This window comes from Anomaloglossus baeobatrachus, chromosome 1 (assembly GCF_048569485.1).
Source record: "Anomaloglossus baeobatrachus isolate aAnoBae1 chromosome 1, aAnoBae1.hap1, whole genome shotgun sequence".
In the NCBI taxonomy this organism is placed as follows: Eukaryota; Metazoa; Chordata; class Amphibia; order Anura; family Aromobatidae; genus Anomaloglossus; species Anomaloglossus baeobatrachus.
The window spans coordinates 976079987-976152075 of NC_134353.1; the positions used below are offsets into that span (position 1 = coordinate 976079987).

Here is a 72089-nt window from a genome sequence, read left to right on the forward strand (position 1 = left end):
CCCACGGGTGGCGTCACTGACAAACTCTCCCCTGTAAATAACCCCCCTATTCAGTTGTGGGCGACGGACTGCTGCACGAGCCCGGGTCCGGCTGCCACTCAAGTCACAGCAACCGCTCGGATCTGAGCGTCTCGAGTAGCCCCCCTGCTGTGGCCTGTGCCCCCGCCAGCGACAAATCTTGGCGACATGAACAGGCTACTTACCCCATCCACTAACCTGGGTGAAGTGCGCCTTTCCTGGACTGTTAACCCGTGAAACGCTGACATTTTTCGGACCACCGCCATCTTGCCCGCCATTTTTGGCGCCAAAACATCAACCTCGCCATCTTCATCCCCAAAAGGAGCGCGAGTCTGAAGCTCCACCCACCTCCTGTGAACGCAGCCGGTGATTGCTGCCGAAAACCAAGGGGGAAGGTGAGGGAGTGGCATGTGACCAGAGCTGATAAAGTGCAAGGACGCCAGGACTCTGCCGAAATCCGTTCCTGGATACCAGCGCGGCAAGATGTCACAGCAACCTGGCAGGCAGCGCACAGAGAGTCCCGTCCCCGGAACCGCTGATTGGATCGAGGAGCTGACGGAGAGGATGCGCCAGAGGATCCAGGCCCAAGCCCACTTCATGCTGGCAAAGTGGACGTCGGAGATGAAGGGCCTGGCTGCAGCTGTCCGGGCATGCGAAGTGGAGATGGCCTCGGAGGAGCGGGTAAGCAGTGACCCACAACCCTATATTCCCCAGGAACCGGCCTGCCCGGCTGAGGGGTCCGGCCTGCTCCCGTCCGCTATCCCGCCTCCCTGGTCACCCGTGTCCGCAGCCAACGCCCCGACCGACCCGTTGCCTCAGTCCGTGGCAACGGAGCCCGTACCATCTGCGGGGGAGGACCCAGCTGCTGGGTCCTCAGGCCTTACCATCACCATCGCTCAGGCACCGCTGATAACCCAGCAGACCCTGCCCCGAGCCAGGCCGCACCGCCTGTGACGTCCGTCCCGGCCCCGAGCCTGGCCGAACCGTTGATGACGTCGGCCCCGGCCATCCGCCCGGCCGTTACGGAGGCGGCACCCATCTTTGTGTTTACCCCAGCTGCAACACCAATCGCTCCAAAGCACCCCGCCTGAGGAGCAGCCAGAGTGTTCCTGCAAGAAAACGGAGCAGGACACCGATCAATGGGGCCCACGGCAGTATGAGAGGCCGGTCGTACCCGGCACTAAGGGCATCCGAGTGGGCCTGGCTCATGAGCAGGAGGAGCATGGAACCCGTGCCCTGTACTGGGAACAGCAGCAGTGGTAGCTCCGCAAGGAAATAGCCGCTCGGGAGAAGAGAGCGGAGGTGATTACCCGAACCTACCGGGAGGACTGTCTCCGGCAAGCTACTTTTCAGGTCAGGGGCCCGACGTACCGAGGACAGGTCCACCATTTAAACCCCTAAAAGGGGTGGGGGTTCATCTACGAGCCGGGACTGGAGGCCCAGATATTTGTGTCACGGAGGGATGTAGCCCCTCACCTACCAACCAGCCATCCAGATCGGAATCTAGAACCCGGAGACATGGTCGGCTACATCAGGCACTGTGGAGAGCGAGGGTGGTTTGCCCTTGACGTCAAGAAATGGGTAGTGGTTAACGAGCAGCCATGCCTCGCCTCCCACCATCATTTGTAGGAGAAAAAGGAGTAATAGGTAGCGGAACCCGGCTACCTCCTTTCCCCAGTTAACCCAGCTTTTCCCCTGTTGTTGATGGACCATGGCCTCAGGACTGGCAGAGGCCACCCAAAAACTTTCTTGGGTTATTGTACATACTCCACATTACATACGCTTTAGGGAGCACTATAAATCGATTTCCACAGGTAAAGGTTCTCCTAGGCTAATAGAACACATTCGCACAGCACATGAAGGTAATCCCAACATCTTGCGCTTTGCAGGACTAGTCCAGGTTTCCCTGCCTCCACAAGGGGGCGATCTCCATAAGTTATTGCTACGTAAAGAAGCAAGTATGATAATAAAATTTGGAGCGCAGGGAAACCTGGGTTTGAATGACCGTAACGACCTAGCTGTATTCTTATAATACCGGCTTGCATAAAACTGATTTTTTGCAAATTATTTTCGAGTGATGGATTCATTTTGGATCTTTTGATAAATGAGTGGTTATGTCATTAAAAAGAATAATATGAACATAATGGGTTATGTATTGATATGACATTGATAAATGCCTCTGTACCTTTCAGGTGAATTTTTTCCTTTTTTTTTTTTTTTTTTTCCCCCTGTTTTCATGTTTGTTTTTGAAATGTGTGTCACATTGATTGTATGACCATGTTTTAAATGGGATGTGTTGTCTGCACTTATGTTAATCACTATCATGTGTGCATTCCTCTGTTTTTAATGTGCGGTGATGTGGCCTGGATGCACTCCCCTTTATAAGGTGCGTGCGGCCATTCCCCGACGTGGACCCGTAGAAGTCTGGCTTACAGACGAAACGGCCATCGTCCTTTGGAGGGACTCGCATCCTAGTCACCTCCCGCATTTTTATCTGCACCGATGAAAAGAACGCTTGAATAAAAAAGAAATTGTTTGGCATAGCAGCTGTTTGCGGTCGATTTTTCATCTTCCTGTTGTTACATACTCCACATTTACCTGCTTGTTTACCCCACCACCAGGACTGTAACACCTGCTGGAGAGGACTGGTTGGAGGAAGTGCCTACGGTAGAGTCGGCCGAGGCCCAGTCACTAACAAAACCTGTGGCTAACCTCCAGGGCAGAGAGTTCTGGACTTTGGGACTCTTTATGGTGGACTGGTGGGAAAGAGACTGTGTTTTTGCAACGTTTAAGAAAAGTGCCTCCCTGTAAGGCATGAAATGTTCTAATGTTTGCTTGTAATGTTATGTTTTTAAGTTTTACAGAAGCAGAAAAATAAAAACCGGTGCTGGACAGCCTGAGGACGGGCTGTGTTTTACCAAGGGGGAGTGTGATGCCCTGACAAAATCAGGTTGTCACAGGAGACTGCATCCATCTTCCAGCTGAAGGACTCTCTCCTCCTTGTCCTACCAACAAAACCCCACACAGGTACATACACCAGCCACAAAAGCCTAGTCACCCCCCCCAGGATAATAGGAACACACCAGTGGGCGGGGCCAGGCAGATGGTGACACCCACCTAGGGGTCTTGAGGTGTCAGGGGAGGGAACACATCAGTTGAGTGGTGAAGACAGTTTAGTGCTGACAGTGGAAGCGAGAGGAGTGAAGTGGTAGTCGGGGGTTGTAGCTCCCGGACTACCTGAGCTGACAAGGTGGCAGACGGCAGAGCAGGGCCACAGGCAACGGAGATTCGGTCGCAGGAGACCTTAAGTGGACCGGGGCAGGGTTGTAGCCCGCCGGTGCCGACAGTGGGAATCCGGTCCGGAGGCCGTGCACAGTCGGGGTACCTGGACCCCAGGGCGAGGCCAGCTGCAAGCACCTTTCCGATTAGCCAGCATGGGACAAAATTCCACGTCTTGTCCCACGAGCAGCCCAGATAGAGCGAGACGGAAGCCCAACGTGGAGGATAGGGCGTCTGCAAGTGCCTTCAAAAATTCCAAGGGTCAGATCTCACGGGCCACAGCTCCCACAGCAAAGACACTGGGGTGGACTTTTCCCGTTGCATGCGGACTAGTCAACACACGAGACACCAAACTAGAGTGCAGGAGGAAGGGCCCCTGTTCTGTTCACCGGTGTGCGGGACCCGAGCACACCCCTCCGGAGGCTACCGGTATCCGGCACTTGGTTTACTACTTGGATTCTGTGTGATTTATTCAAAAACAGTGAGTACACCGGTATCATCTGGTCCAGCCCTGCAGACTGCGTCTCAGCACTCCACCTGCACTTGGGCCCCGGGACAACACCTCCCCTACCCATGGAGGGGATACCATCCTGCTGACCGGCTCCATCAACGCCGGGCGCCCCATACCAAGGCAGCGGCGGTGTCACCAACAATAACCTCAGCCCACGGGTGGCGTCACTGACAGACTGTCCCCTGTAAATAACCCACCTATTCAGTTGTGAGCAGCGGACTGCTGCACGAGCCCGGGTCCGGCTGCCACTCAAGCCACAGCAACTGCCCGGATCCGAGCGTCTCGAGTAGCCCCCCTGCCGTGGCCTGTGCCCCCTCCAGCGACAGACACAATGGAGCAGAAGCAGATTGATGGAGGTGGTGGGGCAGAGGCACAAAGGAGAAGGGGTTGGAGCAGAGGTACAATGGCGGATGAGGTGCGGCAGAGAATTATTACTGTGTTATCTGTGGTGTTACATAGGACTGCAGGTGACATCTACTACATTATCTGTACTCAGAGATATCACTGTTATATGTGGTGTTACATAGGACTGCAGGTGACATCTACTACATTAGCTGTACTCAGAGATATCATTGTGTTATCTGTGGTGTTACATAGGACTGCAGGTGACCTCTACTACAGTCCCTGACAGAAGTTCTGTCGCTTATCCATGTTATGTAAATAAAAGCTTATGACCTGACTTTAAATTCATCCATTGGTTTTATAAATTACTCTTTTGAAAGGTGAAACCCTCCCAAATTTGGTTTAGGTTATGAAAATAAAGTTGCTGCAAAGCTGAAATATTGAACATTTAATGAAAACAGAAAGGTCAGATTTTGGCAAGACAAACGTTTTGTCGCCTTGTCATATAATGCACCAAATCCTAGTTTACATCCTCACCTGTGCTCACTAAATGATCGGTTAATTAGTGTGTGTGTATAAAAAGAAGCCCAGCACCCCAGACCTTCAGTTGAACTGCAACTTGACCTCTGACAACATGCCAAAAATCCACCCTGCGACCAAAGCCTTGATTATCAAGAGGCTGTAGACCAGATCCACTGCAGAGGTGGCTGCACCTTTAATATGTCTCAGCGTCAAGTACAAAGAATTAAAAAGATTTGAAGAGGCTGGAGATGTTTTTGACAAGCCCAGGTCCGGCAGACCCCACAAGACAACTGCTCAGGAGGAACGTTTGTTGGTTAGAAAATCCAAAGCCAGCCTCTCTTCCACTGCAGCAGAGCTCCAACAGGCCTGGTCACCTCAAGTCCCTGTGTCACCTAGAACAGTTTGTAGGATTCTGTCTTGAAATGGCCTCCATGGTTGAATCAGTGCCCAGAAGCCAGCACTAAACAAAAGGCAATTAAAAAACCGTGTACATTTGCCAAGTCCCACAGCCTGCTAAACAGATGGACGCTGGAAAAGTGGCAGAAGGTGGATTTCTCTGATGAATCTTCAGTTGAATTACACCACAGCCGCCGCAAATACTGCAGGAGACCTACTGGAGCCCGTATGGATCCAGAAAACAGGTAAGTTTGGTGGTGGAAAGATCATGGTCTGGGGTTACATTCAGTATGGGGGTGTGCAAAACATTTGCAAGGTGGAAGGCAATATCAATAGCCTAAAATATCAAGAAGTATTAGCTACCTCTTACATTCCCAATCATAAAAGAGGTCAAATTCTGCAGCAGGATGGTCTCCATCTCATACATCCATCTCTACAACAAAGTTCCTCCTGGCAAAGAAGATCAAGGTGCTCAAGGACCGGCCAGCCCAGTCACCAGACATGAACATCATTGAGCATGTTCGGGGTAGGATGAAAGAGGAAGCTTGGAAGACAAAACCAAAGACTCTAGATGAACTCTGGGAGGCATGTAAGATGCATTCTCTGCTATTCCTGATGACTTCATCAATAAATTGTATGAATCATTGTTGAACCGCATGGATGCAATCCTTCAAGCTCATGGAAGTCACACAAAATATTACATATGGCTCTAATAACACCACCACTTCATTCACCAATGTTATGCAACATATCTTTGTATTACAAGCTAATTATTTGTTTGAATTTCACATTACTTTCTGTGGGCGACAAAACTTTTGTCTTGCCAAAATCTGACCTTTCTGTGTTCATTAAATGATCAATATTTCAGCTTTGCAGCAACTTTATTTTCATAACCTAAACCAAATTTGGGAGGGTTTCAGCTTTCAAAAGAGTAATTTATAAAACCAGTGGATGAATTTAAAGTCAAGTTATAAGCTTTTATTTACATAATATGGAGAAGCAACAGAACTTCTGTCAGGGTCTGTACATTATCTGTACTCAGTTATCACTGTGTTATCTGTGCTGTTACATAGGACTGTAGGTGACATGTAGTACATAGGACTGCAGAATTAGACAGAATCTCTTTATTTTCTTGCAGTGGCGAGGCTGTTATCCTGGAGGCCACCTCATCTGGCGGCCGCCAATCACGTGTAAATGGAGGTGATAGACGGACTGTGCCCCCTGCTGGCCGTCATTGATCACTGTAAGAAGAGTGAGAGTTAGTGGTGGTGAGACGTGATTCACCTCTGTGTATACATTATATGTACCGGGAGGAAGGTAAGTATTGGATCCGCCGCTGATTTTGCAGTTTTCCCTCTACACAGAATGGAGCGGGCTGTGTGATTGTGATATTTATCGAAAAAACTTCAACTGTGACAGAAGAGAAAATCCAGAAAATCCCATTGTGTGATTTATAAATAATTAATCTACATTTTATTGCATAAAATAAGTATTTTATCACCGACCGACCAGCAAGAATTCTGCTCTCACAGACCTGGTATGTTTTCTCCTACTCTGCACTCATTACCTGTAGTAAATGCCCCTGTGTGATTTCGTTACGTGTATTACAGACATCTGTCCACACAATCATCAATCACACTCCAACCTCTCCACCATGGCCAAGACCAAGGAGCTGTCTAAGGATACAGGGACAACATTGTTGACCTGCACAAGGCTGTGATGGGCTACAGGACAATAAGCAAGCAGCTTGGTGAGAAGAAGACAACTGTTGGTGCAATTATTAGAAAATGGTAGAAGCACAAGATGACTGTCAATCGTACTCAGTCTGGGGCTCCATGCAAGATCTCACCTCGTGGGGTAAAGATGATTCTGAGAAAGGTCAGGAATCAGCCCAGAACCACACGAAAGGACATGGTCAATGACTTGAAGAGAGCTGGGGCCACAGTCTTAAAGATTACCATCAGTAATACATTACGCCGTCATGAATTAAAAGCCTGCAGGCACACAACGTCTGATCTGGAGAAGATCTGTATGGAGGAGTGATCTGAAAGATCTGGAGAAGATTATCTGTATGGAGGAGTGACCTGAGAGATCTGGAGACGATATGTATGGAGGAGTGACCTGAAAGATCTGGAGAAGATTTGTATGGAGGAATGACCTGAAAGATCTGGAGAAGATGATCTGTATGGAGGAGTGACCTGAAAGATCTGGAGAAGATCTGTATGGAGGAGTGACCTGAAAGATCTGGAGAAGATGATCTGTATGGAGGAGTGACCTGAAAGATTTGGAGAAGATCTGTATGGAGGAGTGACCTGAAAGATCTGTATGGAGGAGTATAAGCTACATAGAAAGACTCCACAAATGTATTCAAATAAAATAGATATCTTTATTTAAGTATTACAATAAAAAAAAAGAGATTAAAAAATCCAAGGAAAAGTAGACACAAGAAACTCTAAGGTCCATGTGGTAGTAATACTAGAAAAATTCACTTCAATAAATGTTGTCCATAATTAATCAAAGACGTGGTTATGTATCAGGTGCAATACACTTAGAATCCACAAGGTGGCAGAAGATACCCAAACTTCAAAATAGAAGCATGGAAAATCAGGGAGATTATAAAGCTGACAGGGTCCTCACAGAATAAATCTTACTCCTAATGGGGTATAGATCGAGAGACCACAGCGCAGGATAAAGGTAATTAAAGCCAAAGATAATACAATGAGGGATACAATCACCACCACATGTGGTCACATGGACAATAGTACAAGTTATATTTACCGCAGGGACCCCCCTTGACGTACGTTTCGCCGCCGCTTCTTCAGAAGGGGTGTCATGGAGGAGTGGCCTGAAAGATCTGGAGAAGATCTGTATGGAGGAGTGACCTGAAAGATCTGGAGAAGATCTGTATGGAGGAGTGACCTGAAAGATCTGGAGAAGATCTGTATGGAGGAGTGACCTGAAAGATCTGGAGAAGATCTGTATGGAGGAGTGACCTGAAAGATCTGGAGAAGATCTGTATGGAGGAGTGACCTGAAAGATCTGGAGAAGATCTGTATGGAGGAGTGACCTGAAAGATCTGGAGAAGATCTGTATGGAGGAGTGACCTGAAAGATCTGGAGAAGATCTGTATGGAGGAGTGACCTGAAAGATCTGGAGAAGATCTGTATGGAGGAGTGACCTGAAAGATCTGGAGAAGATCTGTATGGAGGAGTGACCTGAAAGATCTGGAGAAGATCTGTATGGAGGAGTGACCTGAAAGATCTGGAGAAGATGATCTGTATGGAGGAGTGACCTGAAAGATCTGGAGAAGATCTGTATGGAGGAGTGACCTGAAAGATCTGGAGAAGATGATCTGTATGGAGGAGTGACCTGAAAGATCTGGAGAAGATCTGTATGGAGGAGTGCACCGAAACCCCTGCTGCAATGTGTGCAAACCTGGTCAAGATGTATCGGAAATGTCTGACCTCTGTAAATCCAAACAAAGGTTTCTACTAAATATAAATTTCTGTTTTTCTATTGTATCAAATATTTATTTCATGTAATAAAATGGAAATTAATTATTTATAAACCATATAATGGGATTTTCTGGTTTGGTTTTATTTGGTTATGGTTGAAGTTACCTATGATAAAACTTACAGACCTCTCCATTCTAAATAGGTAGGAAAATGCAAAATCGGCAGAGGATAAAATACTTATTTTCCCCCCTGTGTACACTCACCGATCCTGTATCCATTCGCCAATCCTTCCTTCTGTGCCAGGTGACTGGCTGTGACCAGGAGATGACCCAGGAGCTGAACAACCACAAAAAAAGCCAATGGCTACCAATGTACGGAGTGTGTAGTGGAGGATTATACACAACAGGTCAGGTCAGTAGCAGAATGATATAAAGTTATATCCAGAAATCTTTGGCCGGTGCCCAAATCTTCGTGATTTCAGCTCTGCAGGCCACTATTTTTTTTTAATTTTATTTAAAATGAAACAGCAAATGTAATTGAAGTGGAAACTTTCAAGTTGGAAGGGGTTGAACAAAAATACCCTGAGAAATGTTTAGGAATTCTTATACAAAGCCTCCTCATTTCAGGGTCTCAGAAGTGATTGGACAAAGTAACTTTCCCACAAATAAATGTTCGTGTTTAGAAAATCCTTTGCAGCAATGGCTGAAGTCTTTAGGCCATGGATGACTCCATCGCTGGCCTCCTCTGGTGTGAGGCTTCTGGCCATGGACAACTCCATCGCTTGTCTTTTCCGGTGTGAGCCTTCTGGCCATGGACGTCTCCATCGCTGGTCTCCTCTGGTGTGAGGCTTCTGACCATGGACGTCTCCATTACTGGCCTCCTCCGGTGTGAGGCTTCTGACCATGGATGTTTCCATCACTGGTCTCCTCTGGTGTGAGGCTTCTGACCATGGACGTCTCCATTACTGGCCTCCTCCGGTGTGAGGCTTCTGATCATGGATGTTTCCATCACTGGTCTCCTCTGGTGTGAAGCTTCTGTCCATGGACGTCTCGATCGCTGGTCTCCTCCGGTGTGAGGCTTCTGATCATGGATGTTTCCATCACTGCTCTCCTCTGGTGTGAGGCTTCTGTCCATGGACGTTTCCATCACTGGTCTCCTCTGGTGTGAGGCTTCTGTCCATGGACGTCTCGATCGCTGGTCTCCTCCGGTGTGAGGTTTTGCCGCCTTTACTGTGGTGACTTCAATTGTTTTTGTTTGTGGCTCTTTCTCCTTAAATTTTGTCTTTATCCTGTTAAATGCAGCTCAATGGGGGCTGAGATATGGTGAAAATTCGGCCATTGTAGAATATTCCACTTCTTTGCTTTCACAGGATGTTTTGGGTCATTGTTCGTCTGACTGAAGCGCCATCCAATCATTACTGCATTTGGTTGAATCTGAGCAGCAAGTCTCGTCCTGTGACTTCAGATTTCATCCGACTGCTTCTGTCCTCAGTCACATCATCAATAACCACTAGTTCTCCAGGGCCATTGTTAGCCCTGCACGTACAGCCAGCACACTGCCTCCATCATCAATAACCACAAGTGCCCCAAGGCCATTGTTAGCCCTGCATGGCCGGCCAGCACACTGCCTCAGACAAATGTTACAGAGGACATGCTGTGCTGTGGATCAGGAAGAGCTCCAAGCCTTCTCCAGAATGTCTTATTCCATCATTCATCATATTCCTCATTGTATTTGCTCCTTATGGTGACCCCTCACTGTATTTGCTCCTTGTGGTGACCCCTCACTGTATTTGCTCCTTGTGGTGATCCCTCACTGTATTTGCTCCTTCTGGTGACCCCTCACTGTATTTGCCCCTTGTGGTGACCCCTCACTGTATTTGCTCCTTGTGGTGATCCCTCACTGTATTTGCTCCTTGTGGTGACCCCTCACTGTATTTGCCCCTTGTGGTGACCCCTCACTGTATTTGCTCCTCGTGGTGACCCCTCACTGTATTTGCTCCTTATGGTGACCCCTCACTGTATTTGCTCCTTGTGGTGACCCCTCACTGTATTTGCTCCTTGTGGTGACCCCTCACTGTATTTGCTCCTTGTGGTGACCCCTCACTGTATTTGCTCCTTGTGGTGACCCCTCACTGTATTTGCTCCTTGTGGTAACCCCTCACTGTATTTGCTCCTCGTGGTGACTCCTCACTGTATTTGCCCCTTGTGGTGACCCCTCACTGTATTTGCTCCTTGTGGTGACCCCTCACTGTATTTGCTCCTTGTGGTGACCCCTCACTGTATTTGCTCCTTGTGGTGACCCCTCACTGTATTTGCTCCTTGTGGTGACCCCTCACTGTATTTGCTCCTTGTGGTGACCCCTCACTGTATTTGCTCCTTGTGGTAACCCCTCACTGTATTTGCTCTCTGTATTTTCTCTCACAACGTCTTTTCTTTATGGTAGACTTAGATCCTAAAGCACAGATTTCCTGGAGAGTGGTCTTCATTTGGTTGGATGTTAGGAAGGTTTTTCTTCACCATGGAAAGGATTCTGCGATCGTCCACCCCTGTTGTCTTCTGGAGGCGTCCAGGCCATTTTTCAGTTTCCCGCTCACCAGTGTGCTCTTTTTATTTTTTGCAGAATGCATCAAACTGTTGATTTGGCCACTCCTGATATTTCTGCTCTTTGATGGATTTCTTCTTTATTCAGCCTGATGATGGTTGGATTCTCTTCCATTGAGAGTTCCTTTGACCTCATGTTCTGGGTTCCCAGCGACAGCTATAAATGCAAAAGCCATACCTGGAATCAGCCCCAGACCTTTAACTGCTTCATTGATGATGAGATTCTGAGATAATTGTCTAATTACTTCTGGTCCCTTGAATAAAAGGCAGAGACATGTTAAAGAGCTGAATTTCCTAAACCCTTACTCCAATTAGGATGTGAATATTCTCAAACTAAAGTTGAGAGCCGCCACTTTAAGTCCAGATTGTCATAGAACTGGATCTTGAATATGTTTTGGTAACAGCTAAAATGCCAGCACTTGTCACTGTCCAAATATTTCTGAACCTAACTGTAGAAGCAGGTCTGGGGTCAGTAGCAGGGTTATATAAAGCTGGACGCGGGTGAATACTGGGAGGTTATATACAGAAGTTCAGGAGTCGGTAGAGTCTCAGTTGTCATCTACTTACCTCCTTATCTTCCGCAGACACTTGACTTATTCTGGGAATCTGAACTTTGGGAATCACAAGAAAATGAACTGGAGCCTGGGGAGCAACATCGCGAAATGCCAAACACTGCAAAAGAGGACAGAAGGAATGAAGCAATGCACAGCATCAGATAGCATCCTCTTATAGGGTCACCACCTGGTCATCCTCATAGATAATATCTGCAGGAAGAGTCCTGTCTAGGATCTTAGAGAAGATGGTGGGAGCGGCTCGCTGTGCTGCTGCCCGCTGTGCCTTCTGTACTTCATCACTGCCACAATAAGATCGCTGAAAAACAAAACACTATCAGTAAGAAGATGCAACTCAAAGTATAGCAACGAACACAAGTCAGGACACGTTTCCTCCAGTACTAAGCACAGCCACACACCTGGCAACACCGCCACAAATCAGAGTGCGCCAGAGGCCCCAGCACCGATCAGGATGCACCAGTGGCCCCAGGACAGATCAGAGTGCGCCAGAGACTCCGGGATGGATCAGAATGTGCAAGGTTCTCTAACACAGATCGGAATGCACCAGAGATTCCGGGATGAATCCGAGTGCCACAGAGGCCCAGCACTGGTCAGGATTCACCAGCGGCTCCAGGACGGATCAGGATTTCACAGTGGCCCCAGGACAGATCAGAGTATGCCAGATTTTCTAACACAGATCAGAGTGCAGAGCCCCAACATGAATAAGAGGAGTGCGCCAGCAGCCGCAACACAGATCTGAGTGTGTTAGCAACCCTAGCATCGATCAGAATGTGCCAGCACATATCAGGATGTGCCAGCCGCCCAACCACGGATTACAGTGTGCCAGAAGTGCGGCATGGGACAGAATGTGTCAGATTCTCAACCACAGATCATAGTGTACCAGAGGCCCCAGCATGGATCAGAGTGCGCCAGAGTCTCCAGCATAGATTGGCATACACCAGAGGCCCCAGCATGGATCAGAGTGCGCCTGACCCTCCAGCATGGATTGGCATGCACCAAAGGCCCCAGCATGGATCAGAGTGCGCCTGAATCTCCAGCATGGATTAGCGTGCACCAGAGGCCCCAGCATGGATCAGAGTGCGCCAGACTCTCCAGCATAGATTGGCATACACCAGAGGCCCCAGCATGGATCAGAGTGCGCCTGACTCTCCAGCATAGATTGGCATACACCAGAGGCCCCAGCATGGATCAGAGTGCGCCTGACTCTCCAGCATGGATTGGCGTGCACCAAAGGCCCCAGCATGGATCAGAGTGCGCCTGAATCTCCAGCATGGATTGACGTGCACCAGAGGCCCCAGCATGGATCAGAGTGCGCCAGACTCTGCAGCATTCATTGGCGTGGACCAGAGGCCCCGGATAAATCAGAGGGCGCCTGACTCTCCAGCATAGATTGGCGTGCACCAGACTCTCCAGCATGGATTGGCGTGAACCAAATGCCCCAGCATGGATCAGAGTGCGCCTCACTCTACAGCATGGATTGGCGTGCACCAGAGGCCCTGCCCCTAAAGATAATCTAATCTTTTGACATTTGCCAGTTTCAATTAAGTCTTAGTAAAAATTGAATTTGTCCCAAATAACAATATTACAAAGTCACCAATTGCCCTGAAGAGACCAGTTACAGCCTGAGGTCTCTTAGGACCCCTTTTCATACCTCTACATAGAAATTGATGACAATCATTTAATGAAACAGCGCACTGACAAATTTTCAGCCTGATAGCGCCAGTATAGCACTGTATGTATAGACTCAGCCTGATAGCGCCAGTATAGTGTGACGACATGGACTCTGTGAGTGCCTAGCAGGGGTTAAATTTCTTAAAATTCAGCCAGACATGAAGATAGTTTATTTATAGACGGGGGATAAGTCCCTCATTGTTTTTACAAGACTCTTGTTGACTCATGTAAATGCCTTGGCTAATGAAGGCCAGACACACAGATAAATCAATTATGCGAACTTCCCATTGTATTACTAAGTGAATTGCAAGATGTGATGTAAGGTACCTGTCTCTCCCTTGTCTCTGGATATTTGAATATGACTTGAAATCTAGCCAATAAGAGCCCAGTCTTTTCCACCAATCGTGAAAACCCCAATAGTCTGAATGGAGACCTCAGGAGTATAAGAAGGAGGACTGTCCATTGTCCAGAGAGACTCTTGCTACATGCTACCAATCTAGGACCTGCGGATCCGATTGGCAAGCCATAACCAAACCTGGATTATAACACTATATTGACTTCAGCATCGAATACAAGGATTCGGCTTTGATATCAAGGACTACCTAAGGAAGGAATTCAGCTTGGGACAATCCAGTCATCTGACTACAGACTTTACGGACCTCACACAGCTTCCTAAGTCTGGCGTTATTCCATTCTCGGTGGGTGCCCGCCGAAAGCGGGGTGCTGCTGGATTGTGGAAGCTCTGAGGCACGGACATTCTAAATCCCTGGTGAGCCAGCGGAAGGGTGAGACTCTGTTGCCTGTTACATTTGTGTGTTTTGCTGGTTATGTGTTATGTGTCGTTAATTGTTTGGGGATCCAATAAAGTCTAATTATTGTGGTTCCCTCACACTGTGTTGTCTGAGTAGTATTCCGCCCACGGTTAAGGAGGTCGGGCATTCAGTTGGGATGAGCCCTGGGCCATGCTCTCTTTCTAAAGGCGGCCGGGCCAGCGGACGAGAGCACCCACTGAGCCCCGTGTCTCCACAATTGGTGGCAGCAGTGGGATACTACTCAGCCTGGTTTATCCAGGGCAGCTGCAGAGGACTGGTGTTCGCGGACACCGTCCAGGGCTCAACAACCAGGGAGGCACATAAGCATACCTAGCAGGCCATAGGGGAGGCATTCAGGGTTCGGACGCTGCCATGTCCAACCCCACCAGCTCAGCCATGAGACAAGGATCGGAGAGGAGTTAAAACCGCAGCAGTAAATTGATGCTACAGGTTCTGTGCCAGATGCAAAAGATTGACTACAGGACCGCTGACACTTGGTCAGACTTCATCCGGAAATTAGTCTGTTGGGATGCCCAGAATGATGCAGAGGACGATGAGGATCCTGCCGATATTGACCCAGAGGATTTAAACTATGTGTCACATCATGGATCTAGTGACAATCGGGAATCAACTTGGTCTCAAATAGCCCGAGCCACAGAGTTGTTGGCCGCATTGGGGCCTAAATCCTCAAGAGAGGGCTTGTGTTCTGGAATTTGTTTATGGGGTTCCAGCTGCCGTACTGCTACCACCAGCCGCTCGAGAAGGATGGTCCCGCTACCCAGCAGAAGCTGCACCAAAACAAAGGTCTACAAACAGGGCCTGTGACTTTCCCAATCTACGGCGCTGTTATACATGTGGACGCCTTGGACATATGGATAAAGATTGTCTCCAAAACCGAGGCCCCTTGCTAGGAGCCCATCTGCCAGCTCAGCCGGACAAGGTCTGTGACATACAGAGCCAGGGACTACGAGACATTGGTTCCTCCATTACCCTGGTAAGCCCAGTTATTGTTTCCCCAGAAGACCATTTACCAGATTCCCAATTATCCATCTCTCTGGCCAGCGCTCGGACATCCCTCTGGCATGTGTGCAGTTGGACCTAAGGACCGACCAGGGAGAGGTTGAGGTGGAGCTTATGGACAGCCACCCCCACACCTGGTATTTTGGGGACTAACCAGGAAGCGATCGATGTGGGACTTGTGAACAGCCTCCTCATACCTGTCATTGTGGAGACTGACCAGAGCAAGGCTGATGTGGAGCTTATGAACAGCATCCCCACACCTGTTATTTTGGGGTCTGACCAGGAAGAGGTCCATATGGAGCTTATGGACAGCCTCCCCACACCTGTTGTTTTGGGGACTAACCAGGAGGAAATTGAAGTGGGGTTCATGGATGGCCCTACCAAGCCTGTTGTTTCGGATACCACCCAGACAGAAGAGGAGCTTGTGGATTACCTGCTCACACCAGTTATTTTGGCGTATGACCTAGGACAAGGACTATCCATGCAGTTTGTAGCAGCCAACAGCCACTTCCAAGCCAAGCAGGACCCTGATGTGGATCTTTCTAACATCTTTTACAAGGAGAATTCACATTCCCGGTCTCCATCATCCACTTCTGAGCCAACAACCATGAGTAAGCCTAACCACACTGTGGCTATTGACTGGGGGAAGATTGATAGTAAGAAATTTATGCAAGCCCAACTCATGGACCCCACCTTAGTGCTTGTCCGCAATATGGCTGCTCAACCTGGGGGAGGTAATCAGGGGGAGGTGTATAGATGTGAGCCTCTGATGCTGATCTCACCATTAAAAAAAGGACAATGCCATCAAGAGAAGGATGATCGGAAGCCCATCCTGTCTGGGTAATATTAAGAAGGGGGAGGAATGTGACAACATAGACTCTGTGAGTGCCTAGCAGGGGTTAAATTTCTTAAAATTCACCCAGACATGAAGACAGTTTGTTTATAGACAGGGGATAAGTCCCTCATTGTTTTTACAAGACTCTTGTTGACTCATGTAATTGCCTTGGCTAATGAAGGCCAGACACACAGATACATCAATTATGCAAACTTCCCATTGTATTACTAAGTGAATTGCTAGCTGTGATGTAACTTACCTGTCTCTACCTTGTCTCTGGATATTTGTATATTACTTGAAATCTAGCCAATAAGAGCCCAGTCTTATCCATCAATCATGAAGACCTCAATGGTCTGAATGGAGAGCTCAGGGGTATAAGAAGGAGGACTGTCCATTGCCCAGAGAGACTCTTGCTACATGCTACCAGTCTAGGATCTGCAGATCCGATTGGCAAGCCATAACCAAACCTGGATTATAACACTACATGGACTTCAGCATCGAATGCAAGGATTCGGCTGTGATATCAAGGACTACCTAAGGAAGAAATCTAGCTTGGGACAATCCAGTCATCTGACTACAGACTTTTCAGACCTTAGCCAGCTTCCTAAGTCTGGCGTTATTCCATTCTCGGTGGGTGCCCGCCGAAAGCGGGGTGCTGCTGGTTTGGAGTAAGTAGCCCTGGAAGCTCTGAGGCACGAACATTCTAATCCCTGGTGAGGCAGCGGAAGGGTGAGACTCTGTTGCCTGTTACATTTGTGTGTTTTGCTGGTTATGTGCTATATGTCGTTAATTGTTTGGGGATCCAATAAAGTCTTAATATTGTGATTCCCTCACCCTGTGTTGTCTGAGTAGTGTTCCGCCCACGGTTAAGGAGGCCGGCGTTCAGTTGGGATGAGCCATAGGCCACGCTGTCTTTCTAAAGGCGGCTGGGCCAGCGGACGAGAGCACCCACTGACCTCGTGTCTCCACAGGAGAGCACCCACTGACCCCCGTGTCTCCACATATAGCACTGTATGTATAGAATCAGCCTGATAGTGCCAGTATAGCACTGTATGTACAGAATCAGCCTGATAGCGCCAGTATAGCACTGTATATATAGAATCAGCCTGATAGTGCCAGTATAGCACTGTATGTATAGAATCAGCCTGATAGTGCCAGTATAGCACTGTATGTATAGAATCAGCCTGATAGTGCCATTATAGCACTGTATGTATAGAATCAGCCTGATAGTGCCAGTATAGCACTCTATGCATAGACACAGACTGATAGTTCCAGTATAGCACTGTATGTACAGAATCAGCCTGATAGTGCCAGTATAGCACTGTATGTACAGAATCAGCCTGATAGTGCCAGTATAGCACTGTATGTATAGAATCAGCCTGATAGTGCCAGTATAGCACTGTATGTATAGAATCAGCCTGATAGTGCTAGTATAGCACTGTATGTATAGAATCAGCCTGATAGTGCCAGTATAGCACTGTATGTATAGAATCAGCCTGATAGTGCCAGTATAGCACTGTATATATAGAATCAGCCTGATAGTGCCAGTATAGCACTGCATGTACAGAATCAGCCTGATAGCGCCAGTATAGCACTGTATATATAGAATCAGCCTGATAGTGCCAGTATAGCACTGTATGTATAGAATCAGCCTGATAGTGCCAGTATAGCACTGTATGTATAGAATCAGCCTGATAGTGCCAGTATAGCACTGTATGTACAGAATCAGCCTGATAGTGTAACCCTTCCACTGCTGGTAAAGATCAGATCCTACAGGTATCACAATCCTAACTGGAATTACTCTGTAAGACGAGGTATCGCCAGCTGCTGACCTCTGTAGATACCTGATAACCTGAGCTGTGGCAGGAGGTACACTATATCCTACAGAAGAGAGGGACTCCCAATAGTAATAATAACTCCCAATAACTCTCTTAACCTACTAGGCCTCACTGAAACCTGAATTCAGGATTCTGACACTACTTCCCCTGCTGCCATCTCTCACGGTGGTTTACACTTTACCCATTCACCAAGACCTGGAAACAGACATGGTGGTGGAGTCGGCCTACTCCTGTCCCCACAGTGCACTTTCCAGGTCATCCCCCCAGCTCCATCATTCTCATTCCCATCCTTTGAGGTCCACACCATCAGGCTCTTCCATCCCCTTCCCCTCAGAGTAGCTGTCATATACCATCCACCAGGCTCACCCACCCAGTTCCTTGACCACTTTTCAGCCTGGCTGCCACACTTTATGTCCTCTGAATTGCCAACCCTGATCCTAGGAGACTTCAACATCCCCATGAACAGCCTCTCCGCCCCATCTGCATCCCAACTTTTATCTCTCACCACCTCCTTTGGCCTCTCACAGCTCTCATCCTCTGAGACACATGAAGATGGTAACACCCTTGACCTGGTCTTTATCCCCTTGACCTGGTCTTTATCCGCCTCTGCTCAATCTCTCACTTTGACAACTCACCTCTTCCCCTCTCTGACCACAACATCCTCTCCTTCAAGCTCACAAACCCTCGTCCGCCCCAGCACACTCCCACCTATCACACATTCAGAAACCTACAGGCCATTGACTCTCAGACACTTACAGACTCTCTACACTCATCACATTCCCCTATCTCCTCACTTTCCTGTCCTAATCTGGCTGTAAAGCACTACAATGACACACTCAGAAGCACCCTGGACCAAGTAGCACCCCTCACCCTCAGAACCTCCAAACACCGAGTAAAACAACTTTGGCTCACATCACAAACTCGATTTCTCCAGCGATGCTCTAGGAGTGCCGAGCGCCTATGGAGGAAATCCCGCACACCAGAAAACTTCATCCACTACAAGTTCATGTTAAGGACCTACAACTCTTCCCTTCACCTCGCCAAACAGACCTACTTCACCACCCTGATCTCCTCACTAGCCAACAATCCAAAAAAGCTCTTTGACACCTTTCACTCCCTCCTCAGTCCCAAAGCACAGACCCCTATCACAGACCTTCATGCTGATGACCTGGCCTCGTATTTCACAGAGAAAATAGAAAACATCCGCCAAGAGATCAGCTCCCAGCCACCAAGCTTTGTGAATCCCATCCCTCCTCATATCCCATCCAGCTCACTTTCAACATTTGACCCAGTCACAGAGGAGGAAGTCTCCAGGCTCCTCTCTTCTTCTCGTCCTACCACTTGCCCTACTGATCCCTTTCCCTCACTCCTACTCCAGACACTCTCTCCGGTTGTCACCACTCACCTAACTAAAATCTTCAATCTCTCTCTCTTCGGGTATCTTCCCTTCCTCCCTCAAACACTCTATCATTACTCCATTATTAAAAAACCTTCCCTTGATCCGTCCTGCACAAGCAACTACAGACCAGTCTCTAATCTCCCCTTCATCTCCAAACTCTTGGAGCGCCTGGTCTACTCTCGTCTCACCCACTACCTTTCCACTCACTCTCTTCTAGATCCTTTACAGTCTGGCTTCCGCCCTTTACACTCAACAGAAACTGCCCTTGTCAAAGTGACCAATGACCTATTGACAGCAAAACGTAACGGTGACCACTCTCTGCTTATTCTTCTTGACCTCTCTGCCGCCTTCGACACTGTTGACCACCATCTCCTTCTCTCTATGCTCCATTCTATCGGCCTAAAGGACACTGTGCTCTCCTGGTTCTCTTCCTATCTTTCTGGCCGCTCATTTAGCGTATCATTTGCTGGCTCCACATCTTCTCCTCTTCCTCTCACTGTTGGGGTCCCTCAAGGTTCAGTCCTTGGCCCTCTTCTTTTCTCCCTCTACACTGCCCCAATTGCACAGATCATCAGCAGATTTGGCTTCCAGTACCATCTTTATGCTGATGACACAACACTACACACCTTATCCGCTGAGCTCACCCCCGCTGTACTACAGAACACAAGTGACTGCCTGACTGCAGTTTGTAATGTCATGTCTGCTCTCTATCTGAAACGTATCCTTTCCAAAACTGAACTTCTTCTTTTCCCTCCATCTCCCAACCTTCCTAAACCTGACATCTCCCTCTGTGTGTGGCACAACGATAAGTCCTAGGCAGCAAGCCCGCTGTCTGGGTGTTATACTTGACACCGATCTCTCCTTCACCTCCCACATACAATCTCTTGCCCGCTCCTGCCGCTTGCACCTCAAGAACATCTCTAGAATCCGCCCCTTTCTCACAATGGAAACGACAAAAACCCCTCACCGTGGCCCTGATCCACTCTCGCCTTGACTACTGTAACTCTCTATTAATTGGTCTCCCCCTAACTAGACTCTCCCCTCTACAGTCCATCCTTAATGCAGCAGCCAGGGTCACCTATCTGGCTAACCGCTACTCGGATGCCTCTTCTCTTTGCCAGTCATTGCACTGGCTGCCCATATGTCACAGGATCCAATTCACATTGCTTGTTCTCACCCACAAAGCTCTCCACAGTGCGGCATCCCCCTACATCTCCACCCTCCTCTCTATAACCACAAAGCTCTCCACAGTGCAGCACCCCCTACATCTCCACCCTCCTCTCTGCCTATCACCACAAAGCTCTCCACACTGCAGCACCCCCTACATCTCCACCCTCCTCTCTATCACCACAAAGCTCTCCACACTGCGGCACCCCCTACATCTCCACCCTCCTCTCTATCACCACAAAGCTCTCCACAGTGCGGCACCCCCTACATCTCCCCCCTCCTCTCTATCTATCACCACAAAGCTCTCCACAGTGCAGCACCCCCTACATCTCCACCCTCATCTCTGTCTATCACCACAAAGCTCTCCACAGTGCAGGACCCCCTACATCTCCACCCTCCTCTCTGTCTATCACCACAAAGCACTCCACAGTGCAGGACCCCCTACATCTCCACCCTCCTCTCTGTCTATCACCACAAAGCTCTCCACAGTGCAACACCCCCTACATCTCCACCCTCCTCTCTGTCTATTATCACAAAGCTCTCCACAGTGCAGCAGCCCCCTACATCTCCACCCTCATCTCTGTCTATCACCACAAAGCTCTCCACAGTGCAGCACCCCCTACATCTCCTCCCTCCTCTCTGTCTATCACCACAAAGCTTTCCACAGTGCGGCACCCCCTACATCTCCACCCTCCTCTCTGTCTCTCATCCCACCCGTTCTCTATGCTCTGCAAATGACTTTCGACTAACATCCACACTAATTCGAACCTCCCACTCCCGAATCCAAGACTTCTTCCGAGCTGTACCAAACCTCTGGAACGCTCTACCCCAAGAAGTTAGGACAAATCACAACTTACTCAGCTTGAGACGCTCCCTAAAAACGCATCTTTTTAGGGCGGCCTATCACACTCCCTAGCCAAACTAATTTCACCTAATTCCTCTACAACTTCTCAGAACATAACCCCACGTCAAACTCCATGGCACCCAAATGCATCTCAAGGCTCTGGCCAACTGGTCCAGGAAGCCATCATCTATCCCCCATGAGATGGCTGGATTGTCATTGTAAATAAGCACTTGTACCTTGCCCCCCCCCCATCTCATTGTAGATTGTAAGCTCTCACGAGCAGGGTTGCCATTTTTCCCTTTAAACATTGTATCTTCTATAATTGTTACTTGTTTGTATATGTTTATGTATATGATATGTATATGAGCCTCCTGAATTGTAAAGCGCTGTGGAATATGTTGGCGCTATAGAAATAAAGAGTATTATTATAGTAACACCTCCTGTACCTGCTGACAACTCCAAGAACTTCTCAATGCTAAGGATGAATGAAATGTTCCTGCACATCCTATTGTAAAGCCAGTGTACAGCGCCCTCCACAGCGGCAGCGCCCTCCACAGCGGCAGCATTGCTAGAAGAACCTAAAAAAATGAGACAGAAAGAGAGTCAGACCTCACCAGAGAGCAAGGACAGAGAGCCAGACCTCACCAGAGAGCAAGGACAGAGAACCAGACCTCACCAGAGAGCAAGGACAGAGAGCCAGACCTCACCAGAGAGCAAGGACAGAGAGCCAGACCTCACCAGAGAGCAAGAACAGAGAACCAGACCTCACCAGAGAGCAAGGACAGAGAGCCAGACCTCACCAGAGAGCAAGGACAGAGAACCAGACCTCTCCAGAGAGCAAGAACAGAGAGACAGACCTCACCAGAGAGCAAGGACAGAGAACCAGACCTCACCAGAGAGCAAGGACAGAGAACCAGACCTCACCAGAGAGCAAGGACAGAGAACCAGACCTCACCAGAGAGCAAGAACAGAGAACCAGACCTCACCAGAGAGCAAGGACAGAGAACCAGACCTCTCCAGAGAGCAAGGACAGAGAACCAGACCTCACCAGAGAGCAAGGAGAGAGAGCCAGACCTCACCAGAGAGCAAGGAGAGAGAACCAGACCTCACCAGAGAGCAAGGACAGAGAACCAGAACCAGAGAGCAAGGACCGAGAGCCAGACCTCACCAGAGAGCAAGAACAGAGAACCAGACCTCACCAGAGAGCAAGGACAGAGAACCAGACCTCTCCAGAGAGCAAGAACAGAGAGCCAGACCTCACCAGAGAGCAAGGACAGAGAGCCAGACCTCACCAGAGAGCAAGGACAGCAGAGAACCAGACCTCACCAGAGAGCAAGGACAGAGAACCAGAACCAGAGAGCAAGGAGAGAGAACCAGACCTCACCAGAGAGCAAGGACAGAGAACCAGACCTCACCAGAGAGCAAGGACAGAGAACCAGACCTCACCAGAGAGCAAGGACAGAGAACCAGACCTCACCAGAGAGCAAGGACAGAGAGCCAGACCTCACCAGAGAGCAAGGACAGCAGAGAACCAGACCTCACCAGAGAGCAAGGACAGAGAACCAGAACCAGAGAGCAAGGAGAGAGAACCAGACCTCACCAGAGAGCAAGGACAGAGAACCAGACCTCACCAGAGAGCAAGGACAGAGAACCAGACCTCACCAGAGAGCAAGGACAGAGAACCAGACCTCACCAGAGAGCAAGGACAGAGAGCCAGACCTCACCAGAGAGCAAGGAGAGAGAACCAGACCTCACCAGAGAGCAAGAACAGAGAGCCAGACCTCACCAGAGAGCAAGGACAGAGAACCAGACCTCACCAGAGAGCAAGGACAGAGAACCAGACCTCACCAGAGAGCAAGGACAGTGTAAAAACATTAAAATTAATACATCTAGTTATCAAATATTTCATAGTAAGACATATAAGTTCACAGTTCTGTTTATGTTGAAGGGCATAGTATAGTAATAAAGCTTTTATAAGGAATAAGTATTAAAATATCCATATTGAATATATATATATATATACTGAGCATGGAAGGATATATATAAATCCTTCCAGAAGCTTCCCGAGGCTTCCAGAAGGTTACGTAATATGGAACTATATTCAACTGTGTTCCACTAAACACCCTATATGGACTGAGCAGCTGGTATATAATACACGATGGAGGGGGCTACGGGGCGCTCCGCCACACTGCCTGCTGTGAGAAGACTCCAGTGCTGCAAGATATGACACGTTGTCCAGCCTAAGAGATGACATCCTCTGCATTGCCGTTCAGGAACCAAAGAAAGATGGGTAAAGACTTCCCATTGATTATTATGGACTAAATGAACTCTTTGCGTAAACTATCAAAGTATATTATTTTTCCTTTCTGTAACTGAACCCTGGCAACCATTTTTTTAAATAGATAAAATACATTTATTTTTTACATCTTTGGAAGTTCTTTCTTTCATGCGGCTTTACGTATTTGAAGAAAAATATATTTAAGAGTATATTTTTTAACATTTTGGTGAGCCACCCATTCGTAATTTTTTTGCATTTTTTTGTTGTTCCTTCACTTTGCATAAGGGGGGTATCTCAAGTACTCAAGTATCTCCTGCAAAGGATCAGGAATCGACAATTTATAAAAATCACGCAGAACCTAGGAAATACGTATAAGTCAAGATTGCATGAATGTTTTTTTTAATGAACTTTAAAGTCTTTACAAAGTTACAGAAGTTAACTTTTGACGTATTTTTGAGCAAGAAAGATAAAGTCAGTCCATAAAAAGTATTGGACGTGCTGAACAAGGTGAATCAAGTCTTACAGGATCATCCATCAGATCATCTGATCATTTCAGGTAAGAAAATGGATTTTATCTCTTCATATGTAAAGCAAAGTAAACTTCAGTTCACTTATCCAGATATTTCTAATGTAGAAGAGATTTGGTTACGCTTTTATGAGGAGTGTGAACTTGAGAATTCACGTATAGAATGTGTAAGGTCTTTTAATAGAGAGAAACAGAAAATCAGAAATGTCTGTCATTTAGTCTATGATTTTCACAAGTTAATCGTAGAAAAGTGTAAAAATGGTGGAAATAGACAACCTGAATTGTCAGGAGAGTCAGTGACAGAGAAATCCAAAGACTGCTTAGAACTTGGAATGTCAGTCAGTGATATTGTGAATTCTGACTGTAATGTTGGCTGTAATTTTGTAAATCAGAATTTTGATAATGGCGGCAGACATGTGTTACATAATCAAGGTCATTTTCAGGACACTGGGAAAGAAGAAGGAAATGACATAGAGAAGCCAGGAGGGGGAGTAGTCAGAGTGGGAGATGTGCAGAAAGGACACGTGGAGAGAGAAAATGGCAAAGATCAGTTTCTAAAAATAGAACAGGCCAAGTTAGGGATTACACTTAGAAAAAATTTATTGGACATATGCAAATTAATTCCCGCATATAATCCTAAAATACATGTTTGCAGAAATTCAGAGATATTTGAAAGTTCCATCGAGAAATTAAACTTAACCAATAGTGAGACGAATCAGTTATTCCGTATGTGGATACCTCAGCACTTCTTTAGACAATTGGCTTTGAAAAAGTTTTCTGACAATGAGACATTTGATTGTTCAAATGATAACGATATCATAAGGCTGAAAAATCTCATCTTCTGTGCAAGGAATGAACCTGATCCAAATTATGAGATGTTGAAGGAATTACAAATTGAACAAAATGAGAGTACGTTCTCATTTATGTCCGTTTTTGAACGTTTGTATAGGGCGGTTATTCCAAATGTCAGATTGGATGGAATGATACGTTTATTCATCAAGAAATTTAATTTCCTTGATAATGCAGCCTGTGCAGTGGCATTAAATAAAAAGTCCCTATTCGAATGTACGACATTTATCGATTTTGTTAGAAATCGCCAAAGTCAATCAAAACAGAAATTAATTAATTCTGAAAAACCAACACAAAAAAGGGTGAGTTTTTGTGAAAAACCAACAGTGTCTCCCAGATCCAGATATTTCTGTGACAGGGTATATGCAATTCGGAGGAAGATGCATACGTGTTATAAACCATACAATCCACCCCAATTTTTATCATCTAAAAGTCTTTTTTCACAGGAAAAACCCCTGTCACCAGTGAAGGGATTGGTCACTGGGATTGAAAATCCCAGACAAATGATGAGTAATAGCTTTGAAAGACAGAAACAGGTGTCTTGTGCAGACTCTTTCCCTGGGTTAGGGTTTGATAGCCCGCGACAGCTGGGTGGTTTTTCAGAGAGAGACATTCTCTCTCAAATAAGAGAAAACCTTGAATTACATAAGTTCAGGGATTCCTATAAGTTCAAAGGGAATCTAATAAATCGAATCTTTGAAGAAAAAATTAGGTATGGTCTTCAGTTAAATAAAGTGGATTTCTGGGTAAATTAATTTATTGTTTGATAAATATGTTTATTCATATACAGTGAATCTATGCATATATATATATATATATATATATATATATATATATATATATATATATATATATATATATATATTAAAGGTAGTGATAGTAAATCAAGGTCATATTTTCATTTAGTCAAATGATAGTTTAATGTTATAAATTAATAATTTGATCTCTGTATATGAATAATAATATTTAAAATAAAACAATAAGAGAAAGTAACAGATTCAAAGTGTTTCATTTTTATCATAAATATGATAATAATTTTATTCTTTTATTTCCCTCAGAATTTATCAGTAAAGCAGATTGATGAAGTATTAACTTTTTATTTATACATATGTTCTTGTCCTCAATCAGGTAACATATATTTTATTGGGTAAGATTAATCGCGAAAGCACGATTAATATTATTATTTCCTCAGGTACCAATTGCCAGAGAACTATTACTTTAATGTTTCTTTAATGAATATATATCTTCTTTAGAGTTATTAGAAATGTAATCTGAGCTTTGGAGTGGTATAAAACTGCTTGCTGTCTTGGAATGGTGTTCCTTGCACGTGACCAAAGCATGTGACTTGGTACTAAAGCTAAAAATAAATGTTTGTTCCATGGTCATATGTACAGTCTGTAATTCTTTGGAATTTGTTTTTTTTCGAGAAGTACTTCAAATTAGTAACATAATCTTTGAAATGCGCATAGAATAATTGGAAAAAAAGGGATATGTGTTTGTCAGTTTCTATGTAGAAGTGTATGTTACAGACCCATGGCAGTCTTGTGTGCATAGATGTGTCAATGAATGATTGATTGTTTGAGCAGCTGCTAAAGTCAAAGTATTTGGATCCAGAGAGAGAAAAAAAAAAAAAAGGGGGAATTTTTGTTTTAACTTAGAAGTTATAAGATATGTATGTATACTATCTAGAATAAATAAGTTATAGTACATAAGTATAAATAATGAAGGAATTTATACAAGATATATATTTTAATTCTTAGACATATTTCTTTAGTATAGAGATATTAGGATTTTTTTATTAAGGGTTTATTCTGAAGAGTTACATTCTAGAATAAGGTTATAACGTTTTGATTTTTTTTTATGTCTTTTGTGTTAGTCACTTTTTTATTGGTACATAGATTGGAAATCATTTTTCTTTTCAAATATGGAAGTGATATTTATAAATGGTCTTGAAGATTTACAACACAAATTTGAATTTAATTTAATCTAAACATATTAATTTTTATAATATCATATTTCATGATATTGAAAGGGAGAGGTTTGGTCTCAATCACACATTTTATATTTGATAAATATATGTGTTTACAGGATACTTTAATAATTAATATTTCAAGTACAAAGGAAGAATTGGGAATAAAAAAATATATTTGAAGTATATCATAATGCATTTATATACTAAGAGAAGTGTATTATTTGCAAGGTTACATGACTTAATTATTTTTATTGGTTATTGATAGGTGTGAGGTAAATCCGGAGATATGACGATAAATCATGATATTCAAGTTATGTCAGGAAGCCCTCTCCTGGTGTCACCCCCCCCTTTCCTTCACACAACTCCTTCAATCAGAAAATTTACCACAGGGATAAACGGTTTGTTTAGCAGATAGGTGTCAAAGGAACTGGTCTGTGTTCCACTTACACCTCCAACAGCCATCTCCTCTGATATGGAGATTAGATGACTTGGGAACAATGGATGCAGGATGACCCCCTGCCGTCACCCTGTAACAAGAGTTGTATCTCATTATAAGGCTATGGAACTATCCAGACAGAACGACTCCAGTAAAAAATGGTTCATATCTCGCAAGCCATATTTCCGATAAATATGGCAACCATAAAAATGGTGTCTCCGCATGCGGACGATGCTGGCACACCCTTTTTATGGGAGCAGGACCTGGGGAAATACCCCAGGCGTGATATCAGCCAATGGGGAACTAGTAGACAAGTCATGAGTCCTCTCGTTCTGTAGCTAAATTCATAACTGTCACAATGAGAGCGTTGGCGTCTGCCTACGACGCTCCCAGGCCAAGTTATGGCCATATCCCCTGTTGTGGATATTGTCCATAACTCCAGCCAGGGGTGGAGCAGTGCTCCCTCTGAGGTCACTAAGGTAGGAGGGGACCTGGATTTGCCCAGGTTGATAACCCTACTTCGGCCATTTTCCAGGGTTCTTTCGCCGGGGGTCACGTGTAGGAAACATCTGTGGGAAGGATCCTAGAAACCTGGTCTACAGCGCCCCCCTGTGGCCAGACGCACAAGGTAACTGCTGGAACTGTGTATGCCTGTTTGTAAACCATGCTTTATCTGTAACTGTACTCTGACATATGTATATTCTGTAGATCTCCTATTGTATATATTGTAGTTCTAGTGTGCTTTAGGCTGATTAAATTATATAATTAATCTTGGGCTGTTCTGTTATCTCGATCTTGAATCCCACGTCCGTGTGTTCGGCTAATAGTTACCGTGAAGCGGTTGGTGGCAGCGAGTTTGTGCCAAGGATTATTGTGGGGAGGCCAGTGAGATTCGGGGAGATTTTATATATTCCGCCCGCGGAGGTCGGGGGAATATATACCCTACTCTCACCGGGGACCCTTCAATAATCGGCATAAGTAGTATAGCGGCCTCCTTGCTTATTGTCGGGCAATTCCATAATTGGCCTGACTATAAGAGGGGCGCTAGAGAGCGCATCATGTGCTCTGTCTGTCGGTCGGGAGGTATAAAGGAGGGGTGACCCCCACTTGTTACCCCCCGATTGTGACGTACTGGTAGCCAGCGCGGGGGATTTCTGAGTGACCCCCCCGATGGTTCGTGACATATTGGTGGCAAGCGGTGGGATCGAGATAATAGTGTGTGTGAGTGTGAGACCCATACTCCCAGACACTAAAGACTGCCTGCAGCAGCTGTGGCTGCTGGGGTCTTCAGACTAGCTCAACACTAGAGTGTCAGAGTGCAGATACTGTAAGGTGTGTGGGTGCATCAGGTGTCAGTTCTGTGTCAGTGACCAAAAGTCTGCAAGAATGGCTGATGGCACCAGGAGCAGAGCTATGCAACTGGCCAATGCTAAAGCAGGAGCCGAAGAGAGGGAGGACGGTGCTGTGGACAGTAATGAGGAGGTTGCCCACGAGTCCTCCAGGAGCTCGACGCCAGAAAACCGTTCTGCAGAGGACAGCGCACAACCTGGCAATTATGGACAAGATGAGGAGCAGCTCACCCAAGGGTCCTCAACGAGCCAGATGCCAGCCCTCCGCTCTGCAATGGACAGTGAATCACCAGGCTCCGCAGCGGGCCGCAGATCACCACGTGCCATTCCACCGAGCCTGGGAGGCTCGGATAGCCTTCTTCAAATGGCTATGGCCCTTCTCCAGGCTGGAGACCAGGAGGGCTACAAGGAACTCCTGGCAGAGCGCAGGGCAGAGCGGCAGGCAGCGCGTGAAGAGCGCCAGGCAGAGCGTGAGGCTGCGGAGCGACGGCAACAGGCAGACCGTGACCACCAGCTGCAGCTAGCTCAGCTCCGGCCCTCATCAGCCACACGTGACCTTCAAGACACCAAACTTCCAAAGGTCCGTGTTGAGGACTTCCCAGTGCTGGAGAAGGATGGAGACTTGGACTCTTTCTTGACTGCTTTTGAACGGACTTGCCTGCAGCACCATCTGGACAAGGACCAGTGGGCCAAATACCTGACCCCCCGTTTAAGGGGTAAGGCCCTGGATATCCTTGGGGACTTGCCTGCTGAGGCAGATCAGGGCTACGACACCATCAAGCGGGCCCTGATCCAACAGTACAACCTCACTCCAGAGTCCTACCGCAAGAAGTTCCGGAGCCTACAGAAGGGACCAAAGGACTCCTGGGCTGACCACCGGCGGGCACTTGCCCGAGCTGCCGACCACTGGACCCAAGGCCTGCAGCTTTCCACCGGACCGGAGATCCTGGACTTGTTCATCACGGAGCAACTCTTGTGGAACTGCCCTGAGGATCTCCGCCAGTTCATCCGAGACCAGAAGCCAAAGGGGTCCACGGCTACAGCTGCCCTGGCCGATGACTACACCAACAATCGGGCTCCTGAGGCCAGGAGAGCAGCCACCAGCAGCACCTGGAGAGGGGGTAAGATGAACTCTGCGACTGCCCCACCTGCCCCTAGACTGCAGGGGGTGTCCCCCTCACCTCCCCTCTCCAGGCCCGTGGCAGAACCAAGACGGTGCCACCAGTGCAACTTACCTGGACACTTCAAGGCCATGTGCCCTCAGCGTCCCAAGGCCCCGGCTCCGTCCCCGTCCCAAGGGCCGCCCAAGGTGTATTGTGTGGGTGGGGGTGGTGGTAGGTCCCTGGACAGCTTCCAACCTGTCACCGTCGGCCAGTCTGTGACCATAGGACTGCGAGACAGCGCCTCGGAGGTGACTCTGGTGCGGCCTGAGATGGTGTCCCCCCAAGACTTGATACCTGGAAAAACCCTCGCTGTCTCCGGGATTGGAGGCATTGACCCGGCGCTGCCTGTTGCTGGCATTTATGTGGACTGGGGCGCAGGGCGAGGGGTGAGGGAGGTGGGGGTAACTGATCGGATCCCCGCAAACGTGCTACTTGGGACAGATTTGGGGCAGATAACCTCCCAGTTTGGGCCCCCCCCAAGGGCTGAACCTTCAGCCAGTACTGACGTGCCTCCGGACAATGTTAATGTGTTACCTATGAATGATGTGACAGAGGGGGGAGTGAACTCTGATATTTCTGCTTGCATAGACACCATAGACACACACACAGCTGCAGCTGTGACAGGGGAGGGGGTCAGAGGAAGGTGTGACAATGCCTCTACAAGTAATCAGCCTGTGAGCTGGGATCTGTTGCAGTCTGCAGGGATAAGCAGAGAGCAGGGTGCTGCAGGGGGAGGACCAGTGTGTGGGGTGGGGGCTACCACAGCAAATGTGGGGTCCCCAGAGATTTCACAGCGGGGTTCTGTTGCTGCAGGGGGGGAACAGGCAGGTGAGATTGGGGCCGGTCCCGGAGCGGAAGTGCTCCCAGGTAAGATCTCGGTGCAGGGTTCCCCCACAACCGGGGTGTCAGGAAGCCAGGTAGGTCTGCCTGAACCGGCGACTTGGTCAGGAACGGAGGAGGAGCAGGCACGACCCACGGTCGCAGCGGCTGTGGCCGCTGTCACCCGCAGTGGGAGTGCTGGAAGCCAAGGGGCCTCCCGGAGGTCCGATAGCTCTTCCCCTTCTGACCAAGTGGCAGCCGAGTCAGGTGGAGGCCAGGACACAGGTCCCGGGGTACTGACCGAAGATGTGACAGTCTCGTCGATTCTGGCCACATCTAGTCAGGGGTTTCAGGCAGCGTTAGAAGCTGACGACAGCCTGAAAGCTCTAAAGGTGCAGGCGGCACAGCCTCCCTCGGACTCGGACCCGGAGCGAGTGGTCTGGGACCAAGGACGGCTGTACCGGGTCACGGTCCAGCAGGGTTCACCGGAGGCGTGGCCCAGGGACCGACAGTTAGTGGTACCCTATCCGTTCCGGACGGAGTTGTTGCGGATCGCACATGAGATTCCGATGGCCGGACACCTAGGGATCGCTAAGACCAAGGCCAGGTTAAACCAGCATTTCTACTGGCCAAAAATGGGGGCCGATGTGGTTGCCTACTGCCGTTCGTGTGAAACCTGTCAGAGAGTGGGGAAGGCGGGGCCACACCCCAAAGCCCCACTGGTATCTCTGCCAATCATCGATGAGCCTTTCAGGAGGGTGGCTGTGGATCTGGTCGGCCCGCTGGCCATCCCCAGCAGCTCCGGGAAACGCTTCATACTAACGGTAGTGGACTATGCCACCCGGTACCCAGAAGCAGTGGCCTTGTCGTCCATTCGGGCTGACAAGGTGGCCACCGCCTTGCTGGAGATTTTCTCCCGAGTGGGTTTTCCCCAGGAAATGCTCACTGACCGGGGGACCCAATTCATGTCCCAGCTGATGGAGGCCCTCTGTAAGCAGGTCCAGGTGCGACATCTGGTGGCCAGCCCGTACCATCCACAGACTAATGGCCTGTGCGAGCGGTTCAATGGCACCTTAAAGCAGATGCTTAAGATGTTGGTCGACTCCCACGGGCGTGACTGGGAGCGGTATCTCCCACACCTGTTATTTGCTTACCGGGAGGTTCCACAGGCCTCAACAGGATTCTCACCATTTGAGCTCCTGTACGGGCGACGTGTGCGGGGCCCCCTGGCTCTGGTGAAAGAGGCTTGGGAAGGGGATTTGGCCACCCCTGGAGTGTCGGTTATCGAGTATGTCATGCGCTTCCGGGACAAAATGCAGGCCTTGACGCAACTGGTACACGACAATATGGCTCAAGCCCAGGCCGATCAGAAGCGTTGGTACGACCAGAACGCTTGTGAGAGGACCTACCAAGTGGGTCAAAAGGTGTGGGTACTGGTCCCCGTACCACAGGACAAGCTTCAGGCAGCCTGGGAAGGCCCATACCTCGTGTACCAGCAGCTCAACCCTGTGACGTACCTGGTCACCCTGGACCCTGCCCGTGGAAGGCGGAAGCCCTTCCATGTGAACATGATGAAGGCACATCATGAGCGGGAGGCATGTGCACTCCCGGTGTGCAACCTGCCCGAGGAGGGAGAAGCGGAAACCCTCTTGGATATGCTAGCCCAGGTTAGGGCAGGCGGATCCATTGAGGATGTGGAGGTTGGCCACCAGCTCTTGGAGGACCAGCGGTCCCAGCTGTGGGCCACCGTACACCCCTTCCGGGGGTTGTTTACCAACCAGCCCGGAAGGACTGACTTGGCTGTCCATCACGTGGACACTGGGGATCATCCCCCGATCCGGCGTTCAGCATATCGGGTCTCCCTGGAGGTGCAGCAACACATGCGCCAGGAGATTGACGAGATGCTGAAGCTGGGGGTGATCCAGGCATCCAACAGCGCTTGGGCCTCGCCTGTAGTCCTCGTCCCTAAGAAGGACCGAACCACTCGGTTCTGCGTGGACTACAGGGGGCTCAATGCTGTCACGGTCGCCGATGCGTACCCAATGCCACGCATCGATGACCTGCTCGATCAGTTGGCCGGGGCTCAGTACCTGACCATCATGGACCTGAGCCGGGGATATTGGCAGATCCCCCTGACTCGCAAGGCCAGGGAACGCTCTGCCTTTATTACCCCATTTGGACTGTACGAGTCCACGGTGATGCCATTCGGGATGAGGAATGCCCCTGCCACTTTCCAGCGGATGGTCAACACCCTGCTCAAGGGACTTGAAGGGTACGCGGCCGCGTACCTGGATGACATTGCCGTCTTCAGTCCCACCTGGGAAGATCACCTAGGGCATCTAGCACAGGTGCTCAGGCGGATCCACCAGGCAGGTTTGACCATCAAGCCGGGAAAGTGTCAGCTGGCCATGAGCGAGGTCCAGTACCTCGGTCACCGGGTAGGCGGGAGAACACTGAAGCCCGAGCCTGAGAAAGTGGAGGCCATCGCGTCCTGGCCCACCCCCAGGACCAAGAAGCAGGTGATGTCCTTCTTGGGGACCGCTGGGTACTATAGGAGGTTTGTTCCATGCTATAGTAGCCTGGCAAAGCCCTTGACGGACCTCACCAAGAAGAAGCTGCCCTCTGCAGTCGATTGGACAGTGGACTGCGAGACAGCCTTCCGGGCCCTAAAGGACGCCCTGTCCAGCCCGCCCGTGCTACAGGCAGCCGACTTCACGCGGCCGTTTGTAGTACAGACCGACGTCAGTGACTTCGGCCTCGGTGCGGTACTCAGCCAGGTGGACTCTGCGAGCCAAGAGCACCCAGTCTTGTACCTGAGCAGGAAGCTGTTACCAAGGGAAGTGGCCTATTCCACGATGGAAAAGGAGTGCCTGGCCATAGTGTGGGCCCTGCAGCGTCTGCAACCCTATCTATACGGGCGCCACTTCATCGTGGAGACGGACCACAATCCCCTCAGCTGGTTACACACTGTCTCCGGGACGAATGGCAGGTTGTTGCGATGGAGCCTGGCGCTCCAGCAATACAACTTCACCATTCGACACAAAAGGGGCCGTGACCACGGTAACGCAGACGGGCTGTCCCGACAAGGAGAGGTCGCGGACGGGCGCACGGGGGAACACCGGAGTGTGCTGCCCCCTAGCGCCCTCAAAAGGGGGGAGGTGTGAGGTAAATCCGGAGATATGACGATAAATCATGATATTCAAGTTATGTCAGGAAGCCCTCTCCTGGTGTCACCCCCCCTTTCCTTCACACAACTCCTTCAATCAGAAAATTTACCACAGGGATAAACGGTTTGTTTAGCAGATAGGTGTCAAAGGAACTGGTCTGTGTTCCACTTACACCTCCAACAGCCATCTCCTCTGATATGGAGATTAGATGACTTGGGAACAATGGACGCAGGATGACCCCCTGCCGTCACCCTGTAACAAGAGTTGTATCTCATTATAAGGCTATGGAACTATCCAGACAGAACGACTCCAGTAAAAAATGGTTCATATCTCGCAAGCCATATTTCCGATAAATATGGCAACCATAAAAATGGTGTCTCCGCATGCGGACGATGCTGGCACACCCTTTTTATGGGAGCAGGACCTGGGGAAATACCCCAGGCGTGATATCAGCCAATGGGGAACTAGTAGACAAGTCATGAGTCCTCTCGTTCTGTAGCTAAATTCATAACTGTCACAATGAGAGCGTTGGCGTCTGCCTACGACGCTCCCAGGCCAAGTTATGGCCATATCCCCTGTTGTGGATATTGTCCATAACTCCAGCCAGGGGTGGAGCAGTGCTCCCTCTGAGGTCACTAAGGTAGGAGGGGACCTGGATTTGCCCAGGTTGATAACCCTACTTCGGCCATTTTCCAGGGTTCTTTCGCCGGGGGTCACGTGTAGGAAACATCTGTGGGAAGGATCCTAGAAACCTGGTCTACAGCGCCCCCCTGTGGCCAGACGCACAAGGTAACTGCTGGAACTGTGTATGCCTGTTTGTAAACCATGCTTTATCTGTAACTGTACTCTGACATATGTATATTCTGTAGATCTCCTATTGTATATATTGTAGTTCTAGTGTGCTTTAGGCTGATTAAATTATATAATTAATCTTGGGCTGTTCTGTTATCTCGATCTTGAATCCCACGTCCGTGTGTTCGGCTAATAGTTACCGTGAAGCGGTTGGTGGCAGCGAGTTTGTGCCAAGGATTATTGTGGGGAGGCCAGTGAGATTCGGGGACATTTTATATATTCCGCCCGCGGAGGTCGGGGGAATATATACCCTACTCTCACCGGGGACCCTTCAATAATCGGCATAAGTAGTATAGCGGCCTCCTTGCTTATTGTCGGGCAATTCCATAATTGGCCTGACTATAAGAGGGGCGCTAGAGAGCGCATCACGTGCTCTGTCTGTCGGTCGAGAGGTATAAAGGAGGGGTGACCCCCACTTGTTACCCCCCGATTGTGACGTACTGGTAGCCAGCGCGGGGGATTTCTGAGTGACCCCCCCGGTGGTTCGTGACAATAGGTTTGGTAATTTTATAAGATACTGGTAATATTAAGGTTATCTGGTAACATTAAGGTTATGTATTATTAAAGACATAGGTGTTATATACATAGAAGGCCTTATTTTTATTTAAATTTTTATTTTTATTCCGATTTTCATTTTTCCTTTTATTCCTATTTTTTATATTAATTATTATTTAATATTCACATTTTTAATCAAAATCTTAATTCTACAATTTTTATTTTTTCTTCAGATTTTAAATATCTCAATTGAGAAAACACTTCAATATTTAGTTCAGTAATATCTAATATAAGAATATTACTTTATTAAATATGAATCATATTAAAAGGGAAAAGTTCCATTTTTTGGAAGAAAAGATACTTTTTTCATCAATATATACAATTGTTTATTTCCTAGTAATACATTATTTTTATATTAATATGGATGAAATATTACTTATAGTTACACATTTCTTTATAGTAGGTTATTTAATAAATAATAGACAAATCAAATAAATTAAATTAGAGTAATAAAGATGGAAGATCGAGGTACATCTAGGTTTACCTTCCTATATTTACAAATAATATATATTATATTTTTAAATCAATAATAATTTATAATGGGTATTATTGTGTTTTGATGGTATCATCCAGTCTTTTCTAAAAGGTTATTTGCTTTGGTTTATAATTTGCAAATGATCTAACTAATAAGCCACATTGTTGCCTTTCATATTTATAATACGATACATGTTATAGGTACACATTATATTGTTTCATATTTTATATTATATTTTGGTTACATTCAACACATTGCCACCTATGGGTTTGGAAGGGTAATGCACCAATGACAAAAAAAGGTCATTACAAGAAAATACTATTGTCTATACCATTATGCAGTATTTTATCATTCTGAGTATCAATTATATTAATACTTTTACGATAATAATAATAATGACATGGTATTATAGTATTAGAGTTATGATATGCTGTGACATTTATTAGTGATAGATATTGCCATATTTGGTATCTAGATTAGGGAATGAATCAGTCTTCAATCAAGATTACAGAAGATAAAAAGACTTTATATTTTTCCTAAAGTTAAAAGGGATTCTGCAAAAAGGTCCAAAAGGTAACGTCTCAAATAAGACTGTGTAACATACAAAATACACTTACCGTGCTTGCATCTCAGAAACACAATAGTCCTATGATTCCAGGATGGACAATGACACATGGTCTGTGCATTAAGACCTCCCTAAAGTTACTAAGAAGAGCAATGACGTGTTAAAGTTAACCCCTGTCGTGCTGACCAAGAACGTCTTAACATCTGTTCCTGGGTTATTTGACAACAGGCAGCATGAAAGGTGACTAGTGTAAATCACACTGCACAGACATCAAAGACTTTTGGCTATTCTTCTACATTCATGAACTGTGGTTTATCAACATTGGCTATGGACTTTGCAATAAAAAAATAAAGTTTATGGACTTTGATCTAACAATGATAAACGCAATACGGGACTGTATTAAATTGGTAACCATTCATTTTTATCAAAGGATTTATTTCTAAGAGACTGTGTTAATGCCGGATTACATCGGAGATAAGAAGACATAAACTCAGAGGACATCATATGGTGACCGGATTTGGTTTTTGCATTTCTTTTTAGGTCTAGCGAAGTATAGTTATATACATTTTTATATGATTGAACAGTCACAGCCTGTCATAACAGGAATCCACAATATTATATTATTGAACTTACAACATGAATAATGCAAATTAATTATTATTCATCATTATTATTGATATTAATCCATTATTGCCAAATAAGGAAAGAAGATTTGTTATTTTAATGATGTATTAATTAATTATCGGGGTTACTCCACCCGCTTCAAGGGGGGTTTGTAAAAACATTAAAATTAATACATCTAGTTATCAAATATTTCATAGTAAGACATATAAGTTCACAGTTCTGTTTATGTTGAAGGGCATAGTATAGTAATAAAGCTTTTATAAGGAATAAGTATTAAAATATCCATATTGAATATATATATATATACTGAGCATGGAAGGATATATATAAATCCTTCCAGAAGCTTCCCGAGGCTTCCAGAAGGTTACGTAATATGGAACTATATTCAACTGTGTTCCACTAAACACCCTATATGGACTGAGCAGCTGGTATATAATACACGATGGAGGGGGCTACGGGGCGCTCCTCCACACTGCCTGCTGTGAGAAGACTCCAGTGCTGCAAGATATGACACGTTGTCCAGCCTAAGAGATGACATCCTCTGCATTGCCGTTCAGGAACCAAAGAAAGATGGGTAAAGACTTCCCATTGATTATTATGGACTAAATGAACTCTTTGCGTAAACTATCAAAGTATATTATTTTTCCTTTCTGTAACTGAACCCTGGCAACCATTTTTTTAAATAGATAAAATACATTTATTTTTTACATCTTTGGAAGTTCTTTCTTTCATGCGGCTTTACGTATTTGAAGAAAAATATATTTAAGAGTATATTTTTTAACAGACAGAGAACCAGACCTCTCCAGAGAGCAAGAACAGAGAACCAGACCTCACCAGAGAGCAAGGACAGAGAGCCAGACCTCGCCAGAGAGCAAGGACAGAGAACCAGACCTCACCAGAGAGCAAGGAGAGAGAACCAGACCTCACCAGAGAGCAAGAACAGAGAACCAGACCTCACCAGAGAGCAAGGACAGAGAGCCAGACCTCACCAGAGAGCAAGGACAGAGAACCAGGCCTCACCAGAGAGCAAGGAGAGAGAACCAGACCTCACCAGAGAGCAAGGACAGAGAACCAGACCTCACCAGAGAGCAAGGACAGAGAGCCAGACCTCACCAGAGAGCAAGGACAGAGAACCAGGCCTCACCAGAGAGCAATGACAGAGAACCAGACCTCACCAGAGAGCAAGGAGAGAGAACCAGACCTAACCAGAGAGCAAGGAGAGAGAACCAGACCTCTCCAGAGAGCAAGGACAGAGAGCCAGACCTCACCAGAGAGCAAGGACAGAGAACCAGACCTCACCAGAGAGCAAGGACAGAGAGCCAGACCTCACCAGAGAGCAAGGACAGAGAGCCAGACCTCACCAGAGAGCAAGGACAGAGAGCCAGACCTCACCAGAGAGCAAGTACAGAGAACCAGACCTCACCAGAGAGCAAGGAGAGAGAGCCAGACCTCTCCAGAGAGAAAGGACAGAGAGCCAGACCTCACCAGAGAGCAAGGACAGAGAGCCAGACCTCACCAGAGAGCAAGGACAGAGAACCAGACCTCACCAGAGAGCAAGGACAGAGAGCCAGACCTCACCAGAGAGCAAGAACAGAGAGCCAGACCTCACCAGAGAGCAAGGACAGAGAGCCAGACCTCACCAGAGAGCAAGGACAGAGAGCCAGACCTCACCAGAGAGCAAGGACAGAGAACCAGACCTCACCAGAGAGCAAGGACAGAGAACCAGACCTCACCAGAGAGCAAGGACAGAGAGCCAGACCTCACCAGAGAGCAAGGACAGAGAGCCAGACCTCACCAGAGAGCAAGGACAGAGAGCCAGACCTCACCAGAGAGCAAGGACATAGAACCAGACCTCTCCAGAGAGCAAGAACAGAGAGACAGACCTCACCAGAGAGCAAGGACAGAGAGCCAGACCTCACCAAAGAGCAAGGACAGAGAACCAGACCTCACCAGAGAGCAAGGACAGAGAGCCAGACCTCACCAGAGAGCAAGGACAGAAAGCCAGACCTCACCAGAGAGCAAGGACAGAGAACCAGACCTCACCAGAGAGCAAGGACAGAGAGCCAGACCTCACCAGAGAGCAAGGACAGAGAGCCAGACCTCACCAGAGAGCAAGGACAGAGAACCAGACCTCACCAGAGAGCAAGGACAGAGAGTCAGACCTCACCAGAGAGCAAGGACAGAGAACCAGACCTCACCAGAGAGCAAGGAGAGAGAACCAGACCTCTCCAGAGAGCAAGGACATAGAACCAGACCTCTCCAGAGAGCAAGAACAGAGAACCATACCTCACCAGAGAGCAAGGACAGAGAGCCAGACCTCACCAGAGAGCAAGGACAGAGAGCCAGACCTCACCAGAGAGCAAGGACAGAGAGCCAGACCTCACCAGAGAGCAAGGACAGAGAACCAGACCTCACCAGAGAGCAAGGACAGAGAACCAGACCTCTCCAGAGAGCAAGAACAGAGAGCCAGACCTCACCAGAGAGCAAGGACAGAGAGCCAGACCTCACCAGAGAGCAAGGACAGAGAGCCAGACCTCACCAGAGAGCAAGGACAGAGAACCAGACCTCACCAGAGAGCAAGGAGAGAGAACCAGACCTCTCCAGAGAGCAAGGACATAGAACCAAACCTCTCCAGAGAGCAAGAACAGAGAACCAGGCCTCACCAGAGAGCAAGGACAGAAAACCAGACCTCACCAGAGAGCAAGGACAGAGAACCAGACTTCACCAGAGAGCAAGGACAGAGATCCAGACCTCACCAGAGAGCAAGGACAGAGAAAACCAGAGCTCACCAGAGAGCAAGGACAGAGAACCAGACCTCACCAGAGAGCAAGGACAGAGAACCAGACCTTACCAGAGAGCAACGACAGAGAGCCAGACCTCACCAGAGAGCAAGGACAGAGAACCAGACATCACCAGATAGCAAGGACAGAGAGCCAGACCTCACCAGAGAGCAAGGACAGAGAGCCAGACCTCACCAGAGAGCAAGGACAGAGAACCAGACCTCACCAGAGAGCAAGGACAGAGAACCAGACCTTACCAGAGAGCAAGGACAGAGAACCAGACCTTACCAGAGAGCAAGGACAGAGAACCAGACCTCACCAGAGAGCAATGACAGAGAACCAGACCTCACCAGAGAGCAAGGACAGAGAACCAAACGTCTACAGAGAGCAAGGACAGAGAACCAGACCTCGCCAGAGAGCAAGGACAGAGAACCAGACCTCGCCAGAAAGCAAGGACAGAGAAGCAGACCTTGCCAGAGAGCAAGGACAGAGAGCCAGACCTCACCAGAGAGCAAGGACAGAGAACCAGACCTCACCAGAGAACAAGGACAGAAAGCCAGACCTCACCAGAGAGCAAAGACAGAGAGCCAGACCTCACCAAAAAGCAAGGACAGAGAGCCAGACCTCACCAGAGAGCAAGGACAGAGAGCCAGACCGAACCAGAGAGCAAGGACAGAGAACCAGACCTCACCAGAGAACAAGGACAGAGAGCCAGACCTCACCAGAAAGCAAGGACAGAGAACCAGACCTCACCAGAGAGCAAGGACAGAGAACCAGACCTCACCAGAGAACAAGGACAGAGAGCCAGACCTCACCAGAGAGCAAGGACAGAGAGCCAGACCTCACCAGAGAGCAAGGACAGAGAGCCAGACCTCACCAGAGAGCAAGGACAGAGAACCAGGCCTCACCAGAGAGCAAGGACAGAGAACCAGACCTCACCAGAGAGCAAGGACATAGAACCAGATCTCCAGAGAGCAAGAACAGAGAGCCAGACCTCGCCAGAGAGCAAGGACAGAGAACCAGACCTTGCCAGGGAGCAAAAACAGAGAATCAGATATCACCAGGGAAAAAGGACAGAGAGCCAGACCTCACCAGAGAGAAAGGACAGAGAGTCAGACCTCACCAGAGAGCAAGGACAGAGAACCAGATCTCACCAGAGAGTAAGGATAGAGATCCAGACCTCACCAGAGAGCAAGGACAGAGAACCAGACCTCACCAGAGAGCAAGGACAGAGAACCAGACCTCACCAGAGAGCAAGGACAGAGAACCAGACCTCACCAGAGAGCAAGGACAGAGAACCAGGCCTCACCTGAGAGCAAGGACAGAGAACCAGACCTCGCCAGAGAGCAAGGAGAGAGAGACAGACCTCACCAGAGAGCAAGGACAGAGAATCAGACCTCACCAGAGAGCAAGGACAGAGAGCCAGACCTCACCAGAGAGCAAGGACAGAGAACCAGACCTCACCAGAGAGCAAGGACAGAGAACCAGACCTCACCAGAGAGCAAGGACAGAGAACCAGACCTCATCAGAGAGCAAAGACAGAGAACCAGACCTCACCAGAGAGCAAGGACAGAGAACCAGACCTCACCAGAGAGCAAGGACAGAGAGCCAGACCTCACCAGAGAGCAAGGACAGAGAGCCAGTCCTCACCAGAGAGCAAGGACAGAGAACCAGATATCACCAGAGAGCAAGGACAGAGAACCAGACCTCACCAGAGAGCAAGGACAGAGAACCAGACCTCACCAGAGAGCAAGGACAGAGAACCAGACCTCACAAGAGAACAAGGACAGAGAGCCAGACCTCTCTAGAGAGCAAGGACATAGAACCAGACCTCACCAGAGAGCAAGGACAGAGAACCAGATATCACCAGAGAGCAAGGACAGAGAGCCAGACCTCACCAGAGAGCAAGGATAGAGAACCAGACCTCACCAGAGAGCAAGGACAGAGAACCAGACCTCGCCAGAGAGCAAGGACAGAGAGCCAGACCTCACCAGAGAGCAAGGACAGAGAACCAGACCTCTCCAGAGAGCAAGGTCAGAGAACCAGACCTCTCCAGAGAGCAAGGAGAGAGAGCCAGACCTCGCCAGAGAGCAAGGACAGAGAACCAGACCTCACCAGAGAGGAAGGACAGAGAACCAGATATCACCAGAGAGCAAGGACAGAGAACCAGACCTCACCAGAGAGCAAGGACAGAGAACCAGACCTCACCAGAGAGCAAGGACAGAGAACCAGACCTCACAAGAGAACAAGGACAGAGAGCCAGACCTCTCTAGAGAGCAAGGACATAGAACCAGACCTCACCAGAGAGCAAGGACAGAGAACCAGATATCACCAGAGAGCAAGGACAGAGAGCCAGACCTCACCAGAGAGCAAGGATAGAGAACCAGACCTCACCAGAGAGCAAGGACAGAGAACCAGACCTCGCCAGAGAGCAAGGACAGAGAGCCAGACCTCACCAGAGAGCAAGGACAGAGAACCAGACCTCTCCAGAGAGCAAGGTCAGAGAACCAGACCTCTCCAGAGAGCAAGGAGAGAGAGCCAGACCTCACCAGAGAGCAAGGACAGAGAACCAGACCTCACCAGAGAGGAAGGACAGAGAACCAGACCTCACCAGAGAGGAAGGACAGAGAACCAGACCTCACCAGAGAGCAAGGACAGAGAACCAGACCTCACCAGAGAGCAAAGACAGAGAACCAGACCTCACCAGAGAGCAAGGACAGCAGAGAACCAGACCTCACCAGAGAGCAAGGACAGAGAACCAGAACCAGAGAGCAAGGAGAGAGAACCAGACCTCACCAGAGAGCAAGGACAGAGAACCAGACCTCACCAGAGAGCAAGGACAGAGAACCAGACCTCATCAGAGAGCAAAGACAGAGAACCAGACCTCACCAGAGAGCAAGGACAGAGAACCAGACCTCACCAGAGAGCAAGGACAGAGAGCCAGACCTCACCAGAGAGCAAGGACAGAGAGCCAGTCCTCACCAGAGAGCAAGGACAGAGAACCAGATATCACCAGAGAGCAAGGACAGAGAACCAGACCTCACCAGAGAGCAAGGACAGAGAACCAGACCTCACCAGAGAGCAAGGACAGAGAACCAGACCTCACAAGAGAACAAGGACAGAGAGCCAGACCTCTCTAGAGAGCAAGGACATAGAACCAGACCTCACCAGAGAGCAAGGACAGAGAACCAGATATCACCAGAGAGCAAGGACAGAGAGCCAGACCTCACCAGAGAGCAAGGATAGAGAACCAGACCTCACCAGAGAGCAAGGACAGAGAACCAGACCTCGCCAGAGAGCAAGGACAGAGAGCCAGACCTCACCAGAGAGCAAGGACAGAGAACCAGACCTCTCCAGAGAGCAAGGTCAGAGAACCAGACCTCTCCAGAGAGCAAGGAGAGAGAGCCAGACCTCACCAGAGAGCAAGGACAGAGAACCAGACCTCACCAGAGAGGAAGGACAGAGAACCAGACCTCACCAGAGAGGAAGGACAGAGAACCAGACCTCACCAGAGAGCAAGGACAGAGAACCAGACCTCACCAGAGAGCAAAGACAGAGAACCAGACCTCACCAGAGAGCAAGGACAGAGAACCAGACCTCTCCAGAGAGCAAGGAAAGAGAACCAGACCTCTCCAGAGAGCAAGGACAGAGAGCCAGACCTCACCAGAGAGCAAGGACAGAAAGCCAGACCTCACAGGAGAGCAAGGACAGAGAGCCAGACCTCACCAGAGAGCAAGGACAGAGAACCAGACCTTACCAGAGAGCAAGGACAGAGAGCCAGACCTTACCAGAGAGCAAGGACAGAGAGCCAGACCACACCAGAGAGCAAGGACAGAGAACCAGACCTCACCAGAGAGCAAGGACCGAGAGCCAGACCTCACCAGAGAGCAAGGACCGAGAGCCAGACCTCACCAGAGAGCAAGGACAGAGAACCAGGCCTCACCAAAGAGCAAGGACCGAGAGCCAGACCTCACCAGAGAGCAAGGACAGAGAACCAGACCTCGCCAGAGAGCAAGGACCGAGAGCCAGGCCTCACCAGAGAGCAAGGACCGAGAGCCAGACCTCACCAGAGAGCAAGGACAGAAAACCAGGCCTCACCAGAGAGCAAGGACCGAGAGCCAGACCTCACCAGAGAGCAAGGACAGAGAACCAGGCCTCACCAGAGAGCAAGGACAGAGAGCCAGACCTCTCCAGAGAGCAAGAACAGAGAACCAGACCTCACCAGAGAGCAAGGACAGAGAGCCAGACCTCGCCAGAGAGCAAGGACAGAGAACCAGACCTCACCAGAGAGCAAGGACATAGAACCAGACCTCACCAGAGAGCAAGGACAGAGAACCAGATATCACCAGAGAGCAAGGACAGAGAGCCAGACCTCACCAGAGAGCAAGGACAGAGAGCCAGACCTCACCAGAGAGCAAGGACAGAGAACCAGGCCTCACCAGAGAGCAAGGACAGAGAGCCAGACCTCACCAGAGAGCAAGGACCGAGAACCAGGCTTCAACAGAGAGCAAGGACAGAGAACCAGACCTCTCCAGAGAGCAAGAACAGAGAACCAGACCTCACCAGAGAGCAAGGACAGAGAACCAGACCTCACCAGAGAGGAAGGACGGAGACCCAGACCTCACCAGAGAGGAAGGACAGAGAACCAGACCTCACCAGAGAGCAAGGACAGAGAACCAGACCTCACCAGAGAGCAAAGACAGAGAACCAGACCTCACCAGAGAGCAAGGACAGAGAACCAGACCTCTCCAGAGAGCAAGGAAAGAGAACCAGACCTCTCCAGAGAGCAAGGACAGAGAGCCAGACCTCACCAGAGAGCAAGGACAGAAAGCCAGACCTCACAGGAGAGCAAGGACAGAGAGCCAGACCTCACCAGAGAGCAAGGACAGAGAACCAGACCTTACCAGAGAGCAAGGACAGAGAGCCAGACCTTACCAGAGAGCAAAGACAGAGAGCCAGACCACACCAGAGAGCAAGGACAGAGAACCAGACCTCACCAGAGAGCAAGGACCGAGAGCCAGACCTCACCAGAGAGCAAGGACCGAGAGCCAGACCTCACCAGAGAGCAAGGACAGAGAACCAGGCCTCACCAGAGAGCAAGGACCGAGAGCCAGACCTCACCAGAGAGCAAGGACAGAGAACCAGACCTCGCCAGAGAGCAAGGACCGAGAGCCAGGCCTCACCAGAGAGCAAGGACCGAGAGCCAGACCTCACCAGAGAGCAAGGACAGAGAACCAGGCCTCACCAGAGAGCAAGGACCGAGAGCCAGACCTCACCAGAGAGCAAGAACAGAGAACCAGACCTCACCAGAGAGCAAGGACAGAGAGCCAGACCTCGCCAGAGAGCAAGGACAGAGAACCAGACCTCACCAGAGAGCAAGGACATAGAACCAGACCTCACCAGAGAGCAAGGACAGAGAACCAGATATCACCAGAGAGCAAGGACAGAGAGCCAGACCTCACCAGAGAGCAAGGACAGAGAGCCAGGCCTCACCAGAGAGCAAGGACAGAGAACCAGACCTCACCAGAGAGCAAGGACAGAGAACCAAACGTCTACAGAGAGCAAGGACAGAGAACCAGACCTCGCCAGAGAGCAAGGACAGAGAACCAGACCTCGCCAGAAAGCAAGGACAGAGAGCCAGACCTCACCAGAGAGCAAGGACAGAGAACCAGACCTCGCCAGAGAGCAAGGACAGCAGAGAACCAGACCTCTCCAGAGAGCAAGGACAGAGAACCAGACCTCTCCAGAGAGCAAGGACAGAGAGCCAGACCTCACCAGAGAGCAAGGACAGAGAGCCAGACCTCACCAGAGAGCAAGGACAGAGAACCAGATATCACCAGAGAGCAAGGACAGAGAACCAGGCCTCACCAGAGAGCAAGGACCGAGAACCAGGCTTCAACAGAGAGCAAGGACAGAGAACCAGGCTTCAACAGAGAGCAAGGACAGAGAACCAGACCTCTCCAGAGAGCAAGGGGGTGGATACTTATAGGGGACATCGGAATGTACCATACACTATACGAGGGGGTGTACACTTATAGGGGAAATCCTGATGTACCATACACTATACCAGGAGTGGGTACTTATGGCGGGGATCAGGATACACCATACACTATGCAGGGGGTGGATACTTATGGGGGAGATTGGGATGTACCATACACTATACAGGGGGTGGATACTTATGGGGGAGATCGGGATGTACCATACACTATCCAGGGGGTGGATATTTATAGGGGAGATCAGAATGTACCATACACTATACAGGGGATGGATACTTATGGCGGGGATCGGGATGTATCATACACTATACAGGGGGTGGATACTTATGGGAGGATCGGGATGTATCATACACTATACAGGGGGTGGATACTTATGGGGGGATCGGGATGTTTCATACACTATACAGGGGGGTGGATACTTATGGGGGGATCGGGATGTACCATACACTATACAGGGGATGGATACTTATGGCGGGGATCGGGATGTATCATACACTATACAGGGGATGGATACTTATGGCGGGGATCGGGATGTATCATACACTATACAGGGGATGGATACTTATGGGGGGATCGGGATGTTTCATACACTATACAGGGGGTGGATACTTATGGGGGGGATCGGGATGTACCATACACTATACAGGGGGTGGATACTTATGGGGGGGATTGGGATGTTTCATACACTATACAGGGGGTGGATACTTATGGGGGGATCGGGATGTACCATACACTATACAGGGGGGTGGATACTTATGGGGGGATCGGGATGTACCATACACTATACAGGGGGTGGATACTTATGGGGGAGATCGGAATGTACCATACACTATACAGGGGATGGATACTTATGGCGGGGATCGGGATGTATCATACACTATACAGGGGATGGATACTTATGGGGGGGATTGGGATGTTTCATACACTATACAGGGGGGTGGATACTTATGGCGGGGATCGGGATGTTCCATACACTATACAGGGGGGTGGATACTTATGGGGGGATCGGGATGTACCATACACTATACAGGGGAGTGGATACTTATGGGGGGATCGGGATGTACCATACACTATACAGGGGAGTGGATACTTATGGGGGGATCGGGATGTTCCATACACTATACAGGGGGGTGGATACTTATGGGGGGGATCGGGATGTACCATACACTATACAGGGGGGTGGATACTTATGGGGGAGATCGGGATGTACCATACACTATACAGGGGGGTGGATACTTATGGGGGATCGGGATGTACCATACACTATACAGGGGGGTGGATACTTATGGGGGAGATCGGGATGTACCATACACTATACAGGGGGGTGGATACTTATGGGGGATCGGGATACACCATACACTATACAGGGGGGTGGATACTTATGGGGGGATCGGGATGTTCCATACACTATACAGGGGGGTGGATACTTATGGGGGAGATTGGGATGTACCATACACTATACAGGGGGGTGGATACTTATGGGGGGATCGGGATGTATCATACACTATACAGGGGGGTGGATACTTATGGGGGAGATCGGGATGTATCATACACTATACAGGGGGTGGATACTTATAGGGGAGATCGGGATGTACCATACACTATACAGGGGGGTGGATACTTAAGGGGGGGATTAGGATGTTCCATACACTATACAGGGGGGTGGATACTTATGGGGGGGATCGGGATGTACCATACACTATACAGGGGGGTGGATACTTATGGGGGGAATCGGGATGTTCCATACACTATACAGGGGGGTGGATACTTATGGGGGGATCGGGATGTACCATACACTATACAGGGGGGTGGATACTTAAGGGGGAGATCGGGATGTACCATACACTATACAGGGGGATGGATACTTATGGCGGGGATCGGGATGTACCATACACTATACAGGGGGGTGGATACTTATGGGGGATCGGGATGTACCATACACTATACAGGGGGGTGGATACTTATGGGGGATCGGGATGTATCATACACTATACAGGGGAGGGGGTGTGAATACTTTCCCTCTCGGTACACACTGGTCACTTCCGGGCACCTCAGTCTCCGACGTGGACACGCCCCTTTTCTTACGTCACAGGGTTGTGGGCGGGGACAGATGTGGTCATGTGATCAGAGCGCTGGGTTTTTGCTTCCCGCTCTTTGCGGTCAGTGATGAGACGTGCGGGGACGCGGTGCGGCAGCTGCTGCTTGTGCTCTCTGGTGTCAGCCGCGCCACACGGTACACGAGGGGAGGGCTGTGAGTGAGGGTCACACAGATCAGGGGGCGCCACACTCCGGAGCAGTCCTGGCGGCCCCTCTGTCCAGTGTCAGCGATGGAGAAGAAAACCGAGACGTCACTGACCTGTGAGGGGGGGAAGAGACGTCACCGACCCGTGAGGGGGGGAAGAGACGTCACCGACCCGTGAGGGGGGGGGAAGAGACGTCACCGACCCGTGAGGGGGGAAAGAGACGTCACTGACCCGTGAGGGGGGGGAAAGAGACGTCACCGACCCGTGAGGGGGGACAGAGACGTCACTGACCCGTGAGGGGGGGGGGGGGAAGAGACGTCACCGACCCGTGAGGGGGGAAGAGACGTCACTGACCCGTGAGGGGGGGAAGAGACGTCACCGACCCGTGAGGGGGGAAAGAGACGTCACCGACCCGTGAGGGGGAAAGAGACGTCACCGACCCGTGAGGGGGGAAAGAGACGACACTGACCCGTGAGGGGGGGAAGAGACGTCACCGACCCGTGAGGGGGGAAAGAGACGACACTGACCCGTGAGGGGGGAAAGAGACGACACTGACCCGTGAGGGGGGAAAGAGACGTCACCGACCCGTGAGGGGGGAAAGAGACGTCACCGACCCGTGAGGGGGGAAAGAGACAACACTGACCCGTGAGGGGGGAAAGAGACGACACTGACCCGTGAGGGGGGAAAGAGACGACACTGACCCGTGAGGGGGGAAAGAGACGTCACTGACCCGTGAGGGGGGAAAGAGACGACACTGACCCGTGAGGGGGGAAAGAGACGTCACTGACCCGTGAGGGGGGGAAGAGACGACACTGACCCGTGAGGGGGGGAAAGAGACGACACTGACCCGTGAGGGGGGAAAGAGACGTCACCGACCCGTGAGGGGGGGGAAAGAGACGTCACCGACCCGTGAGGGGGGGAAAGAGACGTCACCGACCCGTGAGGGGGGAAAGAGACGTCACTGACCCGTGAGGGGGGAAAGAGACGACACCGACCCGTGAGGGGGGAAAGAGACGTCACCGACCCGTGAGGGGGGAAAGAGACGTCACCGACCCGTGAGGGGGGAAAGAGACGTCACTGACCCGTGAGGGGGGGGGAAAGAGACGTCACTGACCCGTGAGGGGGGGAAGAGACGTCACCGACCCGTGAGGGGGGGGAAAGAGACGTCACTGACCCGTGAGGGGGGAAAGAGACGACACTGACCCGTGAGGGGGGAAAGAGACGACACTGACCCGTGAGGGGGGAAAGAGACGTCACCGACCCGTGAGGGGGGAAAGAGACGACACTGACCCGTGAGGGGGGAAAGAGACGTCACTGACCCGTGAGGGGGGAAAGAGACAACACTGACCCGTGAGGGGGGAAAGAGACGTCACCGACCCGTGAGGGGGGAAAGAGACGACACTGACCCGTGAGGGGGGAAAGAGACGTCACTGACCCGTGAGGGGGGGGCGAGACGTCACCGACCCGTGAGGGGGGAAAGAGACGACACTGACCCGTGAGGGGGGAAAGAGACGTCACCGACCCGTGAGGGGGGAAAGAGACGACACTGACCCGTGAGGGGGGAAAGAGACGTCACTGACCCGTGAGGGGGGAAAGAGACGTCACTGACCCGTGAGGGGGGAAAGAGACGTCACTGACCCGTGAGGGGGGAAAGAGACGACACTGACCCGTGAGGGGGGAAAGAGACGTCACCGACCCGTGAGGGGGGAAAAAGACGACACCGACCCGTGAGGGGGGAAAGAGACGTCACTGACCCGTGAGGGGGGGGCGAGACGTCACCGACCCGTGAGGGGGGAAAGAGACGACACTGACCCGTGAGGGGGGAAAGAGACGTCACCGACCCGTGAGGGGGGAAAGAGACGACACTGACCCGTGAGGGGGGAAAGAGACGTCACTGACCCGTGAGGGGGGAAAGAGACGACACTGACCCGTGAGGGGGGAAAGAGACGTCACCGACCCGTGAGGGGGGAAAGAGACGACACTGACCCGTGAGGGGGGAAAGAGACGTCACTGACCCGTGAGGGGGGGGCGAGACGTCACCGACCCGTGAGGGGGGAAAGAGACGACACTGACCCGTGAGGGGGGAAAGAGACGTCACCGACCCGTGAGGGGGGAAAGAGATGACACTGACCCGTGAGGGGGGAAAGAGACGTCACTGACCCGTGAGGGGGGAAAGAGACAACACTGACCCGTGAGGGGGGAAAGAGACGTCACCGACCCGTGAGGGGGGAAAGAGACGACACTGACCCGTGAGGGGGGAAAGAGACGTCACTGACCCGTGAGGGGGGGGCGAGACGTCACCGACCCGTGAGGGGGGAAAGAGACGACACTGACCCGTGAGGGGGGAAAGAGACGTCACCGACCCGTGAGGGGGGAAAGAGACGACACTGACCCGTGAGGGGGGAAAGAGACGTCACTGACCCGTGAGGGGGGAAAGAGACGTCACTGACCCGTGAGGGGGGAAAGAGACGTCACTGACCCGTGAGGGGGGAAAGAGACGACACTGACCCGTGAGGGGGGAAAGAGACGTCACCGACCCGTGAGGGGGGAAAGAGACGACACCGACCCGTGAGGGGGGAAAGAGACGTCACTGACCCGTGAGGGGGGGGCGAGACGTCACCGACCCGTGAGGGGGGAAAGAGACGACACTGACCCGTGAGGGGGGAAAGAGACGTCACCGACCCGTGAGGGGGGAAAGAGACGACACTGACCCGTGAGGGGGGAAAGAGACGTCACTGACCCGTGAGGGGGGAAAGAGACGACACTGACCCGTGAGGGGGGAAAGAGACGTCACCGACCCGTGAGGGGGGAAAGAGACGACACTGACCCGTGAGGGGGGAAAGAGACGTCACTGACCCGTGAGGGGGGGGCGAGACGTCACCGACCCGTGAGGGGGGAAAGAGACGACACTGACCCGTGAGGGGGGAAAGAGACGTCACCGACCCGTGAGGGGGGAAAGAGATGACACTGACCCGTGAGGGGGGAAAGAGACGTCACTGACCCGTGAGGGGGGGAAAGAGACGTCACTGACCCGTGAGGGGGGAAGAGACGTCACCGACTCGTGAGGGGGGGAAGAGACGTCACCGACCCGTGAGGGGGGAAAGAGACGTCACCGACCCGTGAGGGGGGGGGAAGAGACGTCACCGACCCGTGAGGGGGGAAAAGAGACGTCACCGACCCGTGAGGGGGAAAGAGACGTCACCGACCCGTGAGGGGGAAAGAGACGTCACCGACCCGTGAGGGGGGGAAGAGACGTCACCGACCCGTGAGGGGGGAAAGAGACGTCACCGACCCGTGAGGGGGGGAAGAGACGTCACCGACCCGTGAGGGGGGAAGAGACGTCACCGACCCGTGAGGGGGGAAGAGACGTCACCGACCCGTGAGGGGGGAAGAGACGTCACCGACCCGTGAGGGGGGAAGAGACGTCACCGACCCGTGAGGGGGGGAAGAGGCATCACCGACCCGTGAGGGGGGGAAGAGACGTCACCGACCCGTGAGGGGGGAAGAGACGTCACCAACCCGTGAGGGGGGGAAGAGGCATCACCGACCCGTGAGGGGGGGGAAGAGACGTCACCGACCCGTGAGGGGGGAAAGAGACGTCACCGACCCGTGAGGGGGGGAAGAGGCATCACCGACCCGTGAGGGGGGGAAGAGACGTCACCGACCCGTGAGGGGGGAAAGAGACGTCACCGACCCGTGAGGGGGGAAGAGACGTCACCGACCCGTGAGGGGGGGAAGAGGCATCACCGACCCGTGAGGGGGGGAAGAGACGTCACCGACCCGTGAGGGGGGGAAGAGGCATCACCGACCCGTGAGGGGGGGAAGAGACGTCACCGACCCGTGAGGGGGGGAAGAGACGTCACCGACCCGTGAGGGGGGGAAGAGACGTCACCGACCCGTGAGGGGGGGAAGAGGCATCACCGACCCGTGAGGGGGGGAAGAGACGTCACCGACCCGTGAGGGGGGAAAGAGACGTCACTGACCCGTGAGGGATGTGGGGGGGGAAAGAGACGTCACCGACCCGTGAGGGGGGGAAGAGACGTCACCGACCCGTGAGGGGGGAAGAGACGTCACCGACCCGTGAGGGATGTGGGGGGGGGGGGAAGAGACGAGACGTCACCGACCCGTGAGGGGGGGAAGAGACGTCACCGACCCATGAGGGGGGAAAGAGACGTCACTGACCCGTGAGGGATGTTGGGGGGGGAAGAGACGTCACCGACCCGTGAGGGGGGGAAGAGACGTCACCGACCCGTGAGGGGTAAAGAGATGTCACCAACCCGTGAGGGATGTGGGGGGGGGGGAAGAGACGTCACCGACCCGTGAGGGGGGGAAGAGACGTCACCGACCCGTGAGGGGGGGAAGAGACATCACCGACCCGTGAGGGGGGGAAGAGACGTCACCGACCCGTGAGGGGGGAAGAGACGTCACCGACCCGTGAGGGGGGGAAGAGGCATCACCGACCCGTGAGGGGGGGAAGAGACGTCACCGACCCGTGAGGGGGGAAAGAGACGTCACCGACCCGTGAGGGGGGGAAGAGGCATCACCGACCCGTGAGGGGGGGAAGAGACGTCACCGACCCGTGAGGGGGGAAAGAGACGTCACCGACCCGTGAGGGGGGAAGAGACGTCACCGACCCGTGAGGGGGGGAAGAGGCATCACCGACCCGTGAGGGGGGGAAGAGACGTCAACGACCCGTGAGGGGGGGAAGAGACGTCACCGACCCGTGAGGGGGGGAAGAGGCATCACCGACCCGTGAGGGGGGAAGAGACGTCACCGACCCGTGAGGGATGTGGGGGGGGGGGAAGAGACGAGACGTCACCGACCCGTGAGGGGGGGAAGAGACGTCACCGACCCATGAGGGGGGAAAGAGACGTCACTGACCCGTGAGGGATGTTGGGGGGGGGAAGAGACGTCACCGACCCGTGAGGGGGGGAAGAGACGTCACCGACCCATGAGGGATGTGGGGGGGGAAGAAACGTCACCGACCCGTGAGGGGGGGGAAGAGACGTCACCGACCCGTGAGGGAGGGAAGAGACGTCACCGACCCGTGAGGGGGGGGGAAGAGACGTCACTGACCCGTGAGGGAGGGAAGAGACGTCACCGACCCATGAGGGGGGGGGGAAGAGACGTCACCGACCCGTGAGGGGGGGAAGAGAAGTCACCGACCCGTGAGGAGGGGGGGAAGAGACGTCACCGACCCGTGAGGGGGGGGGAAGAGACGTCACCGACCCGTGAGGGGGGAGAAAGGGACGTCACCGACCCGTGAGGGGGGGGAGGGAAGAGACGTCACCGACCCGTGGGGGGGGGGGGGGGAAGAGACGTCACCGACCCGTGAGAAGGGGGGGAAGAGACGTCAGCGACCCGAGAGGGGAGGGAAGAGAGACATCACCGACCCGTGAGGGGGGGGGGACGTCACCGACCCGTGAGGGGGGGGAAGAGACGTCACTGACTTGCGAGGAGGGGGGGAGGGAAGAGACGTCACTGACCCGTGAGGAGGGGGGGAAGAGACGTCACCGACCCGTGAGGAGGGGGGGGGGAGACGTAACTGACCCGTGAGGGGGGAAGAGACGTCACCGACCCGTGAGGGGGGGGAGAGACGTCACCGACCCGAGAGGGGGGGAAAGAGACGTCACCGACCCGCGAGGGGGGGGAAGAGACGTCACCGACCCGTGAGGGGGGGTAGAGACATCACCGACCCGTGAGGGGGGGTAGAGACGTTACCGACCCGTGAGGGGGGAAAGAGACGTCGCCAACCTGTGAGGGGGGAAAGAGACTTCACCGACCCCTGAGGGGGGAAGGAGACGACACCGACCCCTGAGGGGGGAAAGAGACGTCACCGATCCGAGAGGGGCGGCAACAGAGGTCACCGATCCGTGAGGGACGGCAAGAGAGGTCACCGATTCGAGAGGGGGGAAAGAGACGTCACCAACCAGTGAGGGGGGAAAGACGTCACTGACCCGGGAGGTATGGAAATCACCCAAGGCATCTCCGATTCGTGCAGGACGGAAATCATCCGAGACGTCACTGATCTGTACCGGACAGAAATCACCCGTGATGTCTCCGATCCATGATGACCATCACTGAGCAAGACACAGAAGTGGAAATGTTGGAACTGGGCCAAGAAATATCTGAGGGCGGATTGTTCACAAGTTTTATAGACGGATGAGAGTGAGAGCAGATGGATGGACCGTGGCTGTATCATTACCGGGCTCACACCTCTTCTCACACCCCAGCAAGGTGCGAGGCTGGGACCTGTTCAGGTTGAAGATGAATCAGAATCACCTCATACTGATAATTAGAAAACACTCAGCAATGCAGAAGGAAGAAGTCTGCCATATTACACAGTGCCTTGCGAAAGTATTTGGCCCCTTGAATTTTTCAACCTTTTCCCCAATTTCAGGCTTCAAACATAAAGATAAAATGTTAATGTTCTGGTGAAGAATCTACAACAAGTGACACAATTGTGAAGTTGAATAATATTTATTGCTTATGTTAAACTTTGTGAGAAAATAAATAACTGAAAATTGGGTTGTGCAATATTATTCACCCCCTTTAATTTCTGTGCAGCAAACTCCCTCCAGAAGTTGATTGAGGGTCTGTGAATGATGCAATGTTGTCCTAAATGACTGATGATGATAAATATAAGCCCCTGTGTGTAATCAAGTCTCCATATAAATGCCCCTGCTCTGTGATAGGCTCAGGGTTCTGTGTAAAGCACAGAGAGCATCATGAAGACCAAGGAACACAACAGGCAGGTCCAGGATACTGTTGTAGAGAAGTTTAAAGCCGGATTTGGTTACAAAAAGATTTCCAAAACTAAACATCCCAAGAAGCCCTGTGCAAGTGATCATATAGAAATGGAAGGAGTATCATACCACTGCAAATCTACCAAGACCCGGCCGTCCATCCAAACTGTCATCTCACACAAGGAGGAGACGGATCAGGGCTTATTCACATGACCGTTCCTTTTTTGCGGTCCGCAAACACTGTGCATATTTTTCACGGTGGCATCCGTGTGACATCCATTCCGTATACGGGCCGTGTGTCAGCAGTGTGCCTTCTGTTGTTTTTGCGGACCGCAAAACACGGAAGAAGCTAGATGGATAGCTAGATATAGATAGAGGGATAGATAGAGAGACAGAGATAGAGGGATAGATAGAGAATGAATAGAAGGATATATAGATAATAGATGAGAAAGACCAATAATGTCCCACTCCCCAGCATTTTGTAATCTTGCACCTTTGGTGCCTTTCATGTGGCACTAAAGGGTGCTTAACCTTGTATTTAGCCAAAAAAATAAATAATTAAAAAAAATGACGTGGGGTCCCCCTATTTTTTGCAGCCAGCTAGGGTAAAGCAGACGCCTGCAGACCACAGCTGGCTGCTTCAACTTGGCTTGTAATCCATAACAGAGGGCACCCCACGCTGTTATTTTAAATAAATAATTTAAAACAAAAAACGTGGGATGCCCCTCAAATTAAATTACCAGCCAAGGTAAAGCAGATAGCTGTGGTCTGGTATTATCAGACTAGGGAGGTCCGCGGTTCTTGGACCCTCCCCAGCCTAAGAATAGCAGGCTGCAGCTGCCCCAGAAGTGGCGCATCCAATAGATGTGCCTATCCTGGTGCTTTTGAAGTATTTTTTGTTTTTATTTAACTTGTGCATAGAAATGTCCAACGTTTCAACCTTAATTCAGGTCTTTATCAAGGACATTCTAAAACAGTCAATGATTGAAGTTTTGCTAGGCAACGGTTGTTGCATCAGATAATGGCAGCTTATAAGGTGGTATACCTTGTAATACTGTATATCGGAAATAAGGACATAACGGTCCAAGGGACTGATAAATTGGCTCTTTATATCTTATGCCAAGAATTAGGATGAACATCCAGAAAAGGGACTCCCCTCTCATAGATGTCACACCCTGAACCACCACTGAAGGTTGAACATGTAGTTGCACTTTTGCATAATCCCATATGATCTCTGCAGCCAGTGCACATTCAACTCACTCAGATCTAAACTCTTGAGGAGCCTGGGGAGTGGTTAACACGCTCATACAGCGCTCTCACTTATTTTCCCTTTTCTGGATGTTCATCCTAATTCTTGGCATAAGATATAAAGAGCCAATTTATCAGTCCCTTGGACCGTTATGTCCTTATTTCCGATATACAGTATTACAAGGTATACCACCTTATAAGCTGCCATTATCTGATGCAACAACCGTTGCCTAGCAAAACTTCAAGCATTGACTGTGTTTTAGAATGTCCTTGATAAAGACCTGAATTAAGGTTGAAACGTTGGACTTTTCTATGCACAAGTTAAATAAAAACAAAAAATACTTCAAAATTACGATTTTCTTCTATTTTTTGGAGTGTGCCGGAGCTTTTTTCTATAGTTGATACTCTATTTTTCTCCGAGCACCCACTTACTGAGTGAGCCAGGTTTATCTTACCTCATATCCTGGTGCTTTGTCCCAGCTCATCCCATTGCCCTGGTGCGGTGGCAAACTGGGTAATATCTGGGGTTGATACTGTGGAGACACGGGGCTCAGTGGGCGCTCTCGTCCACTAAAACCCGCCGCCTTTAGAAAGACAGCGTGGCTCAGGGCTCATCCCAACTGAACGCCGGCCTCCCTAACCGTGGGCGTAACACTACTCAGACAACACAGGGTGAGGGAACCACAATAATTAGACTTTATTGGATCCCCAAACAATTAACGGCACATAACCAGCAAAACACACAAATGTAACAGGCAACAGAGTCTCACCCTTCCGCTGGCTCACCAGGGATTTAGAATGTCCATGCCTCACAGGTTCCAAGCTGTCTGAGGTCTGCAAAGTCTGTAACAGGTGACTGAACTGTCCCAACCTGCGTGTCCTCCTTAGGTAGTCCTGGTTTGATGTTACAATCCTGGCAGCCGGAGTCGAAATCCCTAGGCTGTGGATATGGTCTCCAACCGGATCCGGAGTCCCTGGATTGAAGCCATAAGATGTCCTGATCCTCCAGTCAGCTCCAAAGAGCTTAGACTGAATCCATCAACCATCAACAACCTGGTGGCTTAAAGAAGTCCTCTCTTATAGCCACAGCCCTCCCCCTGGACACACTGCGTCCTCATCCATTGGTTGGACAAGATTGCTTCTCCCATTGGACGAATTTCAAGCTACATGGACAATGCTCATTCAAATGATGTGCTTAGAAAGGCTGAGGGTGTACATGTAAACTGGGAGCCACTGACTAGACAATGGCTACTAAGGTAATTACATTATCAATACACAACTACAATACAATGGTTACTGGAAATGTCTGGAGAACAATAGTCTAGCTTTCAGTGGCCAACACAATTTACATTGAGTCAACAAGAGTCTTGTAAAAAAAATGAGGGACTTCTCCCCCATCTATAGACAATCTATCATGCTGTCTGGCTGGATTTTAAGAAACGTTAACCCATGAGAGTCCATGTCGTCACAGATACCAGATGTGTAATGTCACCTGGCATCAAGCACTGGGATTACTGATGTGAAGGCGTCTATCAGATACCCAACATCATTAACCCAGTCAGTAATTAAAAAAAACAAACAATAAACAAATTTTTATTTGAAAAACAATTCCCCAACACATTTCCTCTTTCACCAATTTATTGAAAAGAAAAAATCTGGGTCCGGCGTAATCCAATAAGGGGGTCCCACGACGATCCAATTTCACTGTCCCAGTCAATGAAGAACAGAATGTTCCCCATTGGCGGGGAGAGCAGTGCAGTGACCTAAGCTAACATCATGAGGTTAGCCCAGGTCACTGCAGGGGATGACGAGCGCTGACTTCAGGAGGTTAGCGAGGTACATTACCTGCGGTGATGGAGACCGCGGCACTCCTGACGTCAGTGCTGGTCACTGAGTTATATGCCCGCCGTGTTCTCGGATCAACTCTCGCGAGCGGCCTATGACGTCACTGCTAGTCACAGTCTCGGACCGCCCGCGAGAGGTGATGTGAGAATGCGGCTGTCAGTGACTAGCGCTGACGTCAGGTGTGCAGGACTTCACCGCAGGTAATGTACTTTACTAACCTCCTGACGACAATGCTCATCATCCCCGCGGCTGCTCGCACTGCAGTGCGGGCATATGCTGACACACTGCAGTGCGGGCATATGCTGACACACTGCAGTGTGGCCATATGCTGATACACTGCAGTGTGGGCATATGCTGACACATTGCGGTGCGAGCAGCCGCGGGGTGCAGGACATAGACTGCACGGGCACCCGACGGAGGTCACACGGAAGTGCTTCCGGGGATTTTGTTTGCCCATTGACTTGTATTGAATCACGGTCCATTATTACGGAAAAGAATAGGACATGTTCCATAATAACGGAGTGGACATACGGCATCTGGTGTGTTTTTTTGTAGGATCGGATGCACACGGAAGTGCTGCAGAGTGCCATCCGATCCTACACAAAAGACATTGAAAAGATGGTCCTGTCTGTGGGACCACAAAAAAACTGGAACTGACAAGGACAGACGGAACGGTCATGTGAATGAGCCCTTATGAAGATGAGAGCAGCCTGTAATTGACATCATAGGTGACCATAACTAAAAGAGACAAAATGAGAAAACAAATCCAGAAACTCCCCACATCTCATTTAGGAAGTTTTGGTTTTTTTTGCAAATTACGGTGTATTACGTATTTAGTCATCTAAAAACATGCAAGATTTCTGGCTCTCACAGACCTGTAACTTCTTCTTTAAGAGGCTCTGTCCTCCACTCATTACCTGTAGTAATGGCCCCTGTTTCAACTTGTTACCAGTATAAAATACACCTGTCCACAACCTCAAACAGTCACACTCCAAACTCCACTATGGGGAAAACCAAAGAGCTGTTGAAGGACACCAGAAACAATTGTAGCCCTGCACCAGGCTGGGAAGACTGAATCTGCAATAGGCAAGCAGCTTGGTGTGATGAAATCAACTGTGGGAGCAATAATAAGAAAATGGAAGACATACAAAACCACTGATAATCTCCCTCAATCTGGAGCTCCACGCTAGATCTCAAACTGTGGGGTCAAAATGATCACAAGAACGGTGAGCAAAAATCCCAGAACCACACGGGGGGACCTAGTGACCTGCATAGAGCTGGGACCATCGTAACAAAGGCTACCATCAATAACATTACGCCACCAGGGACTCAGATCCTGCCAGTGTCCCCCTGCTTAAGCCAGTACATGTCCGGGACCGTCTGAAGTTTGCTAGAGAGCATTTAGATTATTCAGAAGAGTATTGGGAGAATGTCATATGGTCTGATGAAACCAAAGTAGAACTGTTTGGTAGATACACAACTCATCGTGTTTGGAGGAGACAGAATGCTGAGTTGCATTCAAAGAACACCATACCTACTGTGAAGCATGGGGGTGGCAACATCATGCCTGTGGGCTATTTCTCGGCAAAGGGACCAGGATGACTGATCCGTGTACATGAAAGAATGAATGGGGCCATGTATCGTGAGATTTTGAGTGCAAAATTCCATCAGCAAGGGCATTGAAGATGAAACGTGGCTGGGTCTTTCAGCATTATAATGATCCCAAGCAGACCACCAGGGCAACAATGGAATGGCTTCATAAGAAGCATATGAAGGTCCCGGAGTGGTCTAGTCAGTCTCCAGATCTCACCTCATAGAAAACCTTTGGAGGGGGTTGAAAGTCCGTGTTACCCAGTGACAGGCCCAAAACATCACTGCTCTAGAGGAGATCTGCATGAAGGAATGGGCCAACATACCACCAACAGTGTGCACCAACCGGAGGAATGGGCCAACATACCACCAACAGTGTGTGCCAACCGGAGGAATGGGCCAACATACCACCAACAGTGTGTGCCAACCTTGTGAAGACTTACAGAAAACGTTTCACCTCTGTTACTGCCAACAAAGAATATAACAAAATATTGAGATGAACTTTTGTTATTGACCAAATACTTATTTTCCACCATAATTTGCAAAAAAAAAATCTTCCAAATCAGACGCGGTGATTTTCTGGATTTGTTTTCTCATTTTGTCTCTCATAGTTATGGTCACCTATGATGTCAACTACAGGCCGACCTCATCTTTATAAGGGGGAGAACTTGCACAATTGGGGACTGACTAATGATTTTTTTCCCACTGTGTGTGTGTGTATATATATATATATATATATATGTATATACAGTTAGGTCCAGAAATCTTTGGCCAGTGACACAATTTTGGCGAGTTGGGCTCTGCATGCCACCACATTGGATTTGAAATGAAACCTCTACAACAGAATTCAAGTGCAGATTGTAACGTTTAATTTGAAGGTTTGAACAAAAATATCTGATAGAAATTGTAGGAATTGTCACATTTCTTTACAAACACTCCACATTTTAGGAGGTCAAAAGTAATTGGACAAATAAACCAAACCCAAAGAAAAAAATTTTATTTTCAATATTTTGTTGCGAATCCTTTGGAGGCAATCACTGCCTTAAGTCTGGAACCCATGGACATCACCAAACGCTGGGTTTCCTCCTTCTTAATGCTTTGCCAGGCCTTTACAGCCGCAGCCTTCAGGTCTTGCTTGTTTGTGGGTCTTTCCGTCTTAAGTCTGGATATGAGCAAGTGAAATGCGTGCTCAATTGGGTTAAGATCTGGTGATTGACTTGGCCATTGCAGAATGTTCCACTTTTTTGCACTCATGAACTCCTGGGTAGCTTTGGCTGTATGCTTGGGGTCATTGTCCATCTGTACTATGAAGCTCCGTCCGATCAACTTTGCGGCATTTGGCTGAATCTGGGCTGAAAGTATATCCCGGTACACTTCAGAATTCATCCGGCTACTCTTGTCTGCTGTTATGTCATCAATAAACACAAGTGACCCAGTGCCATTGAAAGCCATGCATGCCCATGCCATCACGTTGCCTCCACCATGTTTTACAGAGGATGTGGTGTGCCTTGGATCATGTGCTGTTCCCTTTCTTCTCCAAACTTTTTCTTCCCATCATTCTGGTACAGGTTGATCTTTGTCTCATCTGTCCATAGAATACTTTTCCAGAACTGAGCTGGCTTCATGAGGTGTTTTTCAGCAAATTTAACTCTGGCCTGTCTATTTTTGGAATTGATGAATGGTTTGCATCTAGATGTGAACCCTTTGTATTTACTTTCATGGAGTCTTCTCTTTACTGTTGACTTAGAGACAGATACACCTACTTCACTGAGAGTGTTCTGGACTTCAGTTGATGTTGTGAACGGGTTCTTCTTCACCAAAGAAAGTATGCAGCGATCATCCACCACTGTTGTCATCCGTGGACGCCCAGGCCTTTTTGAGTTCCCAAGCTCACCAGTCAATGCCTTTTTTCTCAGAATGTACCCGACTGTTGATTTTGCTACTCCAAGCATGTCTGCTATCTCTCTGATGGATTTTTTCTTTTTTTTCAGCCTCAGGATGTTCTGTTTCACCTCAATTGAGAGTTCCTTAGACCGCATGTTGTCTGGTCACAGCAACAGCTTCCAAATGCAAAACCACACACCTGTAATCAACCCCAGACCTTTTAACTACTTCATTGATTACAGGTTAACGAGGGAGACGCCTTCAGAGTTAATTGCAGCCCTTAGAGTCCCTTGTCCAATTACTTTTGGTCCCTTGAAAAAGAGGAGGCTATGCATTACAGAGCTATGATTCCTAAACCCTTTCTCCGATTTGGATGTGAAAACTCTCATATTGCAGCTGGGAGTGTGCACTTTCAGCCCATATTATATATAGAATTGTATTTCTGAACATGTTTTTGTAAACAGCTAAAATAACAAAACTTGTGTCACTGTCCAAATATTTCTGGACCTAACTGTATATATATATATATACAGTTAGGTCCAGAAATATTTGGACAGTATATATATATATACAGTTAGGTCCAGAAATATTTGGACAGTGACACAAGTTTTGTTATTTTAGCTGTTTACAAAAACATGTTCAGAAATACAATTCTATATATAATATGGGCTGAAAGTGCACACTCCCAGCTGCAATATGAGAGTTTTCACATCCAAATCGGAGAAAGGGTTTAGGAATCATAGCTCTGTAATGCATAGCCTCCTCTTTTTCAAGGGACCAAAAGTAATTGGACAAGGGACTCTAAGGGCTGCAATTAACTCTGAAGGCGTCTCCCTCGTTAACCTGTAATCAATGAAGTAGTTAAAAGGTCTGGGGTTGATTACAGGTGTGTGGTTTTGCATTTGGAAGCTGTTGCTGTGACCAGACAACATGCGGTCTAAGGAACTCTCAATTGAGGTGAAACAGAACATCCTGAGGCTGAAAAAAAAGAAAAAATCCATCAGAGAGATAGCAGACATGCTTGGAGTAGCAAAATCAACAGTCGGGTACATTCTGAGAAAAAAGGAATTGACTGGTGAGCTTGGGAACTCAAAAAGGCCTGGGCGTCCACGGATGACAACAGTGGTGGATGATCGCCGCATACTTTCTTTGGTGAAGAAGAACCCGTTCACAACATCAACTGAAGTCCAGAACACTCTCAGTGAAGTAGGTGTATCTGTCTCTAAGTCAACAGTAAAGAGAAGACTCCATGAAAGTAAATACAAAGGGTTCACATCTAGATGCAAACCATTCATCAATTCCAAAAATAGACAGGCCAGAGTTAAATTTGCTGAACAACACCTCATGAAGCCAGCTCAGTTCTGGAAAAGTATTCTATGGACAGATGAGACAAAGATCAACCTGTACCAGAATGATGGGAAGAAAAAAGTTTGGAGAAGAAAGGGAACGGCACATGATCCAAGGCACACCACATCCTCTGTAAAACATGGTGGAGGCAACGTGATGGCATGGGCATGCATGGCTTTCAATGGCACTGGGTCACTTGTGTTTATTGATGACATAACAGCAGACAAGAGTAGCCGGATGAATTCTGAAGTGTACCGGGATATACTTTCAGCCCAGATTCAGCCAAATGCCGCAAAGTTGATCGGACGGCGCTTCATAGTACAGATGGACAATGACCCCAAGCATACAGCCAAAGCTACCCAGGAGTTCATGAGTGCAAAAAAGTGGAACATTCTGCAATGGCCAAGTCAATCACCAGATCTTAACCCAATTGAGCATGCATTTCACTTGCTCAAATCCAGACTTAAGACGGAAAGACCCACAAACAAGCAAGACCTGAAGGCTGCGGCTGTAAAGGTCTGGCAAAGCATTAAGAAGGAGGAAACCCAGCGTTTGGTGATGTCCATGGGTTCCAGACTTAAGGCAGTGATTGCCTCCAAAGGATTCGCAGCAAAATATTGAAAATAAAAATATTTTGTTTGGGTTTGGTTTATTTGTCCAATTACTTTTGACCTCCTAAAATGTGGAGTGTTTGTAAAGAAATGTGACAATTCCTACAATTTCTATCAGATATTTTTGTTCAAACCTTCAAATTAAACGTTACAATCTGCACTTGAATTCTGTTGTAGAGATTTCATTTCAAACCCAATGTGGTGGCATGCAGAGCCCAACTCGCGAAAATTGTGTCACTGTCCAAATATTTCTGGACCTAACTGTATATATATTTATATGTGTGTTTGTGTGGACTGCAAGAGCGGGTCAGAGCGTAGTGGATGTACGGAACCGGAAGTGTGTGCAGTGAGGATTTTGCTCATACAGCAAAGCTTTCTCGTAAACCGGGTTACAAATTTACAGAAAGCTTTGCTTGTTAAGTGAAATTCTCGTTAACTGGATTCCACTGTATAGAACGAGAATTTCGCTTAACAAGCAAAGCTTTCTGTAAATTTGTAACCCGGTTTACGAGAAAGCTTTGCTGTACGAGCAAAATTCTCACCGCACACACTTCCGGTTCCGTACATCCACTACGCTCTGACCTGCTCTTGCAGTCCACACAAACACACACATGCACGCACAAAACACAAATGAACACGCACACACATACAGTATTATGCTCACCTTACCTTCCGTTCCATCGCTGGCCTTCTGGGTCTTGTAGTTCACCGGTGCATCGCGATGAGGGAGGAATCCTCGCAGCGAACTACAAGACCCAGGAGGCCGGCGATGGAACGGAAGGTTAGATGAGCACAATATGTGTACCTTCCGTTCCATCGCCGGCCTCCTGGGTCCTGTAGTTCGCCGCTCCACGCTGTGTATCGGTAAGCATCATCGACGAGGCAGGAACTTCCGCTGTCAGACGCTACTCAAAGGCAGCGCGCTGACCAATCAAAGGCTCCTGCCTTTGACGTCAACGCTCTGGGTGCGGAAGTTCCTCCCTCGTCGTCATGGTTACCCGATACACAGCCTGTGCTAGAGAACAGCAAGTCCTAGCAGGCCGGCGATGGAACGGAAGGTAAGGTGAGCATAATATGTGCGTGTTTTTGTGCGTGTGTGGAATGGCACAACAGGGGACCGGGATGGGACATTTAAGAAGTTGTGGAAGGAATTGTCTGCATTGCAATGATTTCCTATGGGAAATCTTGCTTTTCTGAACGAGTAACTTGGTTAACAAGCACAGTCCCAGAACGGATTGTTCTCGTTAACCAAGGTTCCACTGTATATATATATATTTCAGAAATTCAATACAAAATGGAAATGCATCTATTATATAGAGTCATTACACACAGAGGAATCTATTTCACGTGTTTATTATATAGTCATTACACACAGAGGGCTCTATTTCACGTTTTTATTATATAGCGTCATTACACACAGACGGATCTATTTCACGTGTGTATTATATAGAGTCATTACACACAGAGGGATCTATTTCACGTGTGTATTATATATAGTCATTACACACAGGGATCTATTTCACGTGTGTATTATATATTATATAGAGTCATTACACACAGAGGGATCTATTTCACGTGTGTATTATATAGAGTCATTACACACAGAGGGATCTAGTTCACGTGTGTATTATATATTATATAGAGTCATTACACACAGAGGGATCTATTTCACGTGTGTATTATATATAGTCATTACACACAGAGGGATCTATTTCACGTGTGTATTATATAGAGTCATTACACACAGAGGGATCTTTTTCACGTGTGTATTATATATTATATACAGTCATTACACACAGAGGGATCTATTTCACGTGTGTATTATATATAGTCATTACACACAGAGGGATCTATTTCACATGTGTATTATATATTATATAGAGTCATTACACACAGAGGGATCTATTTCACGTGTGTATTATATATAGTCATTACACACAGAGGGATCTATTTCACGTATTATATAGAGTCATTACACACAGAGGGATCTATTTCACATGTGTATTATATATTATATATAGTCATTACACACAGAGGGATCTATTTCACGTGTGTATTATATAGAGTCATTACACACAGAGGGATCTATTTCACTTGTATTATATATTATATAGAGTCATTACACACAGAGGGATCTATTTCATGTGTGTATTATATGTTAGGACCAGGTGGACGGGCAGGCCCAGGAGGTGGATCCACTGGGCTGAACACCTCACCGAGGGCAAGGTGCCCGGTAGCTGGAGCACTACGGGTAGCAGGACAGTCCGTTCAGAGGAGTGGAGTGAAGAAGTCCCTGGGACCACGGACTCTCTGAAGGTAGTCCGGGTGACGGAGCTCAGGTTCGGAGGCCGAGATGACGTCAGGCAGAATCCGGAACCAACGGAGCGAGAAGGTGGGTCACCACACGGACCCAGGGATCGGAGATGGTAAGGACTGACGGGATGGCAGACAGTCACCGTTCGGGGTGCGGGAATCGTCAGGACCGGTTGGCGAGACAGGAGCGACTCTACAAGAGAGATAGGTAAGTATGGCACAAGACACAAGGAGACCTGACTCCTAGCTTAGCAAACACGAAGAACAGGCCCCGCCCACTTGGAAAGGATCCCCCTATATACCCTGTACCTGATTCCTCAATATCCTGTTGGAGGACACTGGCCCTTTAAGAGAGGGTCAATGACCGCGCGCGCGCCCTAATGCGCATGCGCGAGGCCCGGGTGCCAGAAGCCAGAGCAGGGAGCGGTGCACAGGAGGCAGAAGTGCTGGGCTGGCTCAGCGTTACCGATGGGCGCCGGGAGCGGGGACCGGGCTGCCTGGAGCCCGCAGGTGATGGGGCATGGAGGCTGTGGAGCGGAGGACCTGGAACCATGGCACGGGAGTGACGGAGCGTGACCTGAGAGCGGGGAAGCGTGGCAGGGGAGCCGGTGAGCATGGCAGGGGGGCCGGGAAGCATGGCAGGGGAGCCGGTGAGCGTGACAGTACCCCCTCCCCCACGCCCCCCTCCCCGCAACCGGGACAGGAAGGCACGTATCAGGGGAGTACCCACATTCTCCCGGGGTTCCCAGGACCTGTCCTCAGGACCATACCCAGCCCAGTTCACCAGGAAGAACTGTCGGCCCCGCATGGTCTTCATGGCCACGATATCCCTTACCGCATAGATGTCATCATCAGCAATAGGAGGAGGAGCAGGACTGGCAGCAGCAGAGAAGGGACCAAGGACAACCGGCTTGAGCAGGGAGACGTGGAAGGAGTTGGGTATCCTCATCGTGGCCGGGAGCTGCAGCTTGTAGGAGACCTCATTGATCTTGCTGATGACTTTAAACGGCCCGATGTAGCGAGGACCCAGCTTGTATGATGGTAGCTTCAATCGGACGTATTTGGAAGCAAGCCAGACCAGATCTCCTGGAGAGAAACACGGTGGATCCAGACGCCTCTTGTCTGCGTGTCTCTTCATCCGCAGGGAAGCACATCCAAGGGACGTCTTGACAGAGTCTCAAATTGTTGTAAAGTCACGGACTACAGCATCAGCAGCAGGGACATCCGAGGAAGAAGATACAGGTAATGGGACGGAAGGCTGAAGTCCGTAAACGACATGGAAGGGAGAGCTGGAGGAGGACTCACTGACGTGGTGGTTATGGGAGAATTCAGCCCAAGGAAGAAGCGTGGACCAGTCATCGTGATGTGTATTAACGTAGTGACGCAAGAAGGAGGTCAGAATCTGATTGACTCGTTCCACTTGGCCATTCGACTGAGGATGGTAGGCTGAAGAAAAGTCCAGAGTCACTCCCAGATGTTTGCAGAGAGCCCTCCAGAAGCGGGAGGTAAACTGAGTTCCTCTGTCGGACACAATGTGTGATGGAAAGCCATGCAACCGGAAGATGTGCTGTATGTAGGCGTCAGCGAGTTCCTGGGCAGAGGGCAGTCCAGCCATAGGGACGAAATGAGCCATTTTAGAGAATCGATCCACCACGACCCATATGACTGTGTGTCCGGCGGACAAGGGCAAGTCTGTAATAAAGTCCATTGCAATGTGTTGCCACGGAATGGAGGGAATTGGCAGAGGCAGAAGGCGACCATATGGCAGGTGTTTGGGCGTCTTGTTCCGGGCACAAGAGGAGCAGGCTGAGACAAAAGACGCGACGTCCGTGCGAAAGGATGGCCACCAGTAGTGACGTACAATTGTACTCCATGTTCTCTTCTGACCAGCATGGCCGGCTATTTTCGAGGCATGGCCCCAATGCAACACTTTTTGTCTGTCGGTCTCAGAGACATAGGTCTTCCCGGGCGGTATCTGGGCCAGGGTGACAGGGGCCACCGGAATGATTTTACTTGGGCAGATGATGGGCTGGGATGTCTCCTCCTCCTGTTCCATGGGCATGAATGACCTGGACAAGGCATCTGCTCGTACATTCTTGTCCGCGGGTCGAAAATGGAGCTGAAAATCGAACCTGGCAAAGAACAAGGACCACCTGGCTTGTCGTGGGTTCAGTCGCTGAGCAGACTGCAGGTATTCCAGGTTCTTGTGGTCCGTGTAAATAATCACGGGGTACACTGCTCCCTCCAGAAGGTAGCGCCACTCCTCCAGAGCCAGTTTGACTGCTAATAGCTCTCGGTCACCGATGGTGTAGTTGCGTTCAGGCGCTGAGAAGCTCTTGGAGTAGAAACCGCAAGTAACCATCTTCCCGGAGGAGGACTTCTGCATGAGCACTGCTCCGGCTCCCGAGGAGGAGGCATCCACCTCCAAGGTGAACTGTCGGTTTAACTCAGGACGGTGGAGCACAGGAGAGAAAGCAAATGCCTGTTTCAGGGAGCCAAACGCGGCGTCGGCCGCAGGTGTCCAGTCCTTTGGCTTAGCCCCCTTCTTGGTCAAGGCGGAGAGAGGCGCAGTCAGGGCAGAGAAGTGAGGGATGAACTGACGGTAATAGTTCGCAAATCCAAGAAACCGTTGGATTGCCTTCAGTCCGGAAGGAGGGGGCCAGTTGAGAATGGAAGAGACCTTCTCCGGATCCATCTGCAGACCGGTATCGGAGATTACGTAACCCAGGAATGGCAGAGAAGACTGCTCGAAGACACACTTCTCGTACTTGGCGTACAGACGATTCTCTCTCAGTCTTTGTAGTACCAGCTGCACGTTCTCTCTGTGGGTCTGGAGGTCCGGAGAGAAGACCAGGATGTCATCCAGATACACCACCACACAGACGTAGAGAAGGTCCCGGAACACGTCGTTCACCAATTCTTGAAAGACTGCTGGTGCGTTACACAGGCCGAAGGGCATCACACAGTATTCGTAGTGCCCATCGCGAGTATTGAATGCGGTCTTCCATTCGTCCCCAGAGCGGATGCGGACCAGGTTGTAGGCACCCCGAAGATCCAACTTGGTAAACACACGAGCTCCTCTAAGCCGATCAAACAATTCGGGGATGAACGGCAGGGGGTATTTATTTTTCACGGTGATTTGGTTCAATCCCCGGTAGTCAATGCATGGGCGCAGGTCGCCCTCTTTCTTCTTAACGAAGAAGAAGCCTGCTCCAGCAGGAGAGGAGGATCTCCGGATGAATCCCCTTGCCAGGTTCTCAGTGATGTAGGCAGACATGGCCCTTGTTTCAGCAGGGGACAAAGGATATATCCGTCCTCGAGGTGGTGTAGTTCCCGGGAGTAGGTCGATGGCACAGTCGTAAGGACGATGTGGCGGCAGTACCTCTGACTCCTTTTTATCGAAGACGTCCGCGAAGGACCAATAGGCCGAAGGCAGTCCTGGTAGGGACTCCGGGACCGGAGGTCGTCGGATGGGCTGTATGGACTTCAGGCAGTTCTCGTGGCAAGAGGAGCCCCATCGGGTAATTTCACCAGTACGCCAGCTGACCGACGGTTCGTGTGTCCGTAACCAGGGGAGTCCCAGCAGGATTTGATGAGACATGTGTGGGAGGACGTAGAGAGCGATGTTCTCGGTGTGCAGGGCACCGATACGTAGTTCTACTGGCTTGGTGATCCACGAGATGGTGTCAGAGAGGGGTCTCCCATCTACAGAGGCAATCACGAGGGGTTTGTCGAGTGGAGTAACCAGCACCTGGTACTTGTCCACCGTGGCCTGCTGGATGAAATTGCCTGCTGCCCCAGAATCGAGGTACGCCTCGGCCGTGAACCGCGTCTCTCCCGTTGTCACTTGAATGGTCCACGTAACCGGGTTTGAGAGAGTCCCAGCACCTAGGGTGGCCTCTCCTACCAACCCTAGGCTTTGGAGTTTCCCGGCCTCTCTGGACAGGAACGTAGTAGGTGTGTGCCCTCTCCGCAGTAGAAGCAGAGGCCCTTAGCGAGCCGTTCTGCTCGGCGTTGTTCGGACTGCCTCAGACGTTCAATCTGCATGGGTTCGTGGACAGAGACGCCAGACGATGCCGACTGAGGTACGACGGGCTTCTGCGGAGGAGAGGAATGCCGTATCGGACGCCTCTCGCGGGACACCTCTTTGGATCGTTCCTGGAATCTGAGGTCCACGCAGGTGGCTAGTGCAATTAGGGCATCCAGTGTGGAAGGAACATCGCGGCCTGCCAGCTCGTACTTAATACGACTGGAGAGTCCTTCCCAGAAGGCGGCGGTGAGGGCTTCATTGTTCCACCCCAATTCTGAGGCCAAGGTGCGAAAGCGGATGGCATACTGCCCCACCGTCATGGTCCCCTGACGTAGCCTGAGGAGTGATGAGGCGGATGCGGCGGCACGCCCGGGTTCATCAAAGGTGGTTCTAAACGCCTGCAGGAAGTCCTGGATGTTAGCAGTTATAGGGTCCTCCCTCTCCCACAAGGGGTTCATCCAGGCCAGTGCCTCACCCTCCAGATGGAACATCACAAACGCCACCTTGACTTGGTCGGAGGCAAACAGGAGCGGAAGCAGCTTAAAGTGGAGGGAGCACTGATTTAGGAATCCTCTGCAGGTCTTAGGATCTCCGGCATAGCGGGGTGGAGAGGCCAAGCGGAGTTTAGAAGCTTCCGAGGTAGTCGCCACGGGAACTGTGGCCGTGGACTGTGCTGTAGAAGCCTGAGATGCCAGGGACGTGGCAGTTGCTTTCAGCGTGTTCAGGCGGGTATCCACCGAGGACATGAAGGCCAGCATGCGGGACTGGGTCTCGCGCTGTCGTCCGAGTTCCTGCTGCAAGTTGCCCAGCTGGGCCGCTAGTGCTTCGGCGGGATCCATGGCCTGTTCTTACTGTTAGGACCAGGTGGACGGGCAGGCCCAGGAGGTGGATCCAGTGGGCTGAACACCTCACCGAGGGCAAGGTGCCCGGTAGCCGGAGCACTACGGGTAGCAGGACAGTCCGTTCAGAGGAGTGGAGTGAAGAAGTCCCTGGGACCACGGAGTCTCTGAAGGTAGTCCGGGTGACGGAGCTCAGGTTCGGAGGCCGAGATGACGTCAGGCAGAATCCGGAACCAACGGAGCGAGAAGGTGGGTCACCACACGGATTCAGGGATCGGAGATGGTAAGGACTGACGGGATGGCAGACAGTCACCGTTCGGGGTGCGGGAATCGTCAGGACCGGTTGGCGAGACAGGAGCGACTCTACAAGAGAGATAGGTAAGTATGGCACAAGACACAAGGAGACCTGACTCCTAGCTTAGCAAACACGAAGAACAGGCCCCGCCCACTTGGAAAGGATCCCCCTATATACCCTGTACCTGATTCCTCAATATCCTGTTGGAGGACACTGGCCCTTTAAGAGAGGGTCAATGACCGCGCGCGCGCCCTAATGCGCATGCGCGAGGCCCGGGTGCCAGAAGCCAGAGCAGGGAGCGGTGCACAGGAGGCAGAAGTGCTGGGCTGGCTCAGCGTTACCGATGGGCGCCGGGAGTGGGGACCGGGCTGCCTGGAGCCCGCAGGTGATGGGGCATGGAGGCTGTGGAGCGCAGGACCTGGAACCATGGCACGGGAGCAGCAGAGCGTGATCTGAGAGCGGGGAAGCGTGGCAGGGGAGCCGGTGAGCATGGCAGGGGGGCCGGGAAGCATGGCAGGGGAGCCGGTGAGCGTGACATTATATATAGTCATTACACACAGAGGCATCTATTTCACGTGTGTATTATATAGAGTCATTACACACAGAGGGCTCTATTTCACGTGTGTATTATATATAGTCATTACACACAGAGGGATCTATTTCACGTGTGTATTATATATAGTCATTACACACAGAGGGATCTATTTCACGTGTGTATTATATAGAGTCATTACACACAGAGGGATCTATTTCACGTGTGTATTATATAGAGTCATTACACAGAGGGATCTATTTCACGTGTGTATTATATATTATATAGAGTCATTACACACAGAGGGATCTATTTCACGTGTGTATTATATATTATATAGAGTCATTACACACAGAGGGATCTATTTCACGTGTGTATTATATAGAGTCATTACACACAGAGGGCTCCATTTCACATTTTTATTATATAGCGTCATTACACACAGACGGATCTATTTCACGTGTGTATTATATATTATGTAGAGTCATTAAACACAGAGGGATCTATTTCACGTGTGTATTATATAGAGTCATTACACACAGAGGGATCTATTTCACGTGTGTATTATATAGCGTCATTACACACAGGGATCTATTTCACGTGTGTATTATATATTATATAGAGTCATTACACACAGAGGGATCTATTTCACGTATTTATTATATAGAGTCATTACACACAGGGATCTATTACACATTATTATATATTATATAGAGTCATTACACGCAGAGGGATCTATGTCACATGTTTATTATATAGTCATTACACACAGAGGGATCTATTTCACATGTTTATTATATAGTCATTACACAGAGGGATCTATTTCACGTTTTTTTTATATAGAGTCATTACACACAGAGGGATCTATTTCACGTTTTT

General features: G+C 49.8%; 1 protein-coding gene across 3 annotated transcripts; it reads right to left on the reverse strand.

Moving 5' to 3' along the window:
- Positions 1-6177: 6177 nt before the first annotated feature.
- Positions 6178-48033, reverse strand: HINT2 (histidine triad nucleotide binding protein 2). 3 transcript variants are annotated; one of them, XM_075330610.1, is made up of 6 exons: positions 47738-48033; positions 21728-21859; positions 11865-11993; positions 11691-11795; positions 8787-8859; positions 6178-6309 (listed from the first exon to the last, which is right to left on the reverse strand). In XM_075330610.1, exons 2-6 carry the CDS (start codon positions 21845-21847, stop codon positions 6218-6220), a joined length of 519 nt encoding a protein of 172 aa, XP_075186725.1. In that variant the 5' UTR covers positions 21848-21859; positions 47738-48033; the 3' UTR covers positions 6178-6217. The 3 variants fall into 3 exon arrangements, with proteins under 3 accessions (XP_075186725.1, XP_075186708.1, XP_075186716.1); XM_075330593.1 differs by having other exon boundaries at positions 47721-48033; XM_075330601.1 differs by having other exon boundaries at positions 21728-21858; positions 47705-48033.
- Between the last annotated feature and the right edge of the window lie 24056 nt (positions 48034-72089).

Bases quoted from the DNA above. Each gene is read 5' to 3' on its own strand.
- HINT2 (XM_075330610.1), bottom strand. From the start codon at position 21,847: ATGCTGCCGCTGTGGAGGGCGCTGCCGCTGTGGAGGGCGCTGTACACT. The intron at 8,860-11,690 runs GTAAGTAGATGA...GTGGTTGTTCAG, and splicing joins TGTCTGCGGAAGATAAGGAG to CTCCTGGGTCATCTCCTGGT. The intron at 6,310-8,786 runs GTGAGTGTACAC...CTCTTCTTACAG, and splicing joins GGCGAATGGATACAGGATCG to TGATCAATGACGGCCAGCAG.